We start from the raw sequence: 72,089 nt of genomic DNA, 5'->3' as shown, positions 1-72,089 counted from the left end.
ATAGAAAACTTTGGAGGAGTGGTTACTTTGGGACTGGTTATATGTACAGAAGCATATAATACAGACAGTCAAATTGCTTCAGGGATGAGCAAATCAATGAATGTAGATTTTATTTTTGTATAAGAGACCATCATATCAGTTACGACTATGCTCTGATTTTGTTTTACTGTTATGAACCCACAGTCTGAGGTAATGGGCCATAGAAAGAAATTCCCACCATGATTTGAACTGAGTCTTTAGTTTCTTGGAGGGCATAGTACGCCCTGTGAGAATTTTAAAGCCATAGATGAAAACAATTCTTAGATGCTCTTCTGAAATTTTAAAAACAAGACTTTTTAAAAAAAGTTCTTCTTCAGGCAAATAGTTAATTTTAGATTATCCAGTAATGGACCCGAGTGTAGTTAATCCCAAACTACAATGAGCCAAAAAGAATGTATTTATTTTGTTTGGAAATACTAGTAGAGGTTTTTTGGTAGTCGTTGTTAATTGTACCATATTTAGGCTAATGTTAAAATTGATTTGATTTCCTAGAATAGTAAATGTTGACTGGTTGATTCAGGGAGACAACTGGTCTGGGATTATAGCTTTGCAACTATTTTTTGTTCCTGTCTGGGATTATAGCTTTGCAACTATTTGTTGTTCCTGGGTAAGGATCACTTAAATAGCAGTCAACCTTGAATCTGTTCACTTCTTTTTATACCTGGGTTGGGATAGCAAAACCATTTTATGAAATGGCCATTTGAAGGAAGATTTTATAGTTGATTTTAATTATGAATCCTAAAAACTGTTTGAAAACAATCAAGAAGACCTGCAATGTTTATTCCAGGGAAGAACAAGTAGCTTGTGCATACAAATATTTTTAAATCTCCACAAGCATATTTACATTATTTTTTGTAGTCATTGTACGTTCCTGGCATTCTCATGTACATTATTGATACCCAATAACTTGACCATCTAGCATTTTATTTAAACTGAAAACATATTTATCCTTAAAAATAGAAATTAAAAAGACATCTAAGATGGGTGAAGGGCATCAAAGGTACAAACTTCTAGTTATAAAATAAATAAGTCCAGGTGATGTAATGTACAACATGGCAACTATAGTTAATAGTACTGTAATGTATATTTAAAAGTTGCTAAGAGGTTAGATCTTAAATATCTCATCATAAGAAAAAACTGTAACTGTTTGTGGTGATGGATGTTAACTGGACTTACTGTGGTGATCATTTTGCAGTATACACATATATCGAATCATGTTGTACACCTGAAAGTAATATACTATTATATGTCAATTATATCTCAATTAAAAAACAGATATTAATTATACCTCAATTTTAAAAGTTTATGAATTTGCTGCTGGTACTTTCCTTTAAGAATCATTAGCACAAAGCATGGAATTAAGCAGAGAAACTCCACTTGGAATCAAGGATCTAAGTTTGCTTCCTGGCTCCACTTCCCAACTGAGTAAACACAGGCAAATTACTTAACGGCTCTGCACTTCAATTCAGATACATTTAACACTTACCTCAAGGGTTTGCTGGCTTGGCATATATGAGATGTAGGTAAAACCATGTTGAATAATGTAAAGCACGACACAGGTGGTATTTACTGTTATCTTCAGTTTAATCCAGACATGAATTTCCCTGAACCTTAGCTCTAGGGTGGGAGCCTCAAGTTAATTTTGCAGTTTCTTGACTAAGTCTTGTGATAGGCACTGGCTATGGTCTGAGAGGAGAGGGTGGGGTGGGAAGGAGAGAAATGATCTTCTTTTCATCTTTCCTAAGCCATGAAAAAAGGCCTTACAAAATAAGAGAGTGTGCAAATAAGCGTGAAACAATGGGAATTCACTCTCCTGTAAATTAAACTTGAGAAGACTTTTCTCTCTTCTGTGAGCTAATCATTAAGGCACTGAAAGCTTTGTCCATATTTCCAGTGATAAAATACTTCAATGTTAAATTACTGAATGACACCATAACTCAAAGAACAGAGCGGGAAGAGGAGAGCAATGAGAAAAGAAAATGCTTATGTTGACATATAGAAATCCTTTAGTAATCAGCAAGGAATGGAGTGAAATAAAGTATACATGAATGTTTAATGAGGTTTTTAACAAATTAAATTTTGCAGAAATATGCTTAAACATGTGGCATTGCTAAGTGCTAGCCCCATCAGGTGAGGTGAGACAGTCTTTTGTTTGCATACCCTGCGTGGCAAGGAAGAGAGAGAAATACACATTCATTTTCAAGGAACGTAGGATGTGTGAGTTAGAGCAGTAATATATCTTCTGCTAAGTCTTTTGGTTAGGAACATTAGGCACCATCTACACTGAATCCATGGACAAGGTAAGAAAATAATGCTTTGTAGAAAGAAAAGACCAAGTGAAGAAAGCTTCATTGTATCACAGACTGTGTTGCTATAGGCACACTGTTGTTCTGTAGGGAGATATTAAGAGGGAACAAGATAACATTACAGCAGATACTGCACTTTTTTGTTATCTTGACAAGAACAGCAGCAGGACTTAGCTTAACCAAATGTTAACACTCTTCCCAAATGTTAATGAAATACAAGTAGAAAAATTTGGGGGATTCCCAATTTAAGTATTTTTATTAGCTGGTGCTTTACACATTTATCATGTGTCTTGTTTACACAGGCACCAACACAGAATTGGAGACACATGTCCCCCCACCTACACAGTCACATTCCCTGAATTGTCATAGTCATCTTGCTGCCCTTCAAGTATCCAGATCTATGTTTAGGAGGGAAGGACAGGGGGGTGGAGAGAGAGGAGGAATGGGGAGGGAGGGAGGGAGGGAAGGAGAAAAGGGAGGGAAGGAAAGGAAAGGAAAAAGAAAAGAAAAGATCTTGTGTGCAAACAAACATTAGTTTGCCAAATCTCTAAGAAGTATGTGAAGGGCTGACCTATGATGGGAAGGTAGAAAAAGATTAGGCCTAACTGCATTCATTAGAAATAGCCTACGTTGGAGAAGAAACACACCCAAGAACTTTACATCCTCCTCTGCAGTACACTGCAAGTTGATTAGAATATCCCTTCTAACTACTGCTGCTGCCTTTCCTAAGGACGGAAATCTATTGCAGATGAATAGTTTAGTGACTTAAAAGATAACGTGAGAGAGGAGCTCTGCATAATTAAATTTAAAAAACAGTGTTTTCTCAAACCAGGAAAGTAATTTATAACAGGATAGGCTGAGTTGATCAAGTTTTCTTATAGAGTCTTTTTCTTATAGACTGATATGATTTGTATGCCTCTGATACTTCTCTGCAAAACTTCTCTGCAAAATAAAGACATTCTACTTTGACTTCAGGGAAATATTTTTATGTATCTCTCCATTGAAGATACAGTCTCGTATGTCAAAGATTTTCCTATTTATTTTACGAATCTCTCCACCTGGTAGATACAATTATGTTTCATCCCATTTTATTTTTTGAAAGAAAAAATGTTATAAAGATTGATCATTTCTTAAAGTGTTCCTGCTGGAGGAATTCCATACCTCAAGTCTGGAGGTAGGAACAATGAAGAGGAGAAACCTCTAGCATTGTGCTGTCCTTCCAGTTGTGGTCTAGTGAAGTTCACCCACATCACTTACAGGCTGTTAAAAGAACAAAATTCAACAGAGTAAATTTGAAGATCTACTTGGCTTTATTCAACTGTTCATGAACCAGGCAGCATCCCATCTAGCAACTAGCAGGGCACTCTGAGGAAGGCGCTATAAGAAGCTTTTACAGAAAGGAGGATGGGCAAAGAAAGACTTAGCAAAAGAAAAGAAAGGGTTATTTGGGGGTCGTCATCTTCTTTTGTGGGGGAAAGGAACAAGGGTTTTATCATGCAGTTTACCTAGTGTGGATCAGGAAGTTTCAGGTTGATTGTTTTAAAGGTCATGTTTCTGGGAAGGGTTGAAATTGCAATTAAATCTTGATTTGCTGTGGGTAGGGAGCAAATGACTTCATTTTGGGCATTAATTTCTTTTTTTCTAAATTTATTTTATTTATTTATTTTTGGCTGCATTGGGTCTTTGTTGCTATGTGCAGACTTTCTCTAGTTGTGGTGAGTGGGGGGCTACTCTTCGTTGCGGTGCGCGAGCTTCTCATTGCGGTGGCGTCTCTTTTGGGGAGCACGGGCTCTAGGCGCGTGGGCTTCAGTAGTTGTGGCACTCAGTTAAGATGACTTAGTTGCTCCACGGCATGTGGGATCTTCCCGGACCAGGGCTCGAACCCGTGTCCCCTGCATTGGCAGGCAGATTCTTAACCACTGTGCCACCAGGGAAGTCCCATTAATTTCTTTTTAACGATGTCTTGTGTAGGAAAAAATCTTTTCACAAGGATGGCTGAGGAGCTGTCCCTACTCACTCAATGGTTTCCATTAAACGTATTAAAGTTACGGCATTTCCTTCAGGGATACACTCAAATGCAACAGGTCTAGGTGTACGCTTCCTCATCTCCCATTACATTGGCTCCTCTTCTTTTCTCTCAGTTTTACTACCTTTCTGTCAACCCCAAAAGTAAAAACGTGACTCCTACCTTTTCCTCAAAAGTAAAAACCTGACTCCTACCTTTTCCTCAATCTCCATGTTAAACAGTAAGGAATGCTCAAACATGCATCTTCTTCTAACCTCAGCGAGTGCGTGCGCGCGCACACACACACACACACACACACTCCTCTTCTTCTCAGGCCTTTATTACCTGTTGCTTGGATTCTTACAAGCTGGTCTTCATACCTCCATTCTCTTCATGTCCAACCATCCTAGAGATCCTGTGATTTGTGTGTAGGAGGGTTATCAGAAAGTGCTCACAGAAACATCTGTGAGGAAATAAAGGAAGCAGGATTGGGCAGATGGAAATGTAAAATTGCAACATGGTTGCAACAGAGGCCTTGACCAATTCCACAGGGAACTCTGAAGGGCTGGACCTTCAGAGATATCCACAATTGAGGCAAGTGGGCTGGGCCCTTGTAATCCCACAGAGAACTGTCATTAGAGGTGGGCTGCCTATGGAGATGTAAGCATAATCTTGGGCAAGGTAGCTCTCTTTAGCCACCATGCCGTCCTCAGGCTATGGCTGTAGCATTTGTCCATTTACCATCAAAACTGTGCATAAGAATACCAAAAAATTCCCCAGTTGGTCACCTGGGGCCCTAAGTAGACTGCATACTGGCCCAGAGAATGGCACTTGCAGGGTATCGTCTCTGAAAGCTCTCAGTTGGTGATACTGTTTGAGGCCTTGTGGGCAGGAAAGGCAAACCCTATCTGGAATATGGGGCACTTCTAGTCAAGATGAATTGTTGACCCTTCCAGTGTGGAGGGAATCCACTGTAATAAATCTGCTAAGAGGTGAATTGATCTCTTCAAGAGATAGTAACAGGGACTCAGCATGGGTTGCTGTCGTTGGCGGGGGCACATTTGGCAGTGGTAGTAACTGAATCAACCCTGGTGATTGGGAGCCTGTGCAATTGGGCCCATGAGTATCCTCTATGGCTTTTTTTAAATATAAACCGATTGTACTAGCACTTATTTTTCCAGTGGCAAAGGTAGGCTGACATCAGATGGCTAGGCCATTCTGTCTACTTGGGGGTTAAGTGCCTCTTCTGTGGGTGTTTGCTTTCTGGTGGTGATAACATGTGACACAAAGATCTTTACCGTTTGTACTCCCTCCCATTTGTCTGTCCACATGCCTTCTCCCCAAACTTGTACACAATCTCCCAATCTTTCTCCTTCATGCTCCTGCCAAGTCAATCATCACTGTCATGGGTTTATATTCTTTCCTTGGCCTACTGCTCTTTTCATACAAAGTGGATGACCAGTACACTATCCAAAGATTCCCCATCACTAGCTTGCTTACATTCTCTGCTTATTCTTATGCTCAACTCCAGATATACCCCTTCTATCTTAAGATGGATTGATGCTGGGAAAGGCAGTCTTGGTAGGTCTGACAGAATGATGAACTGTTCTGGCCTCATAGTCACCTGATGTTTCACAGTCAAATCTCCATCTCTACTAGGGCCCCGTATATATTGGGATACATATATTGTAGTATGTTTGTCGAATGGTGTATAATTTTGTGTTATAGATGGCATGACCCTAGGATCTACTTGTGATTCTCCTATGGCTGCTTTCCATGAATTCCACACAGTGTCTTTTCCCACCAGAGGTACAGTAGGGTCTGCTGGGTTGTATGAGTCATATGGCCTGAGTGGCAAGACTATTGACACCACCGACTGGACCTGTGCAGGGCATGTCCTTGCTCCAGGTCTCACTCAAAGCTGGCTGCATTATGGGTCACTCAGTAAATGGGCAGAGCACTGTTTCCAGTTGGGGAATGTGCTGACTCCAGAATTCAATAAAGAAGTTTTGTGTTTCTTTTTTCATGGTCAGAGGGACAAGATGTAATAATCTGTACTTTACTTTGGTAAGATATCTTAGGCTCCCCCACTAGTCTCCTGAACATTTCACTGATCTGGCAGGTCCTCCATCTTTAGAATGCACATATCTTACCAAGGCCTCCAATGTACTTGCCAAGGTCCTTTCTTATTTTGTTCAATTAATGTGATCTCTTCTGCCCACTGAGATATTCTGCAGAGTGTCTAGATGGTCTAGGTTCCTTTGGATTATATTAAGGCAGACAGCAGGATAGTTAACATCCCTGGGACATGACTATAACTTTATACTGATGTTTGTCCCACATGAATGTAAATTGCTTCTAGCCCTCCTTCCAGATAGGGTAAAAAAAAAAATATTCCTCAGATTAGTAACCTTATACCAAGTACCCAAGGCCATGGTATCCAGTTTTAGCTACATCTGGCACAACAATTGGGCCTACTACTTGGTTGATTTTGCATTATCCCACGTTCATTCTGTGGGATCCATCTAATTTTTGTAGGACTCAGACTAGTGAATTAATGGAGATTCAATGTGGACACCATTTCTGTATCCTTCAGGTTTTTTAAGTTAGCAATCTTCTCTTCCATTCCTGGGAAGCAATTTTATATTCTCAACTGGGAAATTTCAGAGGCTTCCACTTGGCCTTCTCTAGTGTCATAGTTCTTGCTTCATAGGCCAAGGAACCAATGTTGAGGAGATGACCATGGATCAAGTAGATGCACTCTGAGTCAAACCTGTTTATTATCTGGACCCCATAAGCCTCACTCTAAAAAAACAAGTCAAGGATGGGTAATCAGGCTGTTAGCTCTGATTATCTATTCATGATTTCTTTTGATTTACAAAATTTAACAATATTTTTATTGTCTGTCCATTTATATTGCCCATAGGGGTGCCACGTTCTATTAACTTAGTGGTTCTCAAGTTGTGATTTCAAACTACCAGCATCAGTATCAAAAGAGAGCTTATTTACAATGTAGTTTATCAAGTTCCACCTCAGACCTACTGAATCAGAAATCTGGAGGGTGAGGTCCAGCAAGTTGTGTTTTAGAAACTCTCCAGATGATTTTGGTGCATGCTCAAGTTTGAGAATAATTATCTTAACCATTACCTTAGCTCTCTTTGAGTCAGGACTCTCTGGCATCCACTCTCAGTTTTTTCCTTTAACATCCTTATTGGAATATAACTGCTTTACAATGGTGTGTTAGTTTCTGCTTTATAACAAAGTGAATCAGCTATACATATACATATATCCCCATATCTCCTCCCTCTTGCGTCTCCCTCCCACCCTCCCTATCCTACCACTCTAGGTGGTCACAAAGCACTGAGCTGATCTCCCTGTGCTATGCGGCTGCTTCCCACTAGCTATCTATTTTACGTTTGGTAGTGTATATATGTCCATGCCTCTCTCACTTCATCCCAACTTACCCTTCCCACTAGCCATGTCCTCAAGTCCATTCTCTATGTCTGCATCTTTATTCCTGTCCTGCCTCTAGGTTTTTCAGAACCATTTTTTTTTCTTAGATTCCATATATATGTGTTAGCATACGGTATTTGTTTTTCTCTTTCTGACTTACTTCACTCTGTATGACAGTCTCTAAGTCCAACTACCTCACTACAAATAACTCAATTTCGTTTCTTTTTATGGCTGAGTAATATTCCATTGTATATATGTGCCACATCTTCTTTATCCATTCATCTGTCGATGGACACTTAGGTTGTTCCATGTCTTGGCTATTGTAAATAGAGCTGCAATGAATATTGTGGTACATGACTCTTTTTTTAATTTATTTTTTTATTTTATTTTTTTTTAAATTTATTTTTGGCTGTGTTGGGTCTTTGTTTCTGTGCGAGGGCTTTCTCTAGTTGTGGCAAGTGGGGGCCACTCTTCATTGCAGTGCGTGGGCCTTTCACTATCATGGCCTCTCTCGTTGCAGAGCACAGGCTCCAGACGCGCAGGCTCAGTAGTTTGTGGCCCACAGGCCCAGTTGCTCCAAGGCATGTGGGATCTTCCCAGACCAGGGCTCAAACCTGTGTCCCCTGCACTGGCAGGCAGATTCTCAACCACTGCATCACCATGGAAGCCACCATGACTCTTTTTGAAATATGGTTTTCTCAGGATATATGCCCAATACTGGGATTGCTGGGTTGTATGGTAGTTCTATTTTTAGTATTTTAAGGAACCTCCATACTGTTCCTCATAGTGAGTGTATCAATTTACATTCCCACCGACACTGCAAGAGGTTGCCCTTTTCTCCACACCCTCTCCAGCATTTATTGTCTGTAGATTTTTTGATGATGGCCATTCTGCCTGGTGTGAGGTGACACCTCATTGCAGTTTTGATTTGCCTTTCTCTAATGATTAGTGATGCTGAGCATCATTTCATGTGTTTGTTGGCAATTTGTATGTCTTCTTTGGAGAAATGTCTATTTAGGTCTTCTGCCCGTTTTTGGACTGGATTTTTTGTTTTTTTGATATTGAGCTGCCTGAGCTGCCTGTATATTTTAGAGATTAATCCTTTGTCAGTTGCTTCATTTGCAAATATTTTCTCCCATTCTGAGGGTTGTCTTTTGGTCTTGTTTATGGTTTCCTTTGCTGTGCAAAAGCTTTTAAGTTTCATTAAGTCCCATTTCATTAGGTCCCATTTATTTTCGTTTTTATTTCCATTTCTCTAGGAGGTGGGTCAAAAAGGATCTTGCTGTGATGTATGTCATAGAGTGTTCTGCCTATGTTTTCCTCTAAGAATTTTATAGTGTCTGGCCTTACATTTAAGTCTTCAATCCATTTTGAGTTTAGTTTAGTGTATGGTGTTAGGGAGTGTTCTAATTTCCTTCTTTTACATGTAGCTGTCCAGTTTTCCAAGTACCACTTATTGAAGAGGCTGTCTTTTCTCCATTGCATATTCTTGCCTCCTTTATCAAAAAGAAGGTGACCATATGTGTGTGGGTTTATCTCTGGGCTTTCTATCCTGTTCCATTGATCCATATTTCTGTTTTTGTGCCAGTACCATACTGTCTTGATTACTGTAGCTTTGTAGTATAGTCTGACGTCAGGGAGCCTGATTCCTCCAGCTCTGTTTTTCTTTCTCAAGATTGCTTTGGCTATTTGGGTTCTTTTGTGTTTCCATACACATTTTGAAATTTTTTTGTTTTAGTTCTGTTTAAAATGCCATTGGTAGCTTGATAGGGATTACATTGAACATGTAGATTGCTTTGGTAGTATTTCACAATATTAAGTATTCAAATCCAAGAACATGGTATATCTCTCCATCTGTTTGTATCATCTTTAATTTCTTTCATCAGTGTCTTACAGTTTTCTGCATACAGGTCTTTTGTTTCCTTAGGTAGGATTGTTTCGTAGGTATTTTATTCTTTTTGTTGCAGTGGTAAATGGGAGTGTTTCCTTAATTGCGCTTTCAGAATTTTCATCATTAATATGTAGGAATGCAAGAGATTTCTGTGCATTAATTTTGTATCCTGCTACTTTACCAAATTCATTGATTAGCTCTAGTAGTTTTCTGGTAGCATGTTTAGGATTCTCTATGTATAGTATCATGTCATCTGCATGCAAACAGTGACAGTTTTACTTCTTCTTTTCCAATTTGGATTCCTTTTATTTCTTTTCTTCTCTGATTTCTGTGGCTAAAACTTCCAAAACTATGTTGAATAATAGTGGTGACAGTGGGCAACTTGTCTTTTTCCTGATCTTAGTGGAAATGGTTCCAGTTTTTCACCATTGAGAATGATGTTGGCTGTGGGTTTGTCATATATGGCCTTTATTTTGTTGAGAAAAGTTCCCTCTATGCCTGCTTTCTGGAGAGTTTTTTAAATCATAAATGTGTGTTGAATTCTTCAAAAGATTTTTCTGCATCTATTGAGATGATCATATGGTTTTTCTCCTTCAGTTTGTTAATATGGTTTATCACATTGATTGATTTGCGTATATTGAAGAATCCTTGCATCCCTGAAATAAACCCCAGTTGATCATGATGTATAATACTTTTAATGTGCTGTTGGATTCTGTTTGCTAGTATTTTGTTGAGGATTTTTGCATCTATGTTCATCAGTGATATTGGCCTGTAATTTTCTTTCTTTGTGACATCTTTGTCTGGTTTTGGTATCAGGGTGATAGTGGCTTCGTAGAATGAGTTTGGGAGTGTTCCTCCCTCTGCTATATTTTGCAAGAGTTTGAGAAGGATAGGTGTTAGTTCTTCTCTAAATGTTTGATAGAATTCGCCTGTGAAGCCATCTGGTCCTGGGCTTTTGTTTGTTTGAAGATTTTTAATCACAATCTCAATTTCAGTGCTTGTGATTGGTCTGTTTATATTTTCTATTCCTTCCTGGTTCAGTCTCCAAAGCTTGTGCTTTTCTAAGAATTTGTCCATTTCTTTGTGGTTGTCCATTTTATTGGCATAGAGTTGCTCGTAGTAATCTCTCATGATCCTTTATATTTCTGCAGTGTCAGCTGTTACTTCTCGCCTTTTTCATTTCTAATTCTATTGATTTGAGTCTTCTCCCTTTTTTTCTTGATGAGTCTTGCTATTGGTTTATCAATATTGTTTATCTCCTCAAAGAACCAACTTTTAGTTTTATTGATATTTGCTATGTTTCCTTCATTTCTTTTTCATTTATTTCTGATCTGATATTTATGATTTTTTTCCTATTGCTCACTTTGGGGTTTTTTTGTTCTTCTTTCTCTAATGTTTTAGGTGTAAAGTTAGGTTGGTTATTTGAGATGTTTCTTGTTTCTTGAGTTAGGATTTTATTGCTATAAACTTCCCTCTTAGAACTGCTTTTGCTGCATCCCATAGATTTTGGGTTGTCGTGTTTTCATTGTCATTTGTTTCTAGGTATTTTTTGATTTCCTCTTTGAATTCTTCAGTGATCTCTTAGTTATTTAGTAGTGTGTTGTTTAGCCTCCATGTGTTTGTATTTTGTGCAGATTTTTTCCTGTAATTGATATCTATTCTCATAACATTGTGGTCGGAAAAGATACTTGATATGATTACAATTTGCTTAAATTTACCAAGGCTTGATTTGTGACCCAAGATATGACCTATCCTGGAGAATACTAGCTGTGGCGCACTGGCCCCCTTCAGGTTGTCTTCATGCAGCCAACCCCAGTCTTCTCCCTGCGGTCTGACCTCCGAAGTCTGAGCCTCAGCTCCCAGCCCCTGCCCTCCCCAGCAGGTTAGCAGACAAGCCTCTCAGGCTGGTGAGTGCTGGTTGGCTCCAATCTTCTGTGCGGGGATCTCTGTGCTTTGTCCTTTGCACCCCTGTTGCTGCACGCTCCTCCATGGCTCTGAGCTTCACTCCCCACCCACCCAACGTCTCCTCCAGTAAAAGGGCTTCCTGGTGTGTGGAAACGTTTCCTCTTTCACAGCTCCCTCCCAGAGGTTCAGGTCCTGTCCCTATTCTTTTGTCTCTGTTTTTTCTTTTGCCCTACCCTGGTATGTGGGGATTTTCTTGCCTTTTGGGAAGTCTGAGGTCTTCTGCCAGTATTCAGTAGGTGCTCTGTTGGAGTTGTTCCACATGAAGATGTATTTCTGATGTGTTTGTGGGGAGGATGGTGATCTCCACGTTTTACTCCTCTGCCATCTTGAAGGTCTCCTCCCACTCTCACCTTTTGAGTTGTATGAGTAATTTTTATATTTTGGATATTAACCCCTTATTGATACATCATTTGCAAATATCTTCTCCCATGCAGTGGGCAGGCTTTTTATTTTGTTGATATTTTCCTTTGCTGTACACGAGGTTTTTAGTTTGATGTAGTCCCACTTATCTATTTTTTCTTTTGTTTCCTTTGCCTAAGGAGACATATCCAAAAAATATTGCTAAGATCCATGTGAAAGAGCTTACTCCATGCTTTTTTTCTAAAAAGTTTCTGGTTTTGGGTCTTACATTTAAGTCTCTAATCCATTTTGAGTTTATTTTTATATATGGTGTGAGAAAGTAGTCCAGTTTGAGGCTTCTGCATGTAGCTGTCCAGTTTTCCCAACAGCACTTGTTGGAGAGGTTGTCTTTTCCCCATAGTAATTCTTGCCTCCTTTGTCCTAGATTAATTGACCATGTAAGTGTGGGTTTATTTCTGGGATCTCTATTTAGTTTCATTGATCTATGTGTCTGTTTGGGGGCAAGTACCATACTGTTTTGATTGCTGTAGCTTTATAGTATAGGTTGAAATCAGCAAGTGTGATATTTCAATATTTGTTCTTTTTTTTCAAGATTGCTTTGGCTATTCTGGGTTACCTGTGGTTCCATATAAATTGTAGGACTATTTGTTCTAGTTCTGTGAAAAATCTCATCAGTATTTTGATAGGGATTGCATTGAATCTGTAGATTGCCTTGGTTTGTATGGTCATTTTAGCAATATTAGTTCCTCCAGTTCATGAGCATATTATATCTTTCCATCTGTTTGTGTCATTTCCAATTTCTTTCATCAGTGTCTTACTTTTCTGAGTACAGATTTTTTACCTCCTTGGTTAGATTTATTTGTAAGTATTTTATTCTTTTTTATGCAATTGTAATGGGATTGTTTTCTTAATTTTTATTTCTGATAATTTGTTGTTAGTGTATAGAAACAAAAAGAGATTTATGTATATTAATTTTGTATCCTGCAACTTTATTGAACTCATTGATGACTTCTAATCTTTTTTGGTGGTGTCTTTAGGATTTTCTATGTATAGTATCATGTCATCTACAAACAGTGATGATTTTACTTTTTTCTTTCCAATTTGGGTTCCTTTTGTTTCTTTTTCTTGTCTTGTTGCTGTGGCTAGGACCTCAAATACTATGATGAATAAAAGTAGTGGGAGTTACCATACGTGTCTTGTTTCAGATCTTAGAGGAAATGTTTTCAGCTTTTCACTATTGAGCATGATGTTGGCTGTAGTTTTGCCATATATAGCCTTTATTACATTGAAAGTTTATATCTCTATACCTACTTTGTTGAGAATTTTTATTGTAAATGGATGTTGAATTTTATCAAAACCTTTTTCTGGATCTATTGAGATGATTATATGATTTTTATCCTTCAGTCATTAATGTGGTGTATCACTTTGATTTATTTGTGAATATTGAAATATTCTTGCATCCATGACATTTATCGAACTTGACCTTGGTGTATGATCCTTTTAATGTATTGTTGAATTTATTTGCTAAAATTTTGTTGAGAATTTTTGCATCAATGTTCATCAGTCATATTGGCTTGTAATTTTTTTTTTTCATTGTGTGTTTGGTGTTTGTATCAGAATGATGCTGGCTTTGTAGAATGAACTTGGAAGCATTACTTCCTCTTCAACTTTTTGGTATAGTTTAAGAAATATAGGCATTACCTCTTCTTTAAGTGTTTGGTAGAATTCACCTATGAATTAATCTCATTTTGCACTTTTGTATTTTTAGGATTTTTTTTAACTACTGATTCAATTTCATTACTAATAAACACTTTGTTTATGTTTTCAATTTCTTCCTGATTCTGTCTTGGAAGAGTGTACATTTCTAGGAATTTATCCATTTCTTCTAGACTGTCCTTTGTTGGCACATAATTTTTTTGTCGTAATTTCTTGTGATCTTTTGTGTATCTGTGGTGTTGTAACTTCTCCTCTTTCATTTCTTATTTTATTATTTGGGCCCTCTTTTTTTTCTTGATGAGTCTGGCTAATGGTTTATCAATTTTGATTATCTTTTCAAAGAACCAACTCTTGAACCAGTTTCATTGATCTTTTCTATTTTTTTGTCTCTATTTCATTTGTTTCGGTTCCAATCTTTATTATTTCTTTTCTTTTACTAATATTGGATTTTGTTTGTTCTTTGTTTTCTAATTACTTTAGTTGTAAGGTTAGAGTGTTTATTTGAGATGTTTCTTGTTTCCTGTGGTAGGCTTGTTTCATTAAAATCTTTCCTTCCAGGACAGATTTTGCTGCATCCTATAGCTTTTGAATCATTGTGTTTTCATTTTGTTTTGTCTCCAAGTATTTTTTGATTTCCTCTTCAACTTTTTCAGTGATCCATTCGTTGTTTAGTAGCATATTGCTTAGCCTGTACATGTTTGTGTTTTTTGTAGTTTCTTTTCTTGTCCTTGATGTAGTCTCATACTGTGGTGGTTGGAAAAGATGCTTTATATGATTTCAGTCTTCTTAAATTTATTGGGACTTGTTTTGTGGCCTAGCATGTGATCTATCCTGGAGAATGTTGCAAGTGCTTTTGAAAAGAATGTCCATTCTTCTATTTTTGGATGGAATGTTCTGTAGGTATCTATTAAGTCCACTGACCCATGTGTCACTTAAGACCACATTGCATCAGAGGTGGAGTCAAGATGGTGGTGTGGGAAGACACGGATTTAGCATCTCCCCAGAACTGGGGTGCCTGCCAGCCACTGGTGGGGAACTCTGACGCCCAAGGAGATGGGAGAAACCCCAAAGTGAACCGGTAGGACATAGGGGGACTGAGGAGGGAGAAGTGGAGGCCAGACAGGATCGGCACCCCTGAGCCCAGGGAGGTCAGGAGAGGCGGGGGGAGGGACTCTCCAGGAAGAGCAGGAGAGGAGTGGAGGGCGATTGCCTGGACCACTTGGGCCAGGGAGCCTGCTGAGCTCCCAAGACAGTGTTCCCCTTCCAAAGCCCCATCCAGGACACGTGGGTCCTGGGGGCATAGGAGGGAGGCTGGGGAGATCAGGAGAGGCAGGGGGGAGGAGCCATCTGGGAGGATCAGGAGAGGAGCCGAGGGCGATTGCCCCACCCACTTGGGTACAGGAGCCTGCTTAGCTCCCAGGCTGGCCCCCTGCCCTCCAGAGCCCCCTCCAGGCTAAGTAGGTCCTTTCAGGCATAGGAGGTAGGTTGGGGAGACCAGGAGAGGCAGGTGGGAGGGGCCCTCCCAGATAAGAGGAGCAGGAGAGGAGAGAAGGGCGTTTGCCCCACCCACTTGAGCCCAGGAAGCCTGCTATGCTCCCAGATGAGGTCCCCTGCCCTCTGAGACCAGGGGTTGGGAACAAACCTAGGCCCCTTCTGTTCCTTGAGCTTAAACCCCACTGTCCACAGCCCCCAGGGCCTTTTCCAGCCCTGTGAATCCTGAGCATTGGCCCTGCCCACCACCCAAACATCACCCTTACTTAGGCTCCACCATCCTTGGTAAAAGCCAAGGCATTTACCCCCTTTTTTTTTTCTTTTCCCTCCTCCTCTTTTTTACTATTGTGGTACTGATGTACCTTCCTCTTGATGATTCATCTTATTTTTATTTTTATATTCTTCCTAACATATCTGTAAGTTTCCTAATTTTATTTTTTACTTTGTTATTGTTCTTTTTCTTTTTCTTTTTTCTTTCTTTTTTTTTTTTTTTGCTGCCCCAGGTGGTTTTTGGGATCTTGGTTCACGAACCTGGGGTCAGGCCGAAGCTCCTGCAGTGGGAGCTCCATGTCCGAACCACTGGACTAACAGAGAACCTCAGACCCCAGGGAATATTTATCGGAGTGAGGTCTCACAGAGTTCCTCATCTCAGCACCAAGACTCACCTCTACCCAATAGGCTACAAACTCATATGTTGGAGGCCTCAGGCCAAACAACCAGTAAGACAGGAACACAATCCCACTCATAAAAAAAGAAAAAAAAATTGACATGGCAAAAAACATATCTTACCGATGAAGGAGCAAGGTAAAAACCTACAAGACCAAATAAATGAAGAGGGGATAGGCAATCTACCTGAGAAAGAATTCAGAGTAATGATAGTAAAGATGATCCAGAATCTCAGAAATAGAATGGAGGCACGGATTGAGCAAATACAAGAAATGTTTAACAAACATCTAGAAGAAGTAAAGAACAAACAGAGATGAACAACACAATAACTGAAATGAAAAATTCACTAGAATGAATCAATAACAGAATAACGGAGGCAGAAGAATGAATAAGTGAGCTGGAAGAGAAAATGGTGGAAATAACTGCCGAGGAGCAGAATAAAGAAAAAAGAATGAAAAGAATTGAAGACAACCTTAAAGACTTCTGGAACAACACTAAATGCTCCAACGTCTGAATTTTAGGGGTCCCAGAAGAAGAAGAGAAAAAGAAAGGGTTTGAGAAAATATTTGAAGAGATTACGGTCATAAACTTCCCTAACATGGGAAAGGAAACAGTTACCCAAGTCCAGGAAGCACAGAGAGTCCCATACAGGATAAACTCCAGGAGAAACACATCAAGGCACATATTAATCAAGCTAACAAAGATTAAATTCAGAGAAAAAATATTAAAAGCAGCAAGGGAATAACAAAAAATAACATACAAAGGAATCCCCATAAGGTTATCACCTGATTTTTCAGTGGAAACTCTTCAAGCCATAAGGGAGTGGCAGGATATACTTAAAGTGATGAAAGAGAAAAATCTATAACCAAAATTACTCTACCCAGTAAGGATCTCATTCATATTCTATGGAGAAGACAAAAGCTTTTCAGACAAGCAAAAGTTAAGAGAATTCTGCAAGACCAAACCAGCTATACAACAAATGCTAAAGAAACTTCTCTAAGTGGGAAACACAAGAGAAGAAAAGACCCACAAAAACAAACCCAAGACAAATTAAGAAAATAGTAATAGGAACATACATATTGATAATAAACTTGAATGTAAATGGATTAAATGCCCCAACCAAAAGACACAGGCTGGCTGAACGGATACAAAAACAAGAGCCATATGTATGCTGTCTATAAGAGACCCACTTCAGACCTAGGGACACATACAGACTGAAAGTGAAGGGATGGAAAAAGATATTCCATGCAAATGCAAATCAAAAGAAAGCTGGAGTAGCAATACTCATATCAGATAAAATAGACTTTAAAATAAAGACTTTTACAAGAGATAAGGAGGGACACTACATAATGATCAAAGGATCAATCCAAGAAGAAAATATAACAATTACAAATGTTTATGCACCCAACATAGGAACACCTCAGTACATAAGGCAAATGCTAACAAGCATGAAAGGAGAAATTGACAGTAACACAATAATATTAGGGGACTTTAACATCCCACTTACATCAATGGACAGATCATCCAAACAGAAAATCTATTCTCCAGGATATATCACATCTTGGGTCACAAATTAAGCCTAGGAAAATTTAAGAAAATTGAAATTATATGAAGAATCATTTCTAACCACAACACTATGAGACTGGAAACCAATTACAGGAAAAGAACTGTAAAAAACACAAATACATGGAGGCTAAATAGTGTGCTACTAAATAACCAAGAGATCACTAAAGAAATCATTGAAGAAATAAAAAAATACATAGAAACAAATACAATGAAAACACGATGACCCAAAACCTATGGGATGCAGCAAAAGCAGTTCTAAGATGGAAGTTACTAGCAATACAATCTCACCTCAAGAAACAAGAAAAATCTCAAATAAACAATCTAACCTTACACTTAAAACCACTAGAGAAAGACGAGCAAAGAAAACCCTAAGTCAGTAGAAGGAAAGATATCATAAATATCAGAGCAGAAATAAATGAAATAGAAATGAAGGAAACAATAGCAAAGATCAATAAAATTAAAAGCTGGTTCTTTGAGAAGATAAACAAAATTGATAAAACCGTAGCAAGACTCATCAAGTAAAAATGGAAAGCGCGCAAATCAATAAAATTAGAAATGAAAAGGAGAAATCACAACTGACACTGAAGAAATAGAAAAGATTTTAAGAGACTACTACAAACAACTATATGCCAATAAAATGGACAGCCATGAAGAAATGGACAAATTCTTTGAAAGGAACAATTTTCCAAGACTGAATGAAGAATTAGAAAATATAAACAGATCTATCACAAGTAATGAAATTGAAACTATAATTAAAAATCTTTCAACAAACAAAAATCCAGGACATGGTGGCTTCACAGGTGAATTCTATCAAAGATTCAGAGAGGAGCTAACACCCATCCTTCTCAAAATCTTCCAAAAAAATGCAGATGGAGAAACACTCCCTAATTCATTCTGTGAAGCTACCATCACCCCGATACCAAAACCAGAAAAAGGTATCACAAAAAAAGAAAATTATAGACCAATATCACTGAAGAACATAGATGCAAAAATCCTGAACAAAATATTAGCAAACAGAATCCAACAACACATTAAAAGGGTCATACAACATGATCAAGTGGGATTTATCCCAGGGATGCAAGGATTCCTGAATATACACGAATCAATCAATGTGATACACCACATTAACAAATTAAGGAGTAAAAACCATATGATCATCTCAATACATGTAGAAAAAGCTTTTGACAAAATTCAACACCGATTTATGATAAAAACTCTCCAGAAAATGGGCATAGAGGCAACCTACCTCAACATAATAAAGTCCATATACGACAAACCCACAGCAAGCATCATACTCAATGGTGGAAATACTGAAAGCATTTTCACTAAGATCAGGAATAAGACAAGGATGTCCACTCTCTCCACTCTTATTTAACATAGTTTTGGAAGTCCTAGCCACAGAAATAAGAAAATAAAAAGAAATAAAAGGACTACAAATTGGAAAAGAAGAAGTAAAACTCACTGTTTGCCGATGACATGATACTATACATAGAAAATCCTAAAGATGCCACCAGAAAACTACTGGAACTAATCAATGAATTTTGTAAGGTTTCAGGATACAAAATTAATGCACAGAAATCTCTGGCATTCCTATACATTAACAATGAAATATCAGAAGAAAATATTAAGGAAACAATCCCATTTACCATTGCAACAAAAAGAATACAATACCTAGGAATAAACCTAAGGAGGAGAAAGACTTGTACTCTGAAAAGTATAAAACACTGATGAAAGTAATCAAAGATGACATATGCAGTTGGAGAAATATGCCATGTTCTTGGATTGGAAGAACCAATGTTGTGAAAATCACTATACTACCCAAAGCCATCTACAGATTCAATGCAATCCCTATCAAACTAGCAATGGCATTTTTCACAGAATTAGAATAAAAAAATTTGAAATTCACATGGAAACACAAAAGACCCTGAATAGCTAAAGCAATCTTGAGAAAGAAAAATGGAGTTGGAGGAACCAGGTTCCCTGACTTCAAACTATACCACAAAGCTACAGTAATCAAGACAGTATGGTACTGGCAGAAAAACAGAAATGTAGATCAATGGTACAGGATAGAATGCCCAGAGATAAACTCATGCACATATGGGCACCTATTTTATGACAAAGGAGGCAAGAACATACGATGGGGAAAAGACAGCCTCTTTAATAAGTGGTGATGGGAAGACTGGACAGCTACATGTAAAAAAATGAAATTAGAACACTACCTAGTGAGAAGCAGCCGCATAGCACAGGGAGATCAGCTTGGTACTTTGTGACCACCTAGAGGTGTGGGATAGGGAGGGTGGGAGGGAGGGAATTGCAAGAGGGAAGAGATATGGGGATATATGTATATGTATAACTGATTCACTTTGTTATAAAGCAGAAACTAACACACCATTGTAAAGCAATTATGCTCCAATAAAGATGTTTAAGAAAAAAGAACACTACCTAACACCACACACAAAAATAAATTCCAAATGGATTAAAGACTTAAATGTAAGACCAGACACTAAAAATGCTTAGAGCAAAACGTAGGAAAAACACTGTGTGCCATAAACCATAGCAAGATATTTTTTGACAGAGTAACAGAAATAAAGACAAAAATAAACAAATGGGACTTAATTAAACTTAAAAGCTTTTGCCCAGCAAAGGAAACCATAAACAAGATGAAAAGACAACCCTTAGAATGGGAGAAGATATTTGCAAATGAAACAACAGACAAAGGATTAATCTCCAAAATATACAAACAGCTCATGGAGCTCAATATAAAAAAAAACAACAACAACAACAATCCAGTTAAAAAATGGAAGATCTAAATACACATTTCACCAAGGAAGACATACAGTTGGCCAAGAGGCACATAAAAAGATGCCCAACATCACTAATTATTAGAGAAATGCAAATCAAAACTACAATGAGGTATCACCTCACGCCAGTCAGAATGGCCATTATCAAATAATCTAAAAACTATAAATGCTGGAAAGGGTGTGGTGAAAAGGGAACCCTCCTGCGCTGTTGGTGGGAATGTAACTTGATACAACCACTATGGAAAACAGTATGGAGGTTCCTTAAAAAACTGAAAATAGAACTACCATATGACCCAGCAATCCCAGTACTGGGCATATATCCTGAGAAAACCATAATTCAAACAGAGACATGTACCACAATGTTCATTGCAGCACTGTTTACAATAGCCAGAATGTGGCACCAACCTAAATGTCCATTGACAGATGAAAGGATAAAGAAGATATGGCACATATATACAATGGAATATTACTCAGCCATAAAAACAAACGAAATTGAGTTATTTGTAGTGAGGTGGGTAGACCTAGAGTCTGTCATACAGAGTGAAGTAGTCAGATAGAAAACAAAAAATACCATATGCTAACACATATATATGAATTCTAAAAAAAAAAAAAAATTGTACTGATGAACCTAGTTGAAGGTCAGGAATAAAGAGGTAGACATAGAAAATGGACTTGAGGAAAACGGGTCGGAGGTTGAAGGTGGGGTGAGGTGAGAGTAGCGTTGACATATATACACTACTGAATGTAAAATAGTTGGCTGGTGGGAAGCAGTAGCATAGCACAGGGAGATCAGCTCAGTGCTTTGTGATGACCTATAGGGGTGGGATAGGGAGGAGGGGAGGGATGCTCAAGAAGGCGGGTATATGGGGACATGTATATGCATATGGCTGATTCACTTTGTTGTGCAACAGAAACTAACACAGTATTGTGAAGCAATTATACTCCAATAAAGATGTTTAAAAAAAAAACGTACATGTACACCTTCCCTATGACCCAGCAATTCATTTCTAGAGAAATAAAAACAACCATCCAAAACAAGAAAGAAAGAAAAGTCACTTTGATTCCCGTGTTCATTGTACCATTATTCCCAGTAGCCGAAATGTAGAAACAACTTGTGTCTATCAACAAATGAATGGATAAACGAAATGTAGTCTATACATACAATGGTATATTATTCACTCATGTAAAGGAATATATTTGTGATATATGCTACAACATGGATGAACTTGAAAATATGCTATGTGAAATAAGGCAGTGAAAAAAAGACAATGTTGTATGATTCTATTTATATGAAATATCTAGATAGGCAAATACATAGAGACGGAAAGTAGAGTAGTTTCCCAGTGGCTGGGAGAAGAGGGGGATGGAAGATATATTCTTATGTTTATAGTTTCTTTTGGAGGTGATTGAAAAGATTTGGAAACACAGAGCAGTGATGGTTGCACAACAGTGTGAATGGAATTAGTACACTGAATTGTATACTGAAAATGCTTTAAATGACATATTTTATGTCATATATATTTAATCACAATAAAAATTTTTACACCCCCCCCCACAGTAAAAAGACTACATTGCCTTACTGATTTTCTGTCTAGATGATCTGTCCATTAATGTAAGTGGAGTGTTAAAGTCCTCTAGTGTTATTGTATTATTGTCAACTTCTCCCTTTATGTCTGTTAACATTTGCTTTATATATTTAGGTGATCCTGTATTGGGTGCATATATGTTAATGAATGTAATATCCTCTTCTTTATTCTCTTTATCATTATATAATGCCCTTGTTTGAGTTTTGTTGACTTTGTTTTAAAGTCTACTTTGTCTGATATGAGTACTGCTACCTCAGCTTTCTTGTCTTTTCCAGTTGCATGAAATATCTTTTTCAATCTCCTCACTTTCAGTCTTTGTGTTTCTTTAGCTCTGAAGTGAGTCTTTTGTAGGCAACATATATATGAGTCTTGATTTTTAAATCCATTTAACCACTCTATGTCTTTTGGTTGGAGCATTTAGTCCATTTAAAGTTAAAGCAATTATTAACAGGTATGTACTTACTGCCATTTTGTTCATTGCTTTGGAGTTGTTTTGTAGTTCTTTTTTGTTTCTTTCTTCTTCTTTTGCTCTCTTCCCTCGTGATTTGATGACTATCTTTAGTGTTACGTTTGCATGTACTTTTCATTTTTTTGTCTGTATCTGTTATACATTTTTGGTTTGTTGTTACGAACCTTTATACATTATTGTTTTAAGTTGATAATCTCTTAAGTTTGAATGCATTTTTACTCAGCCCACCACATTTAATATTTCTGGCATCACATTTTATGTTTTTGTTTTGTGCATCCCTTAACTACTTATTGTGTATATAGATGAGTTTACTACTTTTGTCTTTTAACCTTTCTAAGTGGTTTATAAGTGGTTGATCTACTACCTTTACTATATGTTTGCTTTTACCCCTTAGATTTTTCTTTTCATAATTTTCATATTTGTAGTCATGGCCTTTTTTTTTTTTAATGCTTAAAGAAGTCCCTTTAACATTTTTTGTGAAGCCAGTTTAGTGGTACTGAACTCTCAGCTTTTGCTTGTCTGTGAAACTCTTTATCTCTCCTTCAAATCTGAGTGATAGCATTGCCAAGTAGAGTATTCTTGATTGTAGGTTTTCCCCTTCATCATTTTAAATTTATCATACCACTCACTTCTGGCCTGCCAAGTTTCTGATGGAAAGTCAGCTGATTATTTTATGGGAGTTCTCTGTTCTTACCTAGTTGCTTTTATCTTGATGGTTTTAAGATTCTCTCTTTACTTTTAATTTTTGACATTTTAATTGTAATGTGTCTTGGTGTGGATGTCTTTGGTTTCCTCCTGTTTGGGACTCTCTGTGCTTCCTGAACCTGAATTTCTCTTTCCTTTACCAGATTGGGAAGTTTTCAGTGATTATTTCTTCAAATAATTTCTCTGTCCCTTTCTATCTATGTTTTTCTTCTGGGACCCCTATAATGGGGATGTTAGCATGCTTGATGTTGTCTCAGAGGACTCTTAAACTCTCATTCTTTAAAATTCTTATTTCTTTCTTCTGTTCAGCTCAAGTGATTTCTGCTACCCTGTCTTCCAGTTTTCTATGTTTCTCTGTATCACCCAATCTACTCTTGATTCTTTGTAGTGTATTTTTATTTCAGTTATTATACTCTTAATTCCTTTAAATTCTTCTTTATATTTTCTAACTCTTTGTTATACTTCTCTCTGTATTCATCGATTCTTCTCATGAGTTCATTGAGCATCTTTATAATCATTACGTTGAACTCTTTATCAGATAGATTTCTTGTCTCCATTTCACATAGTTCTTCTTCTGGGGTGTTGTCTTATTCCTTCATTTGAAACATATTTCTCTCTCTCACCACATTTAGTCTAATTCTCTCTGTTTATACTTATGTAATAAGTAGGTCAGTTACATTTCCCGATCTTGGAGAAGTGGCCTTATGTAGAAGACATACTATAGAGCTCAGCAGCACACTCATCTCTGGTTACCAGAGCTATATGCTCCAGGGGTGCCCCCCTCTGGGCTTCATGGGCCCTTGTTGTGTGGCTGACCACTATGGGCCTGCTGGTAGGTAGGGCTGGCCCCTGGTCTGGTTAGTTGTTAGGCCTTGCCTTGTGAAATGGCTGCTGGCCTGCTGGTGGGTGGGCCTGAGTCTCTGTGGGGCTGGCTGCTTGGCCTCGGGCTTCCAGTCCCTGGCTCCAGCCTGCTAGTGTGAAAGGCTGGGTCCCTGCATGACTGCCTACTCTGCCTGGAGGTGTCCCAGGACTGATGCCTGTTCACTGGTGGGTGGGTAAGCTCCTGGTGCTAATAGGCTAGAGAAGGAACTCCAAAATTGTGTTTGACAGCACTAGAGTGTCCTCACGGTAGAACAATCTTCCCTAATTGGTTACCACCAGTATCTCTGTTCCCAGCGGGTATCCCAGTGGCCTCTTGCCTCTCTAGGAGGCTCTCCAAGATTTGCAAGTGGGTCTGGCCCAGGTTCCTTTCCAATTATTGCCTCTGAACTCAGACTTGGAACATGAGAGATTTTGCATGCACACTTTAAGTGCAGAGTCTCTGTTTCTAGAGCCCTCTGACTCTCCCACACCTAGGCCCCACTGGATTTCAGAACCAGACATTTTGGGGGCTTGTCTTCCCAGTGTAGGACCTGTAAGCTGGGGAGCCTAATGTGGAGCTCAGACTCCTTGTCCCTTGTGGAGAAACTTTGTGATTGTGATTATTTTCCCTTTTGTGAGTTAGCTATCTTGGAGTGTGGGTCTTGACTATTCTACATCTCTGCCCCTCTTACCCATCTCACTGTGGTTCCTTCTTTATATCTTTAATTGTGGAAAATCTTTTCTGCTAGTCTTCAGTTCCTTATTATAGATAGTGGAAATTTTTATGTGGCTATGGGAGATGGTGAGCTCAGGGTCTTCCTACTCTGCCATCTTGCCCAAACCCCTCCAGCAAAAGTTTTAAATTTTCATGAATTTTGTTGTGGTTAGTGCTTTTGCATTTTGTCTAAGAACTCTGTCTATATCAAAGTCGTAAAGATAATCTCCTATGTTTTCTTCTAGAAGCTTTATAGTTTGTAATTTGATCTTTCTCAAATTAATTTTGGGTATGATGTAAGAGAGAGAAGTAGAGGTTGTGTGCATGTGGTTTTTAAAAATATGTGATTATCCAATTGTGTCAAAGACCTTCCACATTTAAATTGCATTGATATATTTGATAAAAATCAGTTGATTATATATATGTATTATATATACATAAACATATGTATATATACATATATATGTGTATCTATATATAGGCTTATTTTTAGGTCCTTTAATTTGTTACATTGATCTATTTGTCTATCTTTATGCCAGTTGGATACTGTCTTCATTACCCTTTATATAGTAAGTTTTGAAATCCTGTAGAGAAGCCTTCCAATTTTGTTCATTTTCAAGATTGTTTTGGCTTTTCTAAGTCCTTTTTATTTCCATAAAATTTTAGAATTAGCTTCCCATTTTCTAAAAATATAAAAAAATTTAAAAGGCCTGCTTGGATTTTAATTCACATGGCATTGAGCCTATAAATCAATTAAGGACACTAGAATTAATCTTTCAATACATAATCTCAACTCTTTCAATCCATGAGCATGGGGTATCTTTACCTTTATTTAGGTCTTATTTAACTTTCTCAGAATATTTTAGTATCTTTTATTCTACAAGTCTTGTACATATTTTGTTAAATTTATCTCTAAACATTTCATATTTTTGTGCTATTTTAAATGGAATAATTTTTAAAAATTGATTGTTGCTAGTATACAGAAATGCAATTAATTTTTGTATTTTTACCTTGTGTACTGTGACCCTCCTAAACTTACTTATCAGTTTTGGTATTTATTTTGTAGATTTCTTTGGATTGTCTATATAAGTCAATCATTTGTGAATTAAAACAGTTATATTCCTTCATTTCCAACATTTATGCCTTTTAAAAAATTTTATTGACTATTTCACTTGCTAGATCTCCAAAATAACATTGAATAAAAGTGATGACAGTAAACATTCTTTTCTTCTCTCTGGTCAGGAAAGAGTTCAGTATTTCACCGTTAGTATGATGTTATTTGTAGTTTTTTTGAAAGATGTCCCTTATCAGATTGAGAAAATGTCTTTCTATTCTTAGTTTGATGAGAGTTTTATTTTTATATCATAAATGGATATTGAGTTTTATCAAATCCTTTAAAAAAATCTTTTGAGATGATCATGTAACTTTCTCCTTTATTCTTTAATGTAGTAAGTTACAGTTATTGGTTCTCCCAGTAGTGAACTGGTCTTGTTTTCCTAGAATAAATCCCACTTCATCATTTATTATCTTATTACTACTAAATTTGGTTTTTATTGAAATTTAGTATTCCCATCCATTATGTTTGTAGACAACAAACCACAATAATATTACTGATGCTTGTGATATAGTCACCAGTAAAAATGAGATGTTTTCATATTTCATTACAATTAATACAGATATCTTGAATATAGTTTATACTCACTACTGCATTGGTATTATATATTGTGGTTATTACATTTTCTGCTATATCATATTACTCAATGAGTTAAAGAAGTAGTTCCTCTTATTATAATATCATAAATCTATTTTCTTGTATTTGCTAACTGTGTTTCAGCACAATGTATTTCTTTTATAATAGTCTGCATTTTACTTATACATTTTAAAACGTTTTCCTATGAAGGGGTCCCTAGGCTTTATCAGACTGCCAGAGGTGTTCATGGCACCGAAATTTAAGAATCCCTGGACTAGAGCTAAAAAATTCAGTCTTTATCTTAAAACATATAGAACTGGATGGGATAACCTAGAGAGTGTAGACAGAGAGGATTAGGGAGTGGAGGACACAGCCCCATATATTCTCAATGTTTAAAATTTGGGGGCTTCCCTGGTGGCGCAGTGGTTGAGAGTCCGCCTGCCGATGCAGGGGACACGGGTTCGTGCCCCGGTCTGGGAAGATCCCACATGCCGCGGAGTGGCTGGGCCCGTGAGCCATGGCCGCTGAGCCTGCGCGTCCGGAGCCTGTGCTCCGCAACGGGAGAGGCCACAACAGTGAGAGGCCCGCATACCGCAAAAAAAAAAAAAAAATTTGGTAGAAGGAGAGGATCTTACCAGGAGAAAAATCAAGTAATTGTGATATGAAAGATGTGTAGAAAAAGAGGTTCAGTAACACATCCAATGCTACTGAGAGGCCACAAAAGATGAAAATGGAGAATTGGGATGCTGACCAGGTTAGGTCACTGATGAGTAGCAGGAACAAAAGCACAGTTAGAGGAGGTCAAGAAGTGAATGAGAGTCAGGTTAAGTAGAGAAAAGAGCATGGATAACTCTTTTGAGTAGTTTTGCTGCTAAGGGAAGCTGAGAAACAGTGGAGCTAGAGAAATGTGGAATCAAGAGAGTCCAGTTTGATTTTTTAAGACAGGAGATGTTAATTAAGTCATCTTTGTATGTCAATGAGAATGATCCATTAGAAAGGGAGAAATTTATGTAGAAGGAAAAAGATTGAAGGTGTAAGGAGGTTGGCAGAAGGATCATTAGGCAATGAGGTGGTTCTTTTTCTACTGGATTTATATTTTTCTATGAAGTATGAGGTAAGATCCTTAGGTATAAGGAGGAAGAGGAGGAGAAATTAGAGATTTGAAGAGAGAAGAGAAGGTTTGAAATAGATGCCTGGGGGAATAAAAAGTTAATTTTCAGTATAAATGATTTATTTAACCATCGGGTCTTATGGCACTTGCTAAATAACTCTTATTAGGTATTAGGGCTGTCTTCAGCCACACTTGTCAAGATAAATGTTATAAATTAGTTTTATAGGCAAAACACAGTCCTGGAATCCTTTCTAGTCTTTCCCATGTTAAGGTTTGTGTGACTCTTTAGGGGAGAGCACAGGGGGCAGGACTGTACCACAGCTGATGATAAATAGCCCTCTTCTAATCCTACAAAGTCAGAATCTGTAGGCAAGTGCTTTGTCATCCAGATTATTTAAAGATACTAGAAAGTTTCAAATGTTTAACACTAGTCAGTTTCACAAGATATCTTTAAACCAACTTCCATCACACTCCCTTTGTACCACTTACCCATATGTTGGTTACTTAATCCTTTGGCAGAAGTTTCCATTCATATCTGGCTATTTGATATCAGCCAGTTTCAGTGTGTGGGTCATCACTCCCATGTAATGGACTGAAATGTCATGAACACTGGCTTTTGACAGTTCTAAATTAACAAGAAGATGAAAGGAACATTTGATTATTGAGCCAATATATTTTTTTAAATGCATCTTGCTTGTTAGAAGTGATGGGAAAGGAAATACTGGAAAAGCACATGACGACTTAATGATGTTTTGGGAAAAAAGTCAGTCTGTTTTCGGCAGCAGTTCTTCCATAGAATGGCTGATTAGGCTTTGGTTGGTCCCACCTAAGTTTTATTTTTGGAAAACAAAATTAACCTAACAGCTGTGGCTTATTGCAGTCAGCAAGGGCATCTACTTTATCAAGGAGCCTGTTATCTCAGGCCCCCATATGCTTCCATCCCTAGTCCATCCTTATGAAGTGCAATCTCCTGGTGACAAAGGGGCTTGCGTTTAATGTCATGAGACAGTTTCCAAAAAAATCTATCACAGGCCTGAAACCTTTGGGAACTGGACTCTAACTCTTTCACTTTATATACTTGCTCTCTCTTACAATTTCAAGTCACCTACGAATTGTTGTTGTTGTTGGCTGTGGTGGTGGTGGTGTGTGTGTATTTTAGTCACCTATACATTAAGAGATAGCACTGAAGAAATGCCCAGGACTGCTCCCTCACTATACTGAGGTCCTTTGCAGCGAGAATAATGAGAGACTCAGGTCCACCATGTTTTTGACACTATGGCCATGTCCTCCTTTTAGAAAATTTAATAGGTATATTTAGAAATATTTACCTAACAATTATAGTGTATATACAGTTGATTCTTATTATTCTTCATACTTGTGTTCTGTAAAGTTCCAGCAACACTTAATTAGTGAATACTGAATCATTGGTCCTAGGAGAAATACAAGGTTCTTTTCTTTTACTTTAAAAAAAATTATTTTATTGATGTATAGTTGGGTTAGTTTCAGATATACAGCAAGGCGATTCAGTTACACCTATATATACATTATTTTTTTCATATCCTTTTCCATTATGGTGTATCACAAGATATTGAATATAGTTCCCTGTGCTACACAGTAAGACCTTGTTGTTTATCCATTATTTTTTTTTTGAATTTTATTTTATTTATTTTTTATACAGTTGATTCTTATTAGTAATCAATTTTATACATATCAATGTATACATGTCAATCCCAGTCGCCCAATTCATCACACCACTACCCTCACCCCCCACCGCTTTTCCCCCATTTGTTCTCTACATCTGTGTCTCAATTTCTGCCCTGCATACCGGTTCATCTGCACAATTTCTCTAGGTTCCACATATATGCATTAATATATGATGTTTGTTTTCCTCTTTCTGACTTACTTCACTCTGTATGACACTCTCTAGATCCATCCACGTCTCAACAAATGACCCAATTTCATTCCTTTTTATGGTTGAGTAATATTCCATTGTATATATGTACCACTCCTTCTTTATCCATTCGTCTGTTGATGGGCATTTAGGTTGCTTCCATGACCTGGCTATTGTAAATAGTGCTGCAGTGAACATTGGGGTGCATGTGTCTTTTTGAATTATGGTTTTCTCTGGGTATATGCCCAGTAGTGGGATTGCCTGATCATATGGTAATTCTATTTTTAGTTTTTTAAGGAACCTCCATACTGTTCTCCATAGTGACTGTATCAATTTACATTCCCACCAACAGTGCAAGAGGGTTCCCTTTTCTCCACACCCTCTCCAGCATTTGTTGTTTGTAGATTTTCTGATGATTCCCATTCTAACTGGTGTGAAGTAATACCTCATTGTAGTTTTGACTTGCATTTCTCTAATAATTAGTGATGTTGAGCAGCTTTTTATGTGCTTCTTGGCCATCTGTATGTCTTCTTTGGAGAAATGTCTATTTAGGTCTTCTGCCCATTTTTGGATAGGGTTGTTTTTTTTTAATATTGAGCTGCATGAACCATTCTGAGGGCTGTCTTTTCATCTTGTTTATGGTTTCCTTTGCTGTGCAAAAGCTTATAAATTTCATTAGGTTCCATTTGTTTATTTTTGGTTTTATTTCCATTACTCTAGGAAGTGGATTAAAAAAGATGTTGCTGTGATTTATGTCATAGAGTGTTCTTCCTATGTTTTCCTCTAAGAGTTTTATAGTGTCTGGTCTTACATTTAGGTCTCTAATCCATTTTGAGTTTATTTTTGTGTATGGTGTTAGGGAGTGATCTGATTTAATTCTTTTACATGTAGGTGTCCAGTTTTCCCAGCACCACTTATTGAGGAGACTGTCTTTTCTCCATTGTATATCCTTGCCTCCTTTGTTATAGATTATTTGACCATAGGTGCATGGGTTTATCTCTGAGCTTTCTATCTTGTTCCATTGATCTATATTTCCCTTTTTGTGCCAGTACCATATTGTCCTGATTACTGTAGCTTTGTAGCATAGTCTGAAGTTAGGGAGTCTGATTCCTACAGCTCCAGCTTTTTCCCTCAAGACTGCTTTGGCTATTCGGGGTCTTTGTGTCTCCATACAAATTTTAAGATTTTTTGTTCTAGTTCTGTAAAAAATGCTATTGGCAATTTGATAGGGATTGCATTGAATCTGTAGATTGCTTTGGGTAGTATAGCCATTTTCACAATATTGATTCTTCCAATCCAAGAACATGGTATATCTCTCCATCTATTTGTATCATCTTTAATTTCTTTAATCAGTGTCTTATAGTTTTCTGCATACAGGTCTTTTTTCTCCCTAGGTAGGTTTATTCCTAGGTATTTTATTCTTTTTGTTGCAATGGTAAATGGGAGTGTTTCCTTAATTTCTCTTTCAGATCTTTCATCATTAGTATATAAGAATGCAAGAGATTTCTGTGCATTAATTTTGTATCCTGCTACGTTACCAAATTATTGATTAGCTCTAGTAGTTTTCTGGTGGCAACTTTAGGATTCTCTATGTATAGTATCATGTCATCTGCAAACAGTGACAGTTTTACTTCTGCTTTTCCAATTTGTATTCCTTTTATTTCTTTTTCTTCTCTGATTGCCATTTCAAGGACTTCCAAAACTATGTTGAATAATAGTGGTGAGAGTGGACATCCTTGTCTTGTTCGTGAGGAATGCTTTCAGTTTTTCACCATTGAGAATGATGTTTGCTGTGGGTTTGTCGATATGGCCTTCTTTATTTGAGGTAGGTTCCGTCTATGCCCACTTTCTGGAGAGTTTTTATCATAAACGTGTGTTGAATTTGGTCAAAAGCTTTTTCTGCATCTATTGAGATGATCATGTGGTTTTTATTCTTCAATTTGTTAATATGGTGTATCACATTGATTGATTTGCATATACTGAAGAATCCTTGCATCCCTGGGATAAATCCCACTTGATCATGGTGTATGATCCTTTTAATATGTTGTTGGTTTCTGTTTGCTAGTCTTTTGTTGAGGATTTTTGCATCTATATTCATCTGGTCTGCAATTTTCTTTTCTTGTAGTATCTTTGCCTGGTTTGGGTATCAGGGTGATGGAGGACTCATAGAATGAGTTTGGGAGTGTTCCTTCCTCTGAAATATTTTGTCAGCATTTGAGAAGGATGGGTGTTAGCTCTTCTCTAAATTTTTGATAAAATTCACCTGTGAAGCCATCTGGTCCTGGACTTTTGTTTGTTGGAAGATTTTTAATCACAGTTTCAATTACATTACTTGTGATCGGTCTGTTCATATTTTCTATTTCTTCCTGTTTCAGTCTTGGAAGGTTATACCTTTCTAAGAATTTGTCCATTTCTTCCAGGTTGTCCATTTTATTGGCATAGAGTTGCATATAGTAGTCTCTTAGGCTGCTTTGTATTTCTGCAGTGTCTGCTGTAACTTCTCCTTTTTCATTTGTAATTTTATTGATTTGAGTCCTCTCCCTCTTTTTTTTTGATGAGTCTGGCTAATGGTTTATCAGCTTTGTTTATCTTCTCAAAGAATCTGCTTTTAGTTTTATTGATCTTTGCTATTTTTTTCTTTGTTTCTATTTCATTTATTTCTGCTCTCATCTTTATGATTTCTTTCCTTCTGCTCACTTTGGGTTTTGTTTTTTCTTCTTTCCCTAGTTCCTTTAGGTGTAAGATTAGATTGTTTATTTGAGACTTTTCTTGTTTCTTGAGGTAGGGTTGTATAGTTATAAACTTCCCTTTTAGAACTGCTTTTGCTGCATCTCATAGGTTTTAGATTGTCATTTTTTCATTATCATTTGTCTCTAGGTATTTTTTGATTTCCTCTTTGATTTCTTCAGTGGTCTCTTGGTTATTTAGTAATGTATTTTTTAGCCTCCATGTGTTTGTGTTTTTTACATTTTTTCCCTTTAATTCATTTCTAATCTCATAGCGTTGTGGTCAGAAAAGATGCTGGATATGATTTCAAATTTCTTAAATTTACGGAGGCTTGATTTGTGACCCAGGATGTGACCTATCCCAGAGAATGTTCTGTGCACACTTGCGAAGAAAGTGTAATCTGCTGTTTTGGGATGGAATGTCCTGTAAATATCAATTAACTCTATCTGGTCTATTGTGTCATATAAAGCTTGTGTTTCTTTATTAATTTTCTGTTTGGATGATCTGTCCATTGGTGTAAGTGAGGTGTTAAAGTCTCTCACTATTATTGTGTTACTGTTGATTTCCTCTTTTATAGCTGTTAGCAGTTGCCTTATGTTTTGAGGTGCTCCTTGTTGGGTGCATATATATTTATTATTGTTATATCTTCTTCTTGGATTGATCCCTTGATCATTATGTAGTGTCCTTCCTTATCTCTTGTAACATTCTTTATTTTAAAGTCTATTTTATCTGATATGAGTATTGCTACTCCAGCTTTCTTTTGATTTCCATTTGCATGGAATATCTTTTTCCATCCCCTCACCTTCAGTCTGTATGTGTCCCTAAGTTTGAAGTGGGTCTCTTGTAGACAGCATATATGTGGGTCTTGTTTTTGTATCCATTCAACGAGCCTGTGTCTTTTGGTTGGAGTATTTAATCCATTCATGTTTAAGGTAATTATTGATATGTATGTTCTTATTATCATTTTCTTAATTGTTTTGGTTTGTTTTTGTAAGCCATTTTCTTCTCTTGTGTTTCCCACTTAGAGAAGTTTCTTTAGCATTTGTTGTAGAGCTTGTTTGGTGGTGCTGAATTCTCTTAGCTTTTGCTTGTCTGTAAAGCTTTTGATTTCTTCATGGAATCTGAATGAGATCCTTGCCAGGTAGAGTAATCTTGGTTGTAGATTCTTCCCTTTCACTTTAAGTATATCATGCCACTCCCTTCTGGCTTGTAGAGTTTCTGCTGAGAAATCTGCTGTTAACCTTATGGAAGTTCCCTTGTATGTTATCATTCATATTTCCCTTGCTGCTTTCAATAATTTTTCTTTGTCTTTAATTTTTGCCAGTTTGATTACTATGTGTCTCGGTGTGTTTCTCCTTGGGTTTTTCCTGTATGAGACTCTCTGCACTTCCTGGGCTTGGGTGGCTATTTGCTTTTCCATGTTACGGAAGTTTTCAACTATAATCTCTTCAAATATATTCTCAGGTCCTTTCTCTCTCTCTTTTCTTCCTGGGACCTGTATAATTCAAATGTTGTTGCATTTAATGTTATCCCAGAGGTCTCTTAGGCTGTCTTTATTTCTTTTCATTCTTTTTTCTTTATTCTGTTCCACAGCAGTGAATTCCACCATTCTGTTTCTCCAGGTAACTTATCCATTCTTCTGCCTCATTTATTCTACTATTGATTCTTTGTAGTGTAGTTTTCATTTCAGTTATTATATTGTTCATATCTGTTTGTTTGTTCTTTAATTCTTCTAGGTCTTTGTTAAACATTTCTTGCATCTTCTTGATCTTTGCCTCCATTCTTTTTCCAAGGTCCTGGATCATCTTCACTATCATTATTCTGATTCTCTTCCTGGAAGGTTTCCTATCTCCACTTCATTTAGTTGTTTTCTGGGATTTTATCTTGTTCCTTCATCTAGTACATAGCCCTCTGCCTTTTCATCCTGTCTATCTTTCTATGAATGTAGTTTTCATTCCACAGGCTGCAGGATTGTAGTTCTTCGTGCTTCTGCTGTCTGCCCTCTGGTGGATGAGGCTATCTACGAGGCTTCCACGGTTAAGTTCTGAGAACCTCTTATCATGACATTTTCATCTACTGATCAATAATACAGAGCCTTGTTTTATGTGTGTTTCTGTTTAAAGACACCTTATTTAATATACACCTTGAACTCAATGGCAAAAGCACTATAACTTTCACCTGGACAAAGCTTATGTTACACACATGTTTTCTCCTTAAGGCACATCACATCTTTCTTGCCCTCAGGAACACCAGACAGCCCTTTAGCAGTATGCTTGGAGGCTTGTTTTAGATAGAAAAATCACCACCAAAAAGAACTAAAATACAAAAACGTGACACTAAGTAGACAGTTAAAAGACAATTAGACTATGGGAGCTGAAATAAGAAGGCAGAGTATCACCTAGTTTGACATCAGTTGGGAACGTACACATTGTGCAATTCAAAGTTTTCACTGCTCTGTGCATGTTCACAAATGGCTGTGAAAGCACCATAGGTATTGATCTTGGCATTACAAGTACATTTTAGTAAATAGGTGAATTCACAACTGCAGAATCTGCAAATAAGGAGGATGAACTATGTTTTTTTCAAGCAGATATGGAGCATTTACAGATATTGACCACACTTTAGGCAAAACAAAAGCAAAAAACAAAACCCTTCAACTATCAACAGAACAGTATCATACAGCTTATATCATGTGTCTACAGTGTAATTAAAGTACAAACTAATCTTAACTCCCCAAAAGTTATCAAACACTTAGAACTGAATAATAATAAAAACAACATAATTTAAAATGTGTGGGATATAGCTAAAATAGGGGGCATAGAGAATTTTATAGCTTTACATACTTCATTAAAAAAAGTGAAATTGGATGTGCTAAGGGTAAATCTTGTGTTAGAAAAGGAACAGAGCTAATCTAAAGAAAGTAAAATAATAAAAGTAGAGACTAGAAAAACAGAGCATAAATATATAATAAGTTAGATTAATGTAACCAAAAATTAATAAACATGCCTCTGCTGAAACTGATCATGAAAAAAAGGTAAAACAAAATCTTAGGAATAAAAAGTGGTTATAATACAATATAGCAGACTTAGTGAAAGAATAATACATTTACATTTTGCCCATAAAATTTAAACCTATAAAAAAATGACCATATTCCTCAAGGAGAAATTGAAAACCTAAATAGTCCTGTAATTTAAAAAAAAATTCTATCAGTAATCAACCACCTCCCTTGATTGAAGACATCTTACCAGATGATTTTATTAGTTCTACAAAACTCTAAAGAACAGATCATTTCAGTTTTATACAAAATCTTCAAGACAATAGAAAAAAAGAAAAATTCCCAAGTCATTTTACAATATTAAATAAACTTGATATCAAATTTGAACAAAAATAATAAATTAAAAATAAACAAAATGCCAATCCATTTTCTTTCCTTTAGAAAACTAGAATGCTACTTACCTTTACTTACTTTGTCTTTTAAGACCCCTTCTCCACTTCTCTTAGAAGCTCACTGGTATGAACACAATGATTTTGCTTGCAAGGTTTCTCAGTTCCCTGGCTTTAATCCCTGGCTGAGGGACTTGAACTGATTGGGAGCAGCCAGATGATTTCTTAGAATCTCTGCATCTACCTCATGCATTTTATTCTATCTTTCTCATCATGGAGATAATTTTCCTTGAAAAGGCAGAAGTAAAACAGAAATTAAGCTCTATTTTCTCTTTGTTATCCATGAACATTACACTATCTTTCTTAAGTTAATGTCTAAAATTATTATTATTAATAACCCATAACTTAATAGATTCCAAAGGGTGATCACAAACTTGGCCTGGAATAGTTATTGCAATTCAGCAAAGGAATATCCTGGATAAAACTTGAACCCAAACCAAATAGAATAGATGGTTTCATTCAGTTATTCAATAACTATTTATTGATCATCTATTATATGTCAGGAATTATACTAGGCCCTATGGACACAGAGTTTTGTGTTCCTAACCTGGAGGAGCTCACAATTTAGGAGCTAGGAAGGGGGTGGGATGGGGAAAAACATAACCTAAATGATAACACAATAGCTAAAATTTACAGTTGGTTGTATATAAAAAAGGTGATTAATAACTAGGTACTAACATGAAGGCAATTATTTCATGGTGCCAACGGGCTGTGTCCATGTCTGTCCTCTTCCAGAAACCTCGTGAAGATGTGGAAGGCATGCTCATCAAATCTACAGATAACACAAACCTGGGAGGAAGACACTTAGATTTAAAGCATTCCTAACAAGTCAAAAAAATAGGCTTAAATCAGATAAAACATAATACAGAAAACAATTATGTATATAAAATTTTTGATTGCATAGTACAGGAAGGAAAAGACTTTAATAAGCAATACTTCATATGACAAAATCCAGAAGTTTCAGTTGACCGCAAGCTCAGTTTTAACTGGTAAAAAGTTAATGCATTTTATGCTACATTAGTAAAAGTAAAATATGAAGATATGCTTGTGCATGCAGCTAATTTAGCAAATTTCAAGCTATATTAAAATTATTTGTTTAGTGTTCCTCCCAATAAATTGTGAAATCCTTGAGTATAGGGTTTGTAAGTTGTTTATTTATATATTCCCAAGATGTAGCTCAGTTCTTGGAATATAGTGAATATTCAGGAAACAACTGTCAAATGACTAATGAATAATAATTTTGTGTAGAGGCTGCTCTAAGCTTGTTAATGTAATTAACTCACTTAATCCTCTCAATATACCTATTGAGGAAAGTACTATTACAATTTCCATTTTATAGATTAGGAAATTTGGTCCTCAATATGTGGTTTATGAAATAAGGGGTACAGAAAAGCAAAATACACAAAAACTTTCAAAATCTAAATATAGAAAATAGTTTCCAACTTCTCTCTTCAAGACTTTTTCAAGACACAAATAACTTGTCAAAGGTGACACACCTATAAGCGGCAGAGCTGAGAGTTGAACCCCTGAAGTCAAGCTCTTAAGCTTAGGTTCTTACCCACTTTGCTTTACTATAGTGTTTACATAACAATATGCTATTGGATTGCCCGGCTCAGAGCATCATAAGGTTCAAAGGCCAATGGAGACACTTTTTCTTTGCTTCTTCCCTTTCTTCTTCCCTCCCTCCCTCTCTCTCTTTTCCTTCCTTACACTTTTATAAAAGAAAAAAAAGGATTTAAATTGGTTTATAAAAATAAATTTAACAAAATGGAAAAAAAAGGAAAAGTTTCAGTGAAGGGAAAATTAAGATAGGTAAATAAGATGGAGTCATAGTAAGGTTAGTACAGAGAACACACATAGTGAGGTCCTATTTCCATGAAATTCTTTGTGACTGCCTAACTCCGTACTTAGAGCTCCCTTCTCTCATCTTCTATTGCATTTCTTGTTTACATGATGCATTTGGCACTTTATCATAGACTTCTAATAATTTTATGTATATAATCTGTTTTCCCTATCTGTGAGTTCCACATCCCTGGATTCAACCAACCATGGATCAAAAATCACAGATATAAAGTGCTGATTGTACTATGCCGTTTTATAAAAGGGGCTTGAGCATCTGTGGATTTTGGTATTCGAGGGGAATCCTGGAGCCAATCCTGCAGATACTGAGGGAAGACTTTACAGCTTTTATCCCCTCAGTAAGATTGTACACTTCTTGAGGTAGGGACCTTGTCATATTATCCTTCATATTCATTTCGTCGCTAACATGATGCTAGTTGCATAATAGATTCTGTGTAAACACCTATTAAATTGAAAGGACTTTCAATTATTGGGAGTTAATCCATATCTACTTCTGAACTTTCCCCAAATCCTTGTTTCTTCTCTTTGTCTTTCTGTCTTCCTGGAACTCCAGGCAGAATTAACCATTCTTCTTCAGTGCTTCTGCAAAGAACAATTTTCTTTATATTGTATTTCTACTCTAATACATTACCTACTACTTATATGTCTATTGTCCCCTATAGGCTGTGAATTGTTTGTGTACATTATTTATGCTCATATTCCACTATGAGTTCAATTCCTAGTAAAAATTCAGATTCAGTAAATAAACATGGTAAGGAGTAAAGAAGAAAGGGAGAGGGGAAGAATTTTTTTCCTTTTGCCATTTGATTACTGATCATCACCAGAAAGATGTTAGGAGAAAACACTTAGGTGACAAAACTTTGCATGGTATGGGCTTGGGCCACAATACACCCTGTTGTGCATGGTAGGCCTAGCCCAATCCAGTGAAGGATGGATCTGGTATATACAGAGAGTCCTGTGCCCTGGGACTAGAGGTCTGGAACAGGAATCCTTTATCACACATACAGTTGACCTTTACCTAATCTTGGCTTCCCCTCTGTGCACCTTTTACCTGGCCCAGCCTCTCCTAACCTCTCTGCACCACCTTTTCCTGTTCAGACCAATTTCCAGTCTTTCAAAAGAAGGAGACCAGTCATGGGGCAACCAAGTTAAAACCTAGTCTCCCATGAAACACTGAAGATGGAGGGATTTAAAGAGGACACTATGGAAGAAAACCCAGCTCTAATTGGCAAAAATGAGGTAGTTCAATAGGTTATATGCTCCAAATAGTTGTTCCCTCTGGTGATACAGCAACAAAAAGTATTCCTGCTGTGCAGACCTGGAGCTGCTTCTGACTTATCCCTGAGATTGCTCACGTACCTGAGAACACAGTGCAGGAATGAGGGCCTTAGATTAAAATACACAAAAATACAAAACCAGAATATTTATATTATGAAGAAAAAGTTAAAATGCACAAGATACGTCATTCGCATACAGCTAGTGCAGCTGGCATCCTGGAGAAAGTGGGACCCAAGGTACAGTCATCCAAGGGAGCCAATAAATAAAATTGTATTGGCACAGAATGGAGTGGGAGTGAGCTTAGAAGCAGCAGGTCTGCAGCTATTCCCTCAACCACCCCTTTTACCTATCATCACAACCCACTGCTTGGGACAGTTCTCAGCACTCTATCCCAGGAGGGGGTTATGAGGAGACAAGATGCGGAAAACCCTGCCTTACCCCTGAGATATTTCCTCCCACAGAAGGTAGTGGCTTGTGGGTTGGGTCCATCAATCTGGTCTCATGCTTAATCTTTTCACTCTAGCATGGGAAATATTATTCCCTATCTTTCTTTAAGAGTAAAACAACTTCCCTATCCAGGTCACTTTCAAAAGGTGGAGATTCTGGGGTTGGAGACTCAGATAAAGCATGTAGAGAGGGTTACCCCCCAAAGCCCTCAGGTGTATTTGGACAGAGTATAATTGGAGTTCCTTCGCCTCACCCCTTCCCACCAAGAGGGAAGAGGGGGTGATGCTGTGGACCCTGGCCTGAGATATATGGCAGTACCAGCTGCCCCTACCTACCCTGTCCCCAATTTCTCCACTCTGCCAATTGATGCCTGTTCCTCAAAACTTTCTGATCACAGAAGGATAGCCCCCACCCACTGTGGCTCAATTCTGGGTCTCTGGGAGCATGACAGGGCTGTGGATCTCTTCTTTCTCTTCCCGAAAGTAGGCTGGCCTTGTCTGTGAGCTGGGAGCTTGCTGGGCCTTCAGTGGACACGAGGCTGCAATATGGTTGATGCTCTGGCAGAAGTGGCACTTCTTGGGCTGGGTGGCTGTTTGCATTCCTTGGCATGATGGTCTAGACCTCCACGGTTGTAGCACCTGTCTCCCTTTGATCTGCGTTTCTGCATGTTCTTCCCTTTGGGCCGCCTCTCGCTCCCAATAAAGAACACCCCACCAGGGCCGGTGACTCGGAGAGATTCATTCAGGCCCTTGGCGGACTTCTTAAAGGTGAACTCCACAGCCTCACCGTCCTTCAGGCTCTGGAAGTCCTCCATGTGCAGCTTACTCGGGTGCACAAAGACATCCACCGGGGGTCGAGGGCGACCCCCGCGCGGGCCGTCACAGGCAGGAAGCCAAATCCCATGCGCAAGTTGAACAACTTACAGATGCTGGTTCCGTGCATCAGCTGTGGCTCCACGGGCGCCCTGGCCGCATCCTCCTGTGACTCCTCAGGCGCCTCGGTGCCGCCACCTGCAAACTGCTGGTTTGACCCCAGAGCCCATGGTAGTTGGCTGAGCCCGCGGTCCTGGGCCCCTGGCCGGCCGGTTGCTGGCCCCAGAGAAGTCCAGAGGCAGAAAGAGTATTAATGAGGGGAAATAGTTGAAATTACTTGCTATAATGAGATTTTGGAATTTGTGTCTTTTGCTTTTCTACACCCCCTTTCAATGAATAGCCTTGTAAGTAAGAGTCTGGAACCTTCCTATCTGGGTTCGGATGCTGCCACTACTACTGTATAGCTATATAACCTTGCGCAAGGCATTTATTTCTCTGTACCCCAGACTCATTATGTATAGTATTGAGTTACTAAAAATAACCTACCTCACAGGGTCCTAGGATGAATTAACTAAATAGGTATGACAGAAATAATTTAGAATGGTTCTTGGCACATAGAAAGTACTATAGAAGTGTCTGCTGTTATTATGACCCCTGTTTTTGAAAGATAGAATTTCTTGCATTGCAAAGTTTGGAATGCCAGATACTACTACAGCATCAACTTCCCTTTTAGAAGAACTGGAAACACTCCAGGACGCACTTTTAGCCAGGGTGCTCTGAACTTCCTGAAGTGATGCTGGCCACAAAAGCAATGCTCATACAAGATAATGAAGTACCACATGATTGCAAAGTCAAGAATATCTAACCCTTAAAAACACCAAAAGGAACTTGGTTTAGATTTGTCCTATGCTTAAGAGTATAATTAGTATGAGGCAGGCAAAGATCCAATTAATGGGTGGCCCAGGCAACGGAGAGGAGATCCTGGGGATGGGAGGATGGCCCCACAGAACACCTGGACTCAGCTATGACATCTCTGACAGCTGCACACAGGAGCTGGCTCCAGGACCTGAATCCAAGTTTACAAATTCTTTAAGTTAAAAGTGATGGAACAGAGGCAACTGAACCCATGCTACACTTTTATTCTTATAATAGCAACTTAACTCAGTTAAGTCTTTTGAAGTTTACAAATACTCTTTCCAATCTAAAATCTCAGTGATTCACCAGTGAAAGATAGAGGGCATATATCTTCTCTAAAAAATTCATAATATAAAAATAAGTATTAAGAGGATGATACAAATTTACTTATCATCCCTGAAGTCATTTCCAATCTTTCACCTCTTATCCAATGGATACAGTTTTTCTTAGAGAAAACATCCTGGGTCTAGAAGTTGAGAAACAAATTAGGAAAAGTGGAACTATTGAAAGGGTCATCTCAACTAGGTAAGAAAAATAGTAACGGCACCATAAGCATGGCTCCAGTGTTTGGATTTGACCATACTCCCTCAGCCTGTACAGAAAGTCATGGCAGACACAGCTCCTAAAATGCTATGGTGTGATGCTTCAACCCCACCCCAGACTCTGATTGAATCCATTCCAGATTCCCCCTTGCCCAAGCTGCTCAGCACTGCCTACTGCTCAGTGAAGATACTCCCAGTTGGAAGTGGTAGTTGAGGGGCAAATAAGATAGCAAGTTCAATTCAACTCAACTTAATTGAATTAAATTCAATTAAATGTGTATTTATTGAACTCCTTATAATACAAATTATATAAATGTGCTAATTCATATAAATGAACTAGGTTCAGCATTAGGGATACAAGAAATGAATATAAGGTACTATTTCTACCTTCAAAGAGCTCATAATTTAATGAGTTAGACATGTAAAAATATTAAGAGTCAAGCTGCAGGGTGCCTTTTAACAGATATAAATGTAATAAAATGGGCTATGAGGGCACAGAAAAAAGTGCTTATTTCTAATGGGGCAAGACAAGTACCCTATGATATATTATCTCATTTAATCCTGTGAACTCATTAAGGTGGAAACTATCCCCATTTGAGAGATAGAGTAAATGAGCCTGAAACAGGCTGCCCAAAGTTATGCAGGAAGTAAGTGAGTGAACTTAGACTTGAACTCAGGTCTTCTAAAGCTAAAAGCTTGTGTTCTGTTCCTCACATCTTGCTCACAGTCCTGATCTGATTGGGGACTTGTAAACTTCCATCGTAGGGTCCCTGAAACCCTATACATTCTGTGGGAAGGCAATGCCTTGTCCTTACAGGGGTCTGAGCCTACCCTGGTATTACTTACAGTGGGAATTACAACATTTCGGTGGACTTGTGCATCTGGATTACAATAAAGGCAATATTAGGAAGATATAAATCTGTAATTGCAATACACTCAATAAGAAAGAGGCACAGAATCTCAGAAATCAGTCCAGGAATGAGTTCTGCTCCCTGCTCTCACGTGATGCTTCTATATCTGCAGCCACCAGCACTGTGGCAGGTCCGTGAAGTGGTTTTCTCAGGGAGAACAAATGAGTGCTGCTGAACCGGGTGCCTGTTGCAGAACCATCATTCTATAGACTTCTTATTTGCAGTGCTCACCTTAGGAAGTTAATGCTTCTAAGTGATGCCTAGGCAAACTGCCAGTTGTCTTTGCTTAACATTAATACGTGCTTCTGATTTGGTTACTATGGTTACAGACACTTCCAGTGTTGGCTTTCACTCAAATCAGAGGTCCCAACTTTTATACATCGTGAATGTTGCACTCTGACCCAGCATTCCAATCTGGTCCCATCCAAACAGGGACCCATAACTTCATGTTATAGTCTTCAAGGGCAGGGGGCCTTATTTTTTAAAAATGTTTTATGATATACTTTTATAATTAAGTGAAATGCTACCTTCTGAAAGGAAAACAGGATCATTTTTCCTAATGGGAGCCTGGGATCCACTTCAGGTGAGGGCCATTTACCTCAAATGGTACACATTTTACCTCCACGGGGAAAATTAGTTTTCTTTGCATTACTCCTCCAAAGTAATCAGAACTCAACAGAATTACTCTCCTTCATCACTACATAGTGGGGAATCCCCAATATCATGACTGGTTGCAACTTTGTCTATCATCACCCAAGGCAGAATCGCCACTGGTCCGTGAAATTACTTCCTCCAATAGCAGGATGACCTTTATAACTGCCAGCCTTCAGAAAAGTGCCTGGGGAAGCCTTAGCCCATTCTTCCGATCAGATGCCTAGCTGCCTCTGCCTCTGATAAATTAATCATTCAGAGGGTGCCAGCTCAGATGCTGTGAGATTTAAAACAAGCATGTGCTTTGCACGTCTACAGTTACCCTTCTGCTCAAGCTACTCAGACAGCAGGCTGGAGGTTGTTGAGAAGGCCGATAATGTACTCCCTGTCCTCTTTTCAAACTGCCCTTGACATTCATTTTTTACTAATTTAATATGCATACCAGGGGAGGTGAGGGATCCACTTAGAATGACTGGTCCTAGGCCCCATCACCAACATTTTGGTCACAATAAAAAGATGCTCTTGTGGATAGACCTAGAGTCTGTCATACAGAGTGAAGTAAGTCAGAAAGAGAAAGACAAATACCGTATGCTAACACATATATATGGAATTTAAGAAAAAAAAATGTCATGAAGAACCTAGAGGTAAGACAGGAATAAAGACACAGACTTACTAGAGAATGGACTTGAGGATATGGGGAGGGGGAAGGGTAAGCTGTGACAAAGCGGGGGAGAGGCATGGACATATATACACTACCAAACGTAAAATCGATAGCTAGTGGGAAGCAGCTGCATAGCACAGGGAAATCAGCTCGGTGCTTTGTGACCACCTAGAGGGGTGGGATAGGGAGGGTGGGAGGGAGGGAGACGCAAGAGGGAAGAAGTATGGGAACATATGTATATGTATAACTGATTCACTTTGTTATAAAGCAGAAACTAACACACCATTGTAAAGCAATTATACTCCAATAAAAAAATAAATAAATAAAAAGATGCTCTTTCTCATCATACATATTATTTTGATTCATCACTGTTTGCAGTGGTTTCGTTTTGTTCTTGCTGGAAAGGATTACAGAGAATACTTTTACTCTGGGTCTTTAAAATAGGAACCCTTTATTCTGCTCCCCTAAAACCCAGGCAGCAGGCAGCTCTGGCACTCCCCCAGAGCAAATAATGACTGGGTATTTCAATATTCATTCTGAGCACTATCTATTCCCCTGGGCAGTCAGGCACATGGCCCTCTGGAAATCAAGCAGCAATAAAATCCAGTTTAAACTGGTCAAAGTTAAGACATTTCAGAGAACGTGCGCTTGTTTTTTTCTACAAGTATAAATCTGACCACACTACTGTCTGTAGCTTCTCCTCAAGGATAGCAAGTACAGCTGCTATAGTCAGGAAGGGATCTGACTTAAGAAAAAGGGCTCAAATTAACTATTTGCTTGCTTTATAACCAAAATGTTCCCCAGAGCCAAAGTCACAGTAAGGATACCTAATGAGGAAAGAATAGGTAACAGTTCTTACTTGCCTGAAGCCTGATTTCAGTCGGGGAAAGTTTAATTTAGTGCTCGTGTGGGTGGGCATGTGCAAATTTGCAGAATAACTAGCATTAACTGTTTATTTACTTGTCCTTTTGGAATTTGGCTTGCAGCCTGGCAGCCAGTCACTGGCCAACACTTAGCAAAAGTGAGGAGTAAGGAAAGTTTATTTTAGACAACCTCACTGCCTCTTTCTGCTCCTTCTTTCCACATCTGTGGCATCCCTTCTCCCAGATGCCTTGAGCTATTATGTTCACTCTCTCTCTCTCTCTCAAAATTTGCTCTGGAAAGAATCAGAATAACTCATTTGTTCTAAGTTATGAGACATCATCCCTTTGGGACAATAATGTCTTTTTTTATTCAGCAGTATTAGCAAATGAGGCATTCTACATAAATAAAATTTCCAGATAAATGAAGATTATACTTTTAAGTGCCAATTAAAAATTAATTGTCTTGGATAGATACATTTTAAAATGCATTATGTGGATCACTGTCTTCATATGCTAAGGGTATTAAAAATAATAATTGACCAAATGTGTAGCAGTTTACATACTACAAAGTGTTTTCACTTACATTTTCCCATTGATTTTGACATTTTTTAAAGGAAGATTTTAGGTTCATGTTTGTAGTATACGAATTATTGTTTCAAGTACAAGTTGCTATACTATAATTCATACCGCAATGTAATGCAAGGATATCTTTCATGAGTGTATATCATTTGCCCCTTCCCAGGGTCCCCGTGTTTTTGCAGTTCTTTCTGGGTCTTTGTGCTTGCCACCTCTGTAGAGTCAGCTCCTATTTCTCATTGCTGGAGAACCAGTATCCAGCAATTTTGACCATCCATCCTGGTTTACTATTTCTCCTTCAACTAACTGCTTCTATGAATCAACTTATTAAAATAGTGTCTTAAAGTAAGACCAAACAAAGCTATCCATTTGTTTCAGCTTGGCTTTAAGAATGATTCTATTTCCAAGATATAAAGCTTTAAAAGTCTCCTCTCTGACAGCATTTTCTCAGACCATGACCCTTTTCTGGTTTTTAATATGCTTCCATACCCAGACTGGACCTTGTTGTGAGCCAAGCCCACAACACTTTATTTTTATTTTATTTTATTTTTATTTATTTATTTTTGGCTGTGTTGAGTCTTCATTGCCGTGCATGGACTTTTCTCTAGTTGCGGTGAGCGGGGACTACTCGTTGCAATGAGCGGGCTTCTCATTGTGGTGGCCTCTCTTGTTGCAGAGCACGGGCTCTAGGTGCGCGGGCTTCAGTAGTTGTGGCTCGCGGGCTCCAGAGTGCCAGCTCAGCAGTTGTGGTGCATGAGCTTGGTTGCTCCGCGACATGTGGGATCCTCCCGGACCAGGGCTCGAACCCGTGTCCCTTGCATTGGCAGGTGGATTCTTAACCACTACGCCACCAGGGAAGCCCCACAATACTTTAATTAGGATCCCCAAATTGCTTCACTTCTGAGCAAGCCCAACCATCAGGTTCCTTTGATCCTGCCCCCAGGCTGCTGAACATTCCTAGGGAAATTCAGGGGCCCATGTTGAATAGTACATTATGATTTTAAAAGTTTTGTAAAAGTAATACATTATTTATAGAAATGTAGAAGATGAATTTTGAGATGGTCTCTTCTCCAATAAAGGAAATAAATCACTCAACACCTATGTTCCCGAACACAAGCTTCATTGGGCAGTTTGATGTATTTCTCTTCAATCCTTTTCTTGTGTGTATATGTGCACAGGCATGTGTGTTTGTGTGCATTTAGATAATACTTTTAATTTGCATTCTTCTTTTTCCACATATGTTTATATCATTGGCATGTTCCCTTGTCATTGTATAGTTTTTCTACCCATCATATTTAATTATTGCATAATATTTTGTCAAGTAGTTATAAATATTTTCAATGTAAATCATGTCTCCATTATTAGATGTTTACCTTCTTTATTATGGTTTGTGACATTGTAAATAACACTGCAAAAACCTTTTTATATTTGTACATTTTCTCTAATTAGGATTATTTCCTAATTAGCTCCTCGAGTTAGAATTACTGATCAAATGGCAAGAACTTTTAAAAAACTTAAAGTCTCTAGAATCTTACATCTTTCCTTCACTTAAATTTTTATCTTTTCCTATTTAATATGCTCACTAATTGATCATTTATCTTGTGTCTACTTTGTGTCAGGGACTAGGGAGACCAAGAGGAACAAAACATGGTCCAGGCCCTCAAGGGATCCTCAGTTCAAAGTTATCCCATGATTGGTGCCACAATGAAGTATTTAAGTGGTGGTGTCACAAGGAGAGAATGACTAACTTGACAGAGGAGACCAGATGTTTGCCTTAAATTTTAAAGAATAAGCAGGAATTCACCAGACAAAGGCACAGACCCTGAAGAAGAACATTGTGCTCAGAAAACTACAAGCACTTCATTTTCATTTGAACACAGTGGGGGAACCACTAAAATAAGAACACCTGATGTAATGTATTGAAAGCTAGATATTGAGTACTTGCTAAATGTTTTGTAGACATCATCTCCATCAGTCTTCACAACAACCTGTGAGATAGGTATTATTAGCCACATTTTACAGATGAAGATTATTTAGTCACTGAATACTGATAAAAGCAGCAGAAGTGTATCTGAACCCAGGTCCACCTGACTGCATAGCCAGAGGCCCTATTCATCATGTTTTACTACCAGGTAGATTATAATTCCTGCTAAAGAGTATGGCTTTTTTTTTTTTTTTTTTTTTTTTAGTGCAGCAGGACTGATTATTCCCTCTTCTGTACTCTTGTCAGACCTGTACATATTTCTATTACAGCATTCATTATACTTATTTCTAGGGTCTGTTTGCAAGTATGTCTTCTCCATTAACCTGAGATTCTCAAGTGTAAAGGTTGTCTCTTATTTATATTTATCTTCTCAATGACTAACTCAGGCTCTAGCAAAGTGCAGAGATGAAATCAGTGTGAATGAATGAATTATTGGATTAATTTGTGAATCTTTAAGCCAGCCTGAAACAGGCCCTTTCTGTCTTGCAATTGCCAGTCATTTACATTTTTTAGGAATTATCTGTTGTGGTTAAACACAACCATTATTAAAAACTTAAATTATATAAACACATAATTAAATACATTATATTAAAAGCACAGGTAGCACATTGTCAAAATTCATAATTTCTTAATTATTTTACTATTACATATGCCCTTGTGTTTGTTTCATTTATTGCCTCTGAATGGTAGAAATAGTCTCTAAAAGTGAGCTTCTCTTCCAACTCTGCCTTCACATTGGTATCTTACAATTGCTTGTAGTGCTGACCCTTTCTTTTCTCTCTCTTTTTTTTTTAACATCTTTGTTGGAGTATAATTGTTTTACAATTGTGTGTTAGTTTCTGCTTTCACTTTCTTCTCTTTTGAAATTCTTCCTTAGCTTTTGTGGTATTCATTGTTCTGATTTCCCTGTTTCTCTGACTATTTCTCTTTCCTTTGCTTCTTCCTCTCTGTCTTCCTGTCTTTTAGAAGTTCTTTCTTTGGTCCTCTTAAATTCTCTTATTTTTTATTTCACCTACTTCCAAATTGTCAATTTCTATCTCTGTAGAAACGACTTTCTCATTTATATCTCCAATACTAGCTTCTCCTTTTGGCTCCAAAATGCATATCTTATTTCCAAATACCTGCTGGGTATCCTGATCTAGATATTCTAGAATAATTCTTGAACCACTGTACCCATCGCATGCCTGAGACCAGCCCCCTACACCCTTGTGGCCATTCTGACTTCCATGATCAAGTTGATGGTGACTTCTTCATTTTATTTAGCTACCTAGGCATGGATACTTAGTGTCATCTTTGTTTCCTTCCCCTCAATCCCCCTGACATTTTCCTTAAAATCTTCATCTGATAGTAGTCTTCCTTATGTTCTCTTTTCTACTGAATATTGTATAGATGAGATAGCGTGACCACATTTTGCCTTATTGCAGTTATTTATGCACTTGTCTTATAGTTCTTAGATAGCAAGTCTTTTAAAAGGCCAGAACTAATTTTTAGAGTTCTTGGTATTCCTTAGAGCATCTAGTAATATTATACATAGTAAATGCCTTATCTATATTCATTGAACTTAATTGAGTGACAGCCTGAGGGAGCTCTCTTATGATTAAATTGTATGGACTTTATGAATATATTTTTGTGTCTTAAAGGCTTCCTTTGACTAATTTCAAGTTCTTGGCTAGGGCTTGTATAATTGAGAGTGACAGATAAATAACTTCAGAGTAAGAATTTGAAAGCAGTAAGCTGAATAATGACCCCCCAAAATGTTGACATCCTAATTCTCAGAACCTATGAATATGTTATCTTACATGGAAGAAAAAACTTTACAGACATGAAGTAAATGATCTTGAAATGGGGAGATTATACTGGATTCTCCAATTGGGGTGTGTCCCTTGTAATCACAAGGGTCCTTAGAAGGGGGAAGCAGATGGGTCAGAGTCAGAGAAGGAGATATGATGACAGAAGCAGAAGTTGGAGTAACGTGGAGCCTGGAGCCAAGGAATGCAGGGATCTTCTGGAATGTGCAAAACACAAGGAAATGGATTCTCCCTGAAGCCACCAGAAGAAACGTAGCTTGGCTGATGCCTTGATTTTGGGCTTTTGATCTCTAGACTGATTTTGGACTTTTGATCTCTAGAACTATAAGGTAATAAAGTTGTGTAGTCTTAAGTCTCTATGTTTATGATAATTTGTTATAGTAGCAATAGGATATTAATACAAGGGATCTTGCTGGAATGTACATTTTAATTTGAGACAAAGGCAAGGAATCAATTCTTAATTGTGGAATTTCAAGTATATCTGTAAGCTGGTTGGAGGGGGTAGGTTTTGGCCAATTCATCCATAGATTATAAGACTGGTTGGCCTCATGACAAGAATTACCAGAAAGGCCTCAGGGGCAGAAAGTGTTCATGTGTACACATGATATTCTGATCAGGAAACAACTCATCATAACCCCAGGAGTCAAATTAGCCTTCAGAGAATGAGAAATAAGAGAGCTAGAGGCTTCCCAGAAAGTACTCTTTTTATTAGAGATGAAGACAGTAGAGACTAAACTATGAAGTTAGGCCTTTGTCACAATTACCTCATGGCTGCACTGGGACCAGAATCCAAGTTGCTTTAGTCCTAGTTCAGTGTTCTTTCCTCTCCACTTCACTTTAACCACCCATATATTCAAACCACTGTTGAAAAATATCACCTTTCATTCTTTAGCAAGATTTTGGCTAATGTGATCGTGTATATTAGTTACCTATTGTTGTGTGACAAATTACCCCCAAACCTAGTGACTTAGAACACGTTGATTATTTCTCACAGTTTCTGTCAGTCAGAAACTCAGAGGCATCTTGACTGATCATTTCTGGCTCATGGTCTCTCAGGTTACAATCAGGATGGTGGCTGAATGGGACTGCAGTAACCACTTCCACGGTTGAAGTTGGTGTTGGCTATTGGTGTGAGGCCTCTGTTTTCTCCATGTGAGTTTCTCCATAGGGCTTCTTGAGTATCCTCATAACATGGTGGCAGGTTTCCCCCAGATCATGAAATATAAGAGAGAAAGAGGTAGAAGCCTTCCTTTTTATGATCTAGACTCAGAACTCACATAACATCACTTCCATTGTATGTGATTTATTAAAAGTGATTCACTAAGTTTGGCACACATTCAAGGGGAGGAGGATTAGATTCTACCTTTTGAAGGAAGAGTGTTAAAGAATTTTTGGACATATTTTAAAACCACCACATCATGCCTTGAACCTCATAAATTCTTTGCAAAAGATATTATTATTCTTACCCCATTTTAAAAAGTAGGAAAGTGAGGTTTAGAGATCTTAAGAGACTTGCCAAATCTAGTCTTTGTGCCTCCAAAACTAGTGCTCTGTTTTATCCTCCACTTTCACTTTTTATTTTCCAATACCCGTGTCCTTATGGATCAAACATAAGAAGAATATAAAACATGTCCCCCTTTTTCCTACATACTTTTGTGGCTCATTAAAAAGAAGCATAAATTAAAATGAAATGTTTTCTGTGAACATACATTTTCACCTTCAATTTATTTCCCACCCTCACTTCATCTTGTTCTCCTGCCCTGCAATGAACAGAGGCTGCAGTAAGATGGCCATGCAGAGTGTTCTATAACTGTCAGTTACCGGGGTGACAAGGAGCGTGATTCTTAACAGGATACACAAGCTTCCTTCCTCCAAAGCACAGATATGCTCCATGAGAAATAGATGTGTCATTTTAATCCACATGGTTAGCTGCCTCTCCTTAAATTTCAGTGACTCTATACAGGGTAAAGAAAGAAAAAGCAATGTATGTTGATCCTCTGATATGTCCCAGATATGGTGCTTTATATACTGGTGAGCTCCTTGAGGGTGAGACTTATTTACCTTTGTCTCTTCCTTCTCTTCTCCCAAATTCTAAACAGTGACATTCCATGGGGCTTGATTTTTACATTTCTTCCCTTATCCATCTATACTAACTTTAGGATGAGCTTGTGGCTTTAAATGCCCTCTGTATCCCAATAGCTCCCAAATTTATGTCATCAGCCTGGATCTCTCCTCAGCACTGAACACTCACATATCCAGACACCTACTAGACATCTCTGCTTGGTGTCTTAAACCCAACCTGTACAAAACTGAACTTCTGACTTCCTTTCCCTTTAAAGCTTTTCCTTACCAATCATAGTGAATGATGCTAATATTCATCCAATTGCTCAGACCAAAAGTCTTGGGAGTTCTTTCTGACTTTTCTGAAGTCTTCTCATACCCACATCCAATGTATCAGAAAATTCTATTAATTTTATCTTCAAAATTTTATCTCAAATCCAGTGACTTCTCAACACCTCTATCACTACCTCCCAGTCCTAGTCATCATTCTTCTCCTAACCTGTCCTAACTTTTCCTTCTTCCATTCTCATCTGCCTTCCTCCAGTCTAGTCCCAATGCAACAGTCAGAATGATCCTTTGAAAATATAAATCCACATCTCATTACTCCCCTGGTCAAAATCCTCTAGTGGCTTCCCACAACACTCAGAACTTCTTTCCAGTGTCTCCAAGGCCCAACACACCCTGGCCCTTTCCCACCTGACTGAGCCCTTTTCCTGCCACACTCACCCTTGCTCACTTTGCCTCAACCACAGGGCAGTCTAGCCTTTCCTTGAACATGCCAAGCACACCCCCACCCCAGGGCTTTACAAATCCTCACAACTCTGCTGGAATGCTCTTCCACCAGACAGCCACTTGGCTTTCTCCTTTACTTCATTCCAACTTCTGCTAAATGTTACCTTCTCAGAGAGGTCTTCCCTAGTCACTCTATTTAGAACTCACTCTCCCCCTACCTTCCCATCAGTCTCTGCCCCCTTATTCTGCTCTGTTTTTCTTTATAGCACTGATTAATTGTGCTGTAAACATATACATAAACATTGGGTTAAGTGTGGTTTTTGCTTATATCCTTCGGTACAACATAAACTGGATCTTTGTTTTATTCACTAGGCTAATAGTAGGTGTTCAGTCAACATTTTCTGAATGAATGAATGAGTGAATGAATAAATGAATTAATTAATCTTTGTATCCTCAGTGTCTAATCTCAAATCTGTAATGTAAAACCTGCTCAATCATATTTACTTGAATTATTTCGCTTAATGCTCCTAACTAACTTCAGATGTAAATAATTTTCTCACTTTACAGAGACATTATATAATTTGCCTAAGGGCACTGAGCTAAAAGGCTATCTTCTCCATGAAGCCAACTTCAGTTACTCCAGCTCTAACTAATCATTTTATCACTTGCCATCGGGTTTTATATTTTGTCCTTCAATTATAGAGTTCTTTGATACTGCTCTTGATTCTTTAACGGGCACATAGCTTGGCTCCCTAACAGGATTGCCAGCTCCTTGAGAGCAGGGACCACAGCATATATTCCTCTGTTGTCCTCACAAAGCTCTTTCCTTCCCCTCTCTTGTTTACTATAATCTACATATCAGCTCATCTCCATGGAGATTCCTGAAATAATCCAGGCCAAGGTAGAGAGTATTTTAGGCGGCTTCCTACCCCACTCTCCTACATCCCATCTCAACCAGGTTTTATATTCTAGAATTCACTGTGTTACATTGACCAATATGCCTGGAGGGAGCTCTGGTCACTTGCCCACCTAGCCATAGTCTTCCCTGAAGGCCTCATACATCCGGTAGGTGATCCAATTTTCTTACTTACTGACCCTGTAACTCCTGGCAAGTCATTTAACGTCTTCCAGTCTCTGTTTTCTCTATCTCTTAGGGCTGTTGTGAAAATTAATTGAGGCAGTGTGTATTAAAAAACTTTAAAAAATATACATTTTCTTACTATATTTTTAGATATTTATAAGGTAATAACAATAACCAAGATTAATAAGATAGTTAGATGTGGTAATAAAATGGAGATTTTATTTTGTACAAAGCTAGCTGACTCATCTGGGAATTATAACCATAACTTTGTAAGAAAGAAAACTATCTCAGTGTGGATTTTTCTCTGGAAATAATTCCTAAGACCAGGATTCAAGTGCAAATACAAGTGAAACACCAGTAAGGGAAAAAGGAATTGATAAAGAAAAGGGAAGGCAGGGAAGAAGAGGTGTGTTATTTCACCAGCTACCAAAGTGGACAAATAAAGCTTATTCCCACGAGAAAACTCCAGGAAAATTATAAAGCACATGCCTTGGAATTATCCCACTCGAGAGGTGAAGGAGCAGGGGGTATTAATGCACTCATTCCCATCACTCATTGCTTGCAGAATGGTGGAGGTGAGAAAGTTAATTCCTGGTACTTCCTCCTGCCTTGTGGAGGTGTCTGGGGGTGGTGGTGGGAGCTATAGTGCAGCCTTCTGGAAAAACCCACAGGCACATAACTGGCTAAAATATTGTGATGTATAATAAGAAACACATATTTGGTCTTTGTCACTGTTTCTGGTGCAGAAATCCTAAAACCATTGGAATTTCTTAAATGATGAGAGTGATAAAGGTAAAACAACTTTAAGATTTTTTTAACTTAATGAGGTGACTTTTGGAAAGTACCTAGGTAACGTAGGGGTGGAGGCTGGCCACCACGGGAGCCAAGTGTGTGATTAGAGGGCTGGAACTTTTAGTCCTACTCCCCTGACCTCCAAGAAGGGGAGAGGGGCTGAAGTTTAAATCAATTGCCAGTGGCTGATGATTTATTCAATCATGACTATGTAATGAAGCCCCCATAAAAAACCTAAAAAGGTTGGGTTTTGGAGAGCTTCTGGGTTGGTGAACACTGGATATTCAGGGAGAGTGTGTGCCCCTTCCCACATATCTTGTCCAGTGCATTTCTTCCATCTGGCTGTTCCTGAGTTATACACTCTTATAATAAACTGGTGATCTAGTAAGTAAAATGATTTTCTGAACAGCTCTATTAAATTAATCAAACTCAAGGAGGGGGTTCATTGGAACCTTCGATCTATAGTCTGTCAGTCAGAAGCACAGGTAACCACCTGGACTTGCTATTGGCATCTGAAGTGGGGCTGGGGGGAGAGTCTTGAAGGACTGAGCCCCTAACCTGTGGGATCTGATGCTGTATCCTGGTAGATAGTGTCAGAATTGAGTTGTAGGCCACCCAGCTTGTGTCTGAGAATTGCTTGGTATAGTGGGAAACATTTCCCCCAAATGAATAAATTAGGCATTATATTTTTATATTCATTATTTAATTATATCTGGGTTTCATAATAACTTTATGAGTTATTTATGAGAAAGTATTATTATTATTATTATTATTATTATTATTTTTTTTTTTTTTTTGTGGTACGCGGGCCTCTCACCGCTGTGGCCTCTCCCACCGCGGAGCACAGGCTCCGGACGCACGGGCCCAGCAGCCACGGCTCACGGGCCCAGCCACTCCACGGCACGTGGGATCCTCCCAGACCGGGGCACGAACCCACGCCCCCTGCATCGGCAGGTGGACTCCCAACCAGTGCGCCACCAGGGAAGCCCCGAAAGTATTATTATTATAAACCAAATTCTATAGATGAGAAGCCTAGCACTAAGTTATGAGTTAGAATGTCTTTTTTAAATGGCAGAAAATAAAGAATTAATTCTCTTGATCTGAAATGCATAAATCACAGAAAAATTATAATGATAAAAGCTAATATGTGGTTATTTAAAGGATAATATAGTCAACAATGCCTGGAAATCAGAAGCAAAATTCCTTTTTCTATAGTAAAGGGCATTTAATATAAACTTAAAAAAAAAAGGTTATGTGTGCGTCAATTGTTCTTAAATTGTTTCTGTAAAACTTTTACCATGTTTCCAGCATTTTCATGGAGGCTTAAGAGGAAAAATTTACTCTGTGAACATTTTTTTCTTAATAAGGCAAATAAATAAATAAAGATGAAACTCTGCATGCCTCTGAAACCCAGATAAGTGTTCCTTTGTAACTCTCACCAATATAGAAAAATCTATTTAAATTTTCTCACTTCCCCTTTCCTTTCAAACATGATCCAGTTAGCCTTGGCTCCCACCTCCTCCTTCCCCAGTTATAAAACCAAACAGAATGTTTGTACTGAAGGGACAAGTCTGTGCAGTGACTCAGAGGAAACAAGTGTTTATAAACCATGTTTCACTAAAGCCTCGGCACAAACATGGCTGTGGCCCAATTCCAGATTGGACGGGGTGAAACTCAGTAGTATAGCCCTGGCAAAGCAGAGTGTTGGAGGAGTCTAGCCAGAAACAAGACCTGGGCTGCAGGAGGCCTTGAGGGGACACCATACCTTGGAGATCTTTCATCTCCAAAGGTCAAAAAAAAAAAATTGCTTAGGGCTTCCCTGGTGGCGCAGTGGTTGAGAGTCTGCCTGCCGATGCAGGGGACATGGGTACGTGCCCCGGTCTAGGAAGATCCCGCATGCCGCGGAGCAGCTGGGCCCATGAGCCATGGCCGCTGAGCCTGCGCATCCAGAGCCTGTGCTCCGCAATGGGAGAAGCCACAAGAGTGAGAGGCCCGCGTAACACAAAAAAAAAAAAAAAAAAAAAAAAAAAATGCTTAAAACTAAGTCAGACAAATAAATGTTTGGGCTTTGCTGGAATGGCGTATTTTCTTTGAATTTTCAGTATAGTTTGGCCTGGCTGCAGCTTCCTTGCTGGTGAATCTCTATTTCACTGTGTCCACGATCTGTGTTCTTTACGTAATATTTTGCCCTAGGGCCTAAACTGACCATATCTGCCTGGAATTCAAAAGGTTGCAAGGATAGTTTGGTTTATCTCTGAAGTCAGTCAAATTTAGTTTTGACCCTCAATTTTCTGCTTTATACTTTCATTTGACAAATATTTACCAAAGACTTATTTTGTGCCAAGCATGGTTTTAAGTGCTGAGAATGAGTGAGCCAGCAGGATAGACAAAGCCCCTATTCCCCTGGTCTTCCATTCTAATTGGAGTTAACAGGAAAAAAAGAAAAAGAAAAAGAAAATGAGAACAGAGGTTATTTCACAGTGATGGCAGTAATGTCATGAAAATACAGTTAAGTCCCCTGCATACGAATGAGTTCTGTTCCAAGACTGTGTTCGTAAGTCCAATTTGTTTTTAAGTCCAACAAAGTTAGTCTAGGTACCCAGCTAACACAATCAGCTATATAGTACTGTAGTGTAATAGGTTTATAATACTTTTCACACAAATAATACATAAAAAAACACACACAAAAAAGAAAACATTTTTAATCTTACAGTACAGTACCTTGAAAAACACAGTAGTACAGTACAACAGCTGCCATCCAGGGGCTGGCATTGAGTGAACAGGCAAGAAGAGTTACTGACTGGAGGAGGGAGAGGAGGTAGGAGATGGTAGAGCTGAAGGACTGTTAGTGATTGGAGATGGAGAGCAAGCTGTAATTTCACTCACTCCTGACGTTGATGGCACAGGTTCTGGTTCCCTGTTGGATTTGATTCTATCTACCCTCTTGAAAAAACGATCCAGTGATGTCTGGGTAGTAGCTCTTTTTTTCTCATCATAGATGACACAGTAACACTAGATTGCATTCTGAACAGCTGCTGTAACCTTCATGTACCGTTCTATGTTCAGGTCCTGTGCCTCAAAAACTAACAGTGCCTCCTCAAATAAAGAAAATCCCCTTGCCATTTCCTGCGTCATGAATCTCTTTGGTTCTTCAGTAACTTCTTCTTCCTTTTGTCTCTCTTCATCCTTTCTCTGGGCCTCCAATTCCATCAGGTCTTCATCAGTAAGCTACTGGTGTTGCACAGCAAGGAGTTCAGTGAAGTCGTCCCCTTGCAGATCTAGCTCCAGCTTCTTGCTGAGGGTCACTAAGTTAGTGAAGACTTCTTTGGACTCCTCATCCACCTTCTCAAATCCATGAAAATCGTGAACAAACTGCAGGCAAAGTTCTTCCAAACCTCATTTGTGGTGATGGCCGTAACCTCACACCAGGCAGTCAATGTTCTTTATGGCCTTGTAGATGTTATAGTCCTTCCAAAATTATCGCAAGATTGTTCCTGGTTTGTCACTAGCCTTTACTGCCTGATGAAAAGTATGATGTAAAATAATATTTCTTGACTCCCTGGTCCATTGGTTGGATGAGCGACATAGTATTCATTGGCAGATGCACTACTTTGACTTTGGGATGAAAGTCATCCATGAATGGGGGCTGGCCTGGAGCACTGTCGAGCAACAAAAGAATGTGGAATGGGATGTCCTTCTCCAAGCAGTATTCCTCTACCTCAAGGATAAAGTGGTGGAAAAACCAATCCTGGGAAATGGCCTGTGTAACCCAGGCTTTGGGGTTACTCTTCCACACAACAGGAAGAGAGCCCTTGGCTATGTTTTTAAGGGCTTTTGGGTTCTCTGAATGATAAACTAAGAGAGGCTTCAGCTTCATATCGCTAGAAGCATTGCCACTAAACAACAGAGTTAGCCTATCCTTTGCTGCTTTATAGCCTGGCATCAACTTTTTCTCCTTACTGATGTAACTTTGGTCTGGCATCCTCTTCCAGTACAGTCCTGTCTCATCCACATGAAAAACCTGCTCGGGTAAATATGTGTCTTCATCAGTAATTTCTCGAAGTGTTTCAGGAAATTCCTGGGCAGCTACTGTATCTGCACTATCTGCCTCGCCACTTATTTTACATTGTGAAAGTTGGCTCTAGCCTTGAATTGATGAAACCAGCCATGGCTGGAATTAAAATATGCGCCCTCTGATTCTTCGCCATGCTTCTTCTTCAAGTCTTCATAAAGGCTTTTAGCTTTCTCTTGAATCTGCATTAAACTGAGCGGGATTGACACTGATGATGATCCTGAATCCACACACTGGGAAGTTTCTCCGTTTCCTCCATCACATTTCCACGTTTCTTTGATATTATTGTCAACATCATTGGCTCAGCAGACTTCACATGTTCCATGATCTTGTCCTTGTTCTTTAGAATCGGGCCGATGGTTGAATGATTCATGTTATGAGAATGAGCGATGTCTACCATCTTTTCACCTCACTCCATTCTCTCAATTATTTTCACTTTTATTGCCATTGTTATCATTTGGAACTTCTTAGCAGTACCAGCTACATCACCGCTTCTTTTATGCTTGCTTCCAGACATCCTGGGCTTGAAATAAAGACACTGCACTACTGTACTCTATACAGTACTGTACAGTAAAATACACAAAAGCACAACCACTTGTAGATGATGCACACACGTGACAATATATTCCAGACGTGTGAACTAACATGACTGGACATGCAAACACACTTTTGCATCTTTGAAAGTTTGGAACTTGAAGGGTCGTATATAGGGGACTTACTGTAAATCAGGGAGCTTGACTGGGCAATGAGGGAAGACCTATGCAAGATGGTGAGGAGGAGGCTCCTATGAAGAAGTGACATTTAAGCTGAGACCTGAATGACATGAAGGACCCTTGAGGATAAGAGCACCCCCGGCACAGGCACACAAAGTCCTGAGAGAGGAATAACCTTGGCCCATTTGAAGAGCAAGAAATCCCATGAGGCTGGAGCACTGAGAGTGAGGGAGAGGAAGATGAGCTAAGTTGGAGAGTATGGCAGATGAAAGATGAACACCTATTCTTTGAGACACGTCTCACAGAGAGGTGGGTATATTTCCCCTCCCCTTGAATCTGGAGTGGCCTCCAAATGTTTGTGTTGAACCCCAGCCTGTGGCAGAAATGATGCTGGGCAAGATCTGAGCTTAGACTTTAGAATAGCTGACACCTCCATCTTAGTCCTTCTGTGGCTCTAAACTGACATGTGAGAAGGCTGACCACCTGCTGGAGAAACCACCTGGAGAGGCCCTGAGAATAAATACATGAAGAGGATGAGGCCAAACCTTCCAGCTGTTGTCCCTGCCAAGGTGCCAGACAAATGAGGGAAACCATCTCAGATCAGCTTAGTTGCCAGCTGAATACCACTGAGTGACTCCAATAGATCCCTCATGAGACAGAAAAACCATCTGGCTGAGCCTTGCCCAATCCTGACATACTAAATCATGAGATAGAATTCAATGGTGGTTGTTTTAAACCACTAAATTTTAGGGTAATTTGTGTCTCAGCAAATGATATCCAGAACAGAGAGACAGGTTGAAGCCAGGTTACTTTGATCCTTAGCCAGGATAAAGAGTTTGGCTTAAGATGGATGAGGTACCACAGGAGGGTTTAAGCAAGAGGTGTAGGAACTACATTTTAAAACTTCCTTTGACTGCTATTTGTTTCTGGTTTCCTAGTTCTTTGCCTCATACAAGTAACTGAACTCTGCCTTGGTCTCTTTAACTGTAAAATAAGAAAAATAATAGTGCCTACATCATAGGATTGATGGAGGATAAAATAATATAAAATCATTAACAAGAGTGCCCAGCACCTGGTTAAAGGTTCATAGAATGATATCTGCAATTGTTACTGTTTTGCTGGCTCAGCTTCAGAATTGAGAAGACTCTAGCCACACTTAAATTCCTCTCAACAAGTTCAGGAAGCCCTGAGGAGAACTGTATTATTCACATTCCAGTTGATGCCACTCATATGCACCAGAAATGTCCAGAAAAGCTGCCATTTTGTATTCTCCACAGCCTTCTCTCCTCCTCTGATATTGGTCCCGTGGATCCTTGGAAACAGCAAGCCACATTAGCCTGACTGGATAGTGGCCCAGGCCTTTGCAGTCCTCTTCTGTGGCTGCTTTGTCCCCTCCAGCATGGGATGTACCAGGTTGCTACCTCTTTAGCTGTCAGTTGGTGGACTTGGGCCATCATCACGCTCAAGTGGGGTAAACAGCCTTGCTCCTCCTCCTTGGAGAAGAAACTGCCAAAAGAGTGATTCCTTGATCTCCTGGATTCCTACAGAACTTTCAATAATGAAAGTCTATTATATTATGTTGTGTTATGTTAGATTATGTTACCTATTTCAGTAATGCCCATTATAAGGTGACTTAGTCCAACCACAAGTGGACTGTGAACAAGCTCACTTGCTGATAAGCTCTCTACTTGGCATCTGCCGCCCTTTCCCTTACCCAGCCTCTGCTTCCCTTGTTTGTGCATTAGGTCAGTTTTTCTCAAGCCTGTGTTGGAAAACATCAGTTCAATTCTTCAGACATGCCCCATTAAAAAAAAAAAAAGTGTTCTTGGTTAAATGACTGCTCCTTTCCACTTTTCCATTTCAGAGACTCGCAGTGCACATCCCCATACTAAGACCATGAGACACACTCCAGCAAGAAACACTGTTTCACTTGGCTTAATCCAGTATTTCATAAACCCTTTTAATCATAGAAGTGTTTTGTTTTCTCCTATGAAGAAATGTTTGAGAGATGCTACATTTAGTTCCTTCCCCACTTTCACAGATTATAAGCTTTCTTTTATTTAGTTTTTACCCTGACTCTTTCAATTATAATAAATAATACCAGAATTTTTTATTCTTCTGGGTGCTAGTTTTGTTGCATAGTGAATAGACTGCCTGGGTTTGAGTCCAGAATCCATTACTTATAGCCACATAATTTTGGACAAACTACTGATATGTAAAATGAAGGTAATAATAGCATCTTCCTCTCAATAGGGCTGCTGTGATGATTAAATGATCTCATGCACAGAAAGCGAGTTCCACATTTTCTGCTCACGAATGTTAGCTGCTATTGCTATAATTATATTATGTTACATTACATTATATTACTACTACTACTACTATTATTATTATTTTAAAAAAGCAGTCAACAACTAGGGTCTATAAATATTTCTTTTATATAAAGATTTGTCCAGCTTTATCTGAAGTAAGTCATCCTGTTCTCTTCTGAATCAGCACTGCTCTACAGTGTTTGACTTTAGGACAGGCCTATACAGGTAGTGTATTGATATCGCTGATATTAATATGAGAAACGTGTTAACTAAATGCTTTTTTTCTCCACCTCCTGTATAACACTTCAGCCATTACACAACAGATATCTCCAACAGAAAGATTATTGGAGAGGTGTAAGCCTTGTGTTAGCCAACCATTTATTCTAAGTACTCAAGAGTTCTCTAGTTCAGCAGTTCTTACTACGTTTAGGAGAGCCATGCATGGTGCAGTAAGAATCCGCATTGATCCCATTTTCTAAATGAGACCTTCAAGGCATACGGAAAATTTATTTTTATATTTCTGCCATTGGAAACAAAAAGACACAGGCTAGTTATCAGGTTAGTGGAAATCATGATTAGGACCTCTCTAGGATCAGCAGTCACTGTTAAGCTTCTTTTGTGGGGGCAGTCAGAGCCAGCCTCGAAGAATGGGAGCAGCAGCCCTTTGATTCCAGTCTCCAGGGAGCAGGTACAAACAGCATTTTTTTGACTTCATGAGAGAAAGTTAAGGCCAGTGTTTTCTTTTTGAAGTAGAAAAGATCAGGGTTGAATTGAATACAGATAGACTACAGTTTATCATAAATTGAAGTTTAGTGATAAAAGAAACACGTTCCATAGTTTCCCTTGATCTTGCTCTATATGGCAGTCTTCTTTAAATTATATATATATTATCAACAGCAAAAAGCAGGTTAGATGCTCTGCTCAGCTTCCTGTGTCTTGCCATGCAGGCAGCTGCCCCAACAGGAAGGATTCTATATACGGGAAAATATTCAATAAGGCTATCCTTGAAAACTTGAACTTACATTAATGGTGAATGTACTTAGTACAATCATTTAATAATCAGCTTTATTGACTTTGAAGCCTCCTGATTTAGAAGCAATAAGCTTTCAGGCACATCTTTTGACTAACGTAAAGATGGAAGTCATTTTATAATGCAAAGCACAAGCCTCCTTACAGAACTGTTACTGTTATTATTGTTATTATTATTTTTTTGGCTGACTTTCTTGCTTGCATTCTCTCCATCCTTCCACAGAACATGATTTTCTTATGACTGGGAAGAGCAGGAGTCCTCAGTGGGTCATTTAACATCCAGAGGGCAGGGCTGTGCCCATCTTGTTCCCACTGTATCTCCAAGGCTGATATCACTCTGCTCTGGTACTGAAGACTGCTTTTCAAAAAGTCAAAAATCAATTTTGAGTCTTTTTAAAGAGCAACTCTTTCTAGAATCCAAAATATGATGCAAATATGAAAAGATGTCTTCTTTCCTATCAATTGCAGTCTTCTTCAAGACAATTTCATATGTTGCCAAAAGCAAGAAGACAAGTATCTCTTAAATGCAATGCAGACAAATTGCCTACTGCTATTTAATGAAAAGGAAACAAAATTGATCTTACTTTGTACTTTTACACAAATAAAAATATTTTTAAACCCTCAGGCCAGAAAACTTCCCTAGAGTAATACTGGATGATGGCTTCACATTTTTTTCTTTACAAAAATATCAATACCAACTCTCTAATATAAGGTTTTTATTTTCTTTTGTGCAAAATCAAACCATAAAATAATTTTTATCATCTATAATATACATAGTCATGTTTTGCTGGAGTTCTTCTCAAAAACTTGTTCCCTAAGATATATCTCAAAGTGAATAAAAATAAAGTTACAAAAATATTTCTATTGGCAATATATTTTTTTCCTGCTGTTTCACTGAACCAAAAGAGTGAGAGAAATATTCACTGGGAATTCATTTGTTAGTAATTTACACATACAGTATCTTGGAATATTTTTCCTGCAAATGACTTTATATTGGAGATGAATCTTCCTACAGCTTCTAATTCAAACCATGTGTTCTGGGTTTAATATCAGGATCATTCTCGACTATCTGGCTTGAAGGACAAGAAAGGACAAAGAGCTCTTTAATAACAATGCAATATAATTATAAAAAGAAGAACCCAAACCAAGAGAAAGATGTTGCCATAAACTTCAATATCTATGAAATTGGCATTCAGCTTATTTCTCTGAGTATCTATGAATTCAGCTTAAAATGTTCTCTGTTTTATCATTACTGGCATCCAAAACACAAGCCACACATCAGCTTTCAAGATTACGTCTTGCTCTCCTCTTCTTGGCGGTGTGTGTTTGTGTGTGTGTGTGTGTTCTTTCCAAATTAAAGTAATATCTCTTGCTTTGCAAAATACAAAACATAGGATTTATGGAAAAATGGCAAAGTTTGTGAGAAATCATACTGGTTACCATATACCATAGTCTTGTTAATTTGAAGCAATTTTCTGTGCAGATTTTTCTATTCCCCACCCTCTCATCTGGAAAGCATAAATGAGCTTTCCTTAAAAATATGCCAGCAAACACGCCATTCATTTACTGAATCCCCATTGTGGACCCAACATTGTCATGGGCTCTGGGAGACATCTTGGCACTCAAAGAACTCATGGTCTATTTGGGGTTAGTGGATTTATAAGGAAGAACACTGGTGAATGAAGTGACTTTGTGCAGAATCATGTGCCTAGACAGAAGGCAAATGTTAAATGTTAAAAGGTGTGCTTTCCTGCTTCTATTCCCTCACTCATGCTTTTCCATCCACCTGGAATACCATCTTCTTCTTTTAGAAACTCTACCCATTCTTTAAAAACTGGCCCAATGGCAATCTGTAGGAAGCGTTTTCTTATTACTCTAAATCAGAACTGGTCTCTCTCAGCCCTATAGTCCTACATCATTTTTCCCCTAATACTAATCCTAAGGGAGTTATCACATGCAGGTTCATATTGTAGTTATTTATGTCCATGAGCAAACAAAAGTCCCCTTCAGTTCCTGAGGGCCAAAATCAGGTCCTTTGAATCTTTGGATGCTCCACGGCATGTAGAACCATTTCATCCTTTCACTGAATGAGTGCTCTCTATACATTTATTGAATGGATGACGGAATGATCAAATGATTGAATCACAGGCTTTTATACTGAAACTCCAAGGATATTTGTGTTGTATATAACAGTTTACCAAGACCTTTCCCATACATTATCTTTCTTAATTCTCTAAAGTAGTTATTATCATCATCACCTTACAAATTAGTGAACCAAGGATCAGAGAAGTCAAGTAACTTGTTTAACCACATATAGCAAGTGAATGGAAGAGCTGGCACTCAAACTCAGGTTTTTGGCTCCAACTCTAGTGCTTTTTCCATTCCTTTATTCTGTTTCCTATAGTAATTCATTCTCTGTTCACTGCAGGGTTTATTTAAATGCATTTTAAATCTTTAAAACTGTAGATCGTAAGCAGTTTGAGGAAAGACTATTGAGATTATTAGTACTCTTAAAGAACTAATGTAACACCTCATTTTTATACATTTTCATGAATCTGATGCTAGTTGAAGAAACGGTGCTACTAATGTTTCATCAGATGTTAAACATCTAAGGTTGGGGCCTCTTAAGGTGATAAGGCCCTTTTCTCTGTCTCCAGAAAGCAGTTGTTTGGTCCTTTTTTATCTTATGTCATAGGTATGTCTTTCAAATATCAAACTGATGTCCATGAATTAAAATGCCCCAATATTTAACACATCAGTTAATTTTGTTATAAATAAGGCTTCCTATTACAGCTTTTCTACTGTATATCACAGTTCTCTAGCACTCATCAGAACAATGGATACTTGTACATGCCTTACAGTTCAAGTTTTGGGTTCTCTTATAGCCAACTGGCTGCAAAATAATAATATCTATCTGATAAAAGAAATGTTCTGGTAGAGTGACAAGTGGCTTAACTTGGAGTCAGAAGACATGAGTCAACTATCCTTTCTTCCATTTAAACTAACTGTGAGATTCTGGGCAAATCCTTAATATGTGTGGGTCTTAATTTCTTCATCTGTGAAATGAAGAGATTAAAAAGTCTGATCTCCAGCTGTAACATTCTAGGATTCATTTGGTCTTTCGTTCAACAAGAAAGCTGTATGCTTTTTTATTATAGGGAGACTAATTTTATACAATTAAGACATCTCTGCCATTGATTAGTATGTGAAATTAAAGAAGTTTGTTAAGCTCTTCCTTGGCTTACTCACTTGTAAGGTACAAAGAGTAATAACTGCTGTACAGGATTTTTAAAAGACAGTTTATGAGAAAGACATTTATACATTTCAATATACTGTACACATATCTTTGGACCTTGGCTACTCAAACATAAAATATCAAGGATGACATAATTCTCATTACGCTTCTTGTACCAGTTTTTAATTATTATTATATAAATTTTGATACACAATAATATATGTATAAAACATATATGTAAATTTTGAAGCATGTAATAGAAATAAACATCTACAAACCCACTATCTAGCCTAAGTGCTAGAACATTCTCAACATAAATGAAACCAAACAATGTTTTTCTCTGATTCAGCCCTCTGCTTTCTCATTAGAATTTGTGTTTTTAACTTTTAAAAATATTTTTACCACATATGTATGGATCCCTGAACAGCATATTGTTAAATTTTGCTTGTTTTTTGGTTTTATAAAAATTACATCATACTGTATGTAATCTGAGACTTCCTTTTTTCCCCACTTAATATTATATTTTATTATTAAAATTATAATTTTAATATATTAATATTAATATTAATAGCTTACCACATTAATCACAATATTATATATTAATTACATGTAATTTTTATATTAACATATAAATCACTTATAATTTTTGTTATAATTACACAATTTATAGATTTATATATGTTAATTGTACATATAATTTATATATCAATATAATATATAGAATTATATAATTTATATTATAATTTTTTTTTATTAGTTTCTGCTTTATAACAAAGTGAATCAGTCATACATACACATCTGTTCCCACATCCCTTCCCTATTGCCTCTCCCTCCCTCCCACCCTCCCTATCCCACCCCTCCAGGCGGTCACAAAGCACCGAGCTGATCTCCCTGTGCTCTGCGGCTGCTTCCCACTATCTATCTACCTTACGTTTGGTAGTGTATATATGTCCATGCCTCTCTTTCGCTTTGTCACAGCTTACCCTTCACCCTCCCCATATCCTCAAGTCCGTTCTCAAGTAGGTCTGTGTCTTTATTCCCGTTTTACCCCTAGGTTCTTCATGACATTTTTTTTTTTAATTCCATATATATGTGTTAGCATACGGTATTTGTCTTTCTCTTTCTGACTTACTTCACTCTGTATGACAGACTCTAGGTCTATCCACCTCATTACAAATAGCTCAGTTTCGTTCCTTTTTATGGCTGAGTAATATTCCATTGTATATATGTGCCACATCTTCTTTATCCATTCATCCGATGATGGACACTTGGGTTGTTTCCAGCTCCGGGCTATTGTGAATAGAGCTGCAATGAACATTTTGGTACATGTCTCTTTTTGAATTATGGTTTTCTCAGGGTATATGCCTAGTAGTGGTATTGCTGGGTCATATGGTAGTTCTATTTTTAGTTTTTTAAGGAACCTCCATACTGTTCTCCATAGTGGCTGTACCAATTCACATTCCCACCAGCAGTGCAAGAGTGTTCCCTTTTCTCCACACCCTCTCCAGCATTTATTGTTTCTAGATTTCTTGATGATGGCCATTCTGACTGGTGTGAGATGATATCTCACTGTAGTTTTGATTTACATTTCTCTAATGATTAATGATGTTGAGCATTCTTTCATGTGTTTGTTGGCAGTCTGTATATCTTCTTTGGAGAAATGCCTATTTAAGTCTTCTGCCCATTTTTGGATTGGGTTGTTTGTTTTTTTGCTATTGAGCTGCATGAGCTGTTTATAAATTTTGGAGATTAATCCTTTGTCAGTTGCTTCATTTGCAAATATTTTCTCCCATTCTGAGGGTTGTCTTTTGGTCTTGTTTATGGTTTCCTTTGCTGTGCAAAAGCTTTGAAGTTTCATTAGGTCCCATTTGTTTATCTTTGTTTTTAGTTCCGTTTCTCTAGGAGGTGGGTCCAAAAGGATCTTGCTGTGATTTATGTCATAGAGTGTTCTACCTATGTTTTCCTCTAAGAGTTTGATAGTTTCTGGCCTTACATTTAGGTCTTTAATCCATTTTGAGCTTATTTTTGTGTATGGTGTTAGGGAATGATCTAATCTCATACTTTTACATGTCCCTGTCCAGTTTTCCCAGCACCACTTATTGAAGAGGCTGTCCTTTCTCCACTGTACATTCCTGCCTCCTTTATCAAAGATAAGTTGGCCATATGTGCGTGGGTTTATCTCTGGGCTTTCTATCCTGATCCACTGATCTATCTTTCTGTTTTTATGCCAGTACCACACTGTCTTAATTACTGTAGCTTTGTAGTATAGTCTGAAGTCAGGGAGCCTGATTCCTCCAGCTCCGTTTTTCGTTCTCAAGATTGCTTTGGCTATTCGGGGTCTTTTGTTTTTCCAAACAAATTTTGAAATTTTTTGTTCTAGTTCTGTGAAAAATGCCAGTGGTAGTTTGATAGGGATTGCATTGAATCTGTAGATTGCTTTGGGTAGTAGAGTCATTTTCACAATATTGATTCTTCCAATCCAGGAGCATGGTATATCTCTCCATCTATTTGTATCCTCTTTAATTTCTTTCATCAGTGTCTTATAATTTTCTGCATACAGGTCTTTTGTCTCCTTAGGTAGGTTTATTCCTAGATATTTTATTCTTTTTGTTGCAATGGTAAATGGGAGTGTTTTCTTCATTTCATTTTCAGATTTTTCATCATTAGTGTACAGGAATGCCAGAGATTTCTGTGCATTAATTTTGTATCCTGCTACTTTACCAAATTCATTGATTAGCTCTAGTAGTTTTTCGGTAGCATCTTTAGGATTCTCTATGTATAGTATCATGTCATCTGCAAACAGTGACAGCTTTACTTCTTCTTTTCCAATTTGGATTCCTTTTATTTCCTTTTCTTCTCTGATTGCTGTGGCTAAAACTTCCAAAACTAGGTTGAATAAGAGTGGTGAGAGTGGGCAGCCTTGTCTTGTTCCTGATCTTAGTGGAAATGGTTTCAGTTTTTCACCATTGAGGACAATGTTGGCTGTGGGTTTGTCATATATGGCCTTTATTATGTTGAGGAAAGTTCCCTCTATGCCTACTTTCTGCAGGGTTTTTATCATAAATGGGTGTTGAATTTTGTCAAAAGCTTTCTCTGCATCTATTGAGATGATCATATGGTTTTTCTCCTTCAACTTGTTAATATGGTGTATCACGTTGATTGATTTGCGTATATTGAAGAATCCTTGCATTCCTGGAATAAACCCCACTTGATCATGGTGTATGATCCTTTTAATGTGCTGTTGGATTCTGTTTGCTAGTATTTTGTTGAGGATTTTTGCATCTATGTTCATCAGTGATATTGGCCTGTAGTTTTCTTTCTTTGTGACATCCTTGCCTGGTTTTGGTATCAAGGTGATGGTGGCCTCGTAGAATGAGTTTGGGAGTGTTCCTTCCTCTGATATTGTTTGGAAGAGTTTGAGAAGGATAGGTGTTAGCTCTTCTCTAAATGTTTGATAGTATTCGCCTGTGAAGCCATCTGGTCCTGGGCTTTTGTTTGATGGAAGATTTTTAAGCACAGTTTCAATTTCAGTGCTTGTGATTGGTCTATTCCTATTTTCTATTTCTTCCTGAGTCAGTCTTGGTAGGTTGTGCATTTCTAAGAATTTGTCCATTTCTTCCAGGTTGTCCATTTTATTGGCATAGAGTTGCTTATAGTAATCTCTCATGATCCTTTGTATTTCTGCAGTGTCAGTTGTTACTTCTCCTTTTTCATTTCTAATTCTATTGATTTGAGTCTTCTCCCTTCTTTTCTTGATGAGTCTGGCTAATGGTTTGTCAATTTTGTTTATCTTCTCAAAGAACCAGCTTTTAGTTTTATTGATCTTTGCTATCGTTTCCTTCATTTCTTTTTCATTTATTTCTGATCTGATCTTTATATATAATTAATATAACATTAGTATATTATAATTTACATATAATTTATATGACTATATGACTATATAAATATAAATTATATGTAAATTATAATAAAATTATATATTAATTATAATATAAATATTGTAGCTTAGAGATTGATAACTCATTTTTGCTATTGTATACTATTCCACTCTGTGAATATGCCACACATTATCCATTTTCATGAAAATGAACATTTGGGTTGTTTGCAGTAGTTTTCCTATTAAAACCATAGAATCAAAGCGGACACAAGCCTTATGAGGAGACATATTCTCCTGGTGCATGTGAATAAGAATTTGTCCCCCTTCTACCCATGCTTAATTTTTCTCCTTAATATTTACCACTATTTAACATTGTGCACACACATATGTATATTGATAATTACCTGGATTCACAACTGGAATATAAGCTTCTATTTTATCAATGCCATATCCCGAGTTCTGAGAAAAGAGCATCTTGCAAGGGCTCAGAAAATATTTGTTGAATAAATGCATTAATGAATGATTAGATGAATAGGGTTTTGTTGCTTGTTCGTTAAGTAAATTATCCTGTTTGGATTTCCTACTGATACAGAAATCAGCACGGAATATTAGAAGGACACCGAGCACACTCTTCTGGGTTCTGATCCCAGATCTGCCACTAACTTTGGGCAAGTTACTCAATCTTTCTGATTCTGAGTATCAATATTTATAGAAAGGAAATAGTGATCATTTCTGGGCACTGTACAAATGTTTTATAAACCCTGATTTGATAAATATATGCTAGTTGTCATTCCTTACAGAAAAAATCCCACATATTTTTATGGAGACTCAAAAAAAATGAGCACAAGATCAAATTATTTGTTCTGTATTAAGAATTTCTGCAGTTGGGTAGGAAGCCAGAAAGGAAATAACAGACTGGAGAGAATGAGAGAACCGAGTTCCGGGGGCCTAATCTGATACACTTCCTATGCTGGATGTGGGGCAATCAAGTTTTTGCTGCAAAATCCAGCTATTTTTAACTTCAGGAAAGCATAAAGACTTCTTTTTAAGTAGGGCAACCAAGATAGTGTGTTACCCTTTTCAATCAGCCTGCCTAAATGAAATATTCATCTTTTGTGTCAAAATATGAAGTGTTATATATAGTTGGGCACTAAGAAGGGATGAAGTCTTCTGAGGGTAAATCCTTTAAAAGTCCTGGATAAAATAACTGTAGCAGAAACATCCATTTATATTGAATTAAGGTTCTATACTCTAAAGAAGTGAGGTTTAAAAAAATTTTTTTCTTCTATCCTTGTCTCACATCAACAGGCAAAGACTGAGATGATGATGTCTGGGGAAGCTTTTCATCCACCTGGATCCAGGGCAACATAATGGAAAAGACCCCTGGATTTGGAGTTGGTTCGACCCTGTGCTGCCCAAAGTTAATAGTGTTGGCCTCTGTTTCATCATCTGTAAAGTGGAGTTAATAACAATATTGTCCCACTCTGGTGGTTGTAAGAATTAAGTATGATATTGTGAGTGAAAGCCATTTGTGAACTGTAAAGTACAATGTTGATGTTATGAGATCTGAGTTCTGAGATCTATTGTCATGAGACTGAAACCCAAGGCAAAGATGTGTATTTGTGTTATGAGAGCTAGACAAAAATTAAAGGAAAAGTTTAATTTTGCCCTCTTCCTGTTGCCCTCACCTTTTATTAGACGTTCCTTCTTCCTTCCTCACCCTATCTTTCCCACGGGTGCCCAGCACTTCCACTCAGCCACTGCTGAGGGTCTCCTGCACCCAGACCTGGAACCATATGCCCCTGTGCCCTACATGTCCAGCCTGTGCCCCCTCCCTTTAGGTTTCGCTCTGCCCTCTCCTTCCTAAAATAATACCAAGGTCTAGCAGAGTGGGAAACAAAAAGATTATTTGGCTTCCTGTTCGCTAAGAGCCCAAGTCCTGAGTTTTGCTGGGATCTCTGCATGAGGTTTATATAGTCACAGAGAATCACTGACAAGACTGAGGAAGAAAAGGTCCACTGGGAAGCTTTAACTTTTCTACAACTTGCCCAAAGGTGTTTTGACATTTTTATGTATAACAGGAACCTCTGGAAAAAGCACAGGCCTCTCTCAACCTTTGACAAGGTCTGGGTGACACAGTTAATATGAGATCATTGTTAATAGATGCTCATGGAGTAGTGTTTATGGTTTTAATTCCGTGTTTCATAGCCATAGTGAGAACTTTAATGGATTAGTTAGGAAAAGAAACTTAGTAAATTCCTAAGGGAAAAAAGGTTGTTCAAAAATTTTTTTTAATTAAATGTGGATTACTATGCATGGATTGGAGCTAGAACTGAAAACCCGCTCTTATAATTCTCTCTTATTGTCTCAGTTTCTCTCTACATTTTTCTTCATTCCCTTCTCTATTCTTTCCAGGTCAAGTCCTGGAGGAACTTAGCTTGCCTGGCTTAGCTCACCATTACTACCCTGTGGGAGGCTCTTGAATTAAGCCACGTAGTGAGTTTCTTCTGGTCCACCCCACCTATGCTTGATTTAACCAGCAGCAAGTACTTTTCAGAGAACAGCCTGGCTCTGACTCCTTAGGCAGGGCTGAGGGTCTGCAGGCTTCCAGTAGAAGAGAAACATGACTGACAGATTCGGGACACTTGTCAGGGTTGTATGAGCATGAGGGAGGGAAACTGCTTTGAGCGGATCCCTGTCTTAGCTTGAGAAGCTTCCCCCCCGCCGCCCACCAAGTCTCAAAGTTGCACACCCCTCTCATCCTCCCACCTCTACTTCGAAAAAGATTTGTTCTGTAGATGAGACACAAATCTCTCTCTCTCTTTTACATATATAATTCAATTTCTCAAAGACTCCGAAAAGGAGTAGGCAAAGAGTTCTGGTCTTGGGGGCGGGGTGGGAAGGCTCTTTCCTTAAGGGCAAAGCATCTCAAAGGATTTCACTTCACACTGTTAGAATTTGAGGCCAGTGTTGAACTTCATTTCCCATTTCAAATCCCAGATCCCATTCTTCCAGTTAACCAGCTATGAGACCTTGAGAAAGTTATTTCATCTGTATAATGGGCACATTGGTAATATTTACCTCCACACTTTTATAAGGATTAAATCAGGTAACACATGCAAAGTGCTTAACCCAGTTCCTGGCACTTAGCAAGTCCTCAATATATTTTAGCTAGATTTTTATTGCTATTGCTTGATTACTTTATTAACTCTCCAATCATGCCATTTAATCAACATTTATTGAGAACTTGCTCTGTGTGAGATATTTTACTAAGGTATTGGGTTGGCCAAAAAGTTCATTCGGTTTTAAATAAAAATAAAAGACATTTTTCATTTTCACCAACAGCTTTACCAAATAATGTATTCATTAACTGAACGAACTTTTTGGCCAACCCAATATTTAAGGCACCCAAAAATAATTGA

At 38.0% G+C, this 72,089-nt stretch overlaps 1 pseudogene across 1 annotated transcript; it reads right to left on the bottom strand.

Moving 5' to 3' along the window:
- Window positions 1-39,465: 39,465 nt before the first annotated feature.
- On the bottom strand, window positions 39,466-69,141 carry LOC307055674 (protein lin-28 homolog A-like; annotated as a pseudogene). Its single transcript has 2 exons — window positions 69,072-69,141; window positions 39,466-40,131 (listed from the first exon to the last, which is right to left on the bottom strand). The product of its transcript is annotated as a protein lin-28 homolog A-like (transcript).
- Between the last annotated feature and the right edge of the window lie 2,948 nt (window positions 69,142-72,089).

This window comes from Hyperoodon ampullatus (assembly GCF_949752795.1).
Source record: "Hyperoodon ampullatus genome assembly, chromosome: 7".
Lineage (NCBI taxonomy): Eukaryota > Metazoa > Chordata > Mammalia > Artiodactyla > Ziphiidae > Hyperoodon > Hyperoodon ampullatus.
This window is presented reverse-complemented; position numbering and strand designations above follow the sequence as displayed.